The 72089-nt window shown below is 38.2% G+C and overlaps 5 protein-coding genes, 1 long non-coding RNA gene, 1 other non-coding gene and 1 pseudogene across 7 annotated transcripts in view; 2 read left to right on the top strand and 6 right to left on the bottom strand.

Moving 5' to 3' along the window:
• Positions 1 to 5845: 5845 nt before the first annotated feature.
• LOC141682196 (small nucleolar RNA R71) lies at positions 5846 to 5952 on the bottom strand. The gene has a single exon (XR_012559597.1). It is a non-coding gene; the product is annotated as a small nucleolar RNA R71 (small nucleolar RNA).
• Positions 5953 to 17938: 11986 nt separating this feature from the next.
• LOC141678415 (delta(12) fatty acid desaturase FAD2-like) lies at positions 17939 to 19365 on the bottom strand. The gene has a single exon (XM_074484726.1). It carries the CDS (start codon positions 19211 to 19213, stop codon positions 18059 to 18061), a length of 1155 nt encoding a protein of 384 aa, XP_074340827.1. The 5' UTR covers positions 19214 to 19365; the 3' UTR covers positions 17939 to 18058.
• Positions 19366 to 20453: 1088 nt separating this feature from the next.
• Positions 20454 to 21544, bottom strand: LOC141679124 (uncharacterized). The gene is made up of 2 exons (XR_012558039.1): positions 21192 to 21544; positions 20454 to 21056 (listed from the first exon to the last, which is right to left on the bottom strand). It is a non-coding gene; the product is annotated as an uncharacterized LOC141679124 (long non-coding RNA).
• An 81-nt stretch (positions 21545 to 21625) lies between these two features.
• On the bottom strand, positions 21626 to 23393 carry LOC141679123 (delta(12) fatty acid desaturase FAD2-like; annotated as a pseudogene).
• Positions 23394 to 51306: 27913 nt separating this feature from the next.
• On the top strand, positions 51307 to 51961 carry LOC141679396 (uncharacterized). Its single transcript, XM_074485898.1, has 2 exons — positions 51307 to 51521; positions 51625 to 51961. Exons 1-2 carry the CDS (start codon positions 51307 to 51309, stop codon positions 51959 to 51961), a joined length of 552 nt encoding a protein of 183 aa, XP_074341999.1.
• A 6588-nt stretch (positions 51962 to 58549) lies between these two features.
• LOC141677815 (delta(12)-fatty-acid desaturase FAD2-like) lies at positions 58550 to 60308 on the bottom strand. Its single transcript, XM_074483884.1, has 2 exons — positions 60113 to 60308; positions 58550 to 59931 (listed from the first exon to the last, which is right to left on the bottom strand). The coding sequence occupies exon 2, from the start codon at positions 59909 to 59911 to the stop codon at positions 58757 to 58759; it is 1155 nt and encodes a 384-aa protein (XP_074339985.1). The 5' UTR covers positions 59912 to 59931; positions 60113 to 60308; the 3' UTR covers positions 58550 to 58756.
• A 6247-nt stretch (positions 60309 to 66555) lies between these two features.
• LOC141677163 (delta(12)-fatty-acid desaturase FAD2-like) lies at positions 66556 to 67954 on the top strand. The gene has a single exon (XM_074482928.1). The coding sequence runs from the start codon at positions 66640 to 66642 to the stop codon at positions 67798 to 67800; it is 1161 nt and encodes a 386-aa protein (XP_074339029.1). The 5' UTR covers positions 66556 to 66639; the 3' UTR covers positions 67801 to 67954.
• An 852-nt stretch (positions 67955 to 68806) lies between these two features.
• Positions 68807 to 72089, bottom strand: part of LOC141677164 (alcohol dehydrogenase 1) — a 3410-nt gene continuing 127 nt past the window's right edge. Inside the window, exons 1-9 of the mRNA XM_074482929.1 lie at positions 71924 to 72089; positions 70685 to 70821; positions 70219 to 70591; positions 70040 to 70122; positions 69870 to 69945; positions 69710 to 69771; positions 69525 to 69620; positions 69237 to 69398; positions 68807 to 69128 (exon numbers count right to left, since the gene is read on the bottom strand). The exon at positions 71924 to 72089 is cut by the window's right edge and continues 127 nt beyond it. Coding sequence (XP_074339030.1) covers positions 69018 to 69128; positions 69237 to 69398; positions 69525 to 69620; positions 69710 to 69771; positions 69870 to 69945; positions 70040 to 70122; positions 70219 to 70591; positions 70685 to 70821; positions 71924 to 71960 — 1137 coding nt within the window. The 5' untranslated portion in view covers positions 71961 to 72089 and the 3' untranslated portion in view covers positions 68807 to 69017. The remainder of the gene's footprint in view (positions 69129 to 69236; positions 69399 to 69524; positions 69621 to 69709; positions 69772 to 69869; positions 69946 to 70039; positions 70123 to 70218; positions 70592 to 70684; positions 70822 to 71923) is intronic.

Genomic DNA, 72089 nt, shown 5'->3' with positions numbered 1-72089 from the left:
AGAATCTTTGGCATCGACGTCTAGGTCATGTTCACATGGATCTCCTTCGGAGGATATCTTCTCATGATTTAGTACGAGGTCTGCCCAAGCTGAAATTCAAGAAGGTTGAACCTTGCTCAGCATGTCAGCTAGGAAAACAGGTAAAAACATCTTTTATAGCTAAGAATCGTGTGTCAACTACTGATCCTTTGCAGCTTCTTCACCTAGATCTCTTTGGTCCTGAAAGGTATGTAAGTCTTGGAGGTAAAAATTATGCATTTGTCATAATTGATGATTACTCACGTTTTACATGGGTATTATTCTTACGTACTAAAGATGAAGTTTTTGTTGAGTTTAAAGATCTTATTACCAACCTTGAAACTAAGTATTCATATAAGCTCAAGACTATCCGTAGTGACCATGGAGGTGAATTCGAGAAGGATTTCATAACCTTCTGCAAATTTAGAGGGATCACTCATGAATTCTCATCTCCTCGTACTCCTCAACATAATGGAGTAGTGGAACGCAAGAACAGGACACTACATGAGACATCAAGAACTCTTCTACATGAGAGTAAGCTTCCTCGTAGTTTTTGGGCTCAAGATGTTCATACATCATGTTATGTTCATAATAGAGTTCTTATCCGTCCTATATTTCTTTAAACTCCTTATGAATTGTTTAAGAAAAAGACACCTAACATTAGTTATTTTCGAGTATTTGGTTCTAAGTGTTTTATTTTAGATACTTAAAATAATCGAGGCAAGTTCAATGCAAAATATACGGAAGGAATTTTCTTGGGTTATTCTACAACAAGCAAGGCTTATCGAGTTTTTAATTATGTCAAGAACAAAGTAGAAGAATCCATAAATATTGCTTTCAATGAATCTTCAAGCAATATATCTCAAATTGACGAAGACACTGCAGATCAATTATCTCATTCCTAAATGAGATAGTTTCATTCTGAAAAGAGTCAGTCTCAATCTGACAAATCAAGCAGTCAAGACTCTCCAGGTTCATCACAGTCTTTTGATAATTCTTCAGGTTCTTCTTAAGATTCAGACAAATCTTCTGGCTCTCCAAAGACTCCTGATATTGTTTCAAATGTGTTCTCTACTACTCCTCCGGATAAATCTTCTCAAGCAGAAATGAGACCGTCTCATTTAAATGAGACAACTCCTATTCAGTTCCAGGCTGATAACTCGAATGAGGAAGATATGAGTAATATTCGTCTTCCTAAATCATCTAGAACTGTGAAGAATCATCCACCAGATAATCTTCTTACGGATTTGGATCAAGGAATTTCAACACGTAGCAGACTTCATAATCTATGTGCATTATGTGCATTTGTTGCTGAGTTCGAACCGAAAAATGCTCAAGAAGCAGTTGCAGACGAACACTGGTATGTGGCAATACAGGAAGAATTGAACCAGTTCTAGCGTTGTGATGTTTGGGAACTTGTCCCACCTCCTCAGGATGCCAAAATAATTGGTACTCGTTGGGTTTTCAAGAATAAGAAGGATGAAGATGGAAATATCATTCGCAATAAAGCTCGTTTAGTTGCTCAAATATACAACCAACATGATGGAATCGATTATGACGAGACATATGCTCCTGTAGCTCATCTGGAAGCTATTCGAATCTTAAATGGCTTTTGCAGCTCACAAGAAGTTCAAGCTCTACCAAATGGACGTCAAGAGCGCTTTTATAAATGGTTATCTCAAGGAAGAAGTATACGTAAAGTAGCCTCCAGGTTTTATTCATGAAAAGTACCCTAATTATGTTTACAAGCTAAAGAAATATGTCTATGGATTGAGACAGTCCCCTCGTTGTTGGTATGAGCGTCTCAGTCAGTTTCTTGTAAACAATGGCTTCAATCGCGGTACACTCGATCCAACTCTCTTTATATTTCATAAACGTGGTAACTTTCTTTTAGTTCAAATTTATGTAGATGATATAATATTTGGATCTTCTAATGAATTATTGTGTAAGTGGTTTTCTGACTGCATGCATAACGAATTTGATATTAGTTTGATGGGTGAATTACAGTACTTTCTAGGTTTGCAAATTAATCAGTCTAATGTAGAAATATTTATTCACCAAGGCAAGTACATTAAGGATCTACTCAAAAAGGTTTGCACTTGAAAATATCACACCTAAAGCTACACCAATGAGTACTTCAGTTAAGCTTATAAAGGATGAACAAGGTACACATGTAGATGTCACTAAATTTCGAGGTATGATTGGTTCATTGTTATTTTAACTGCCACACGACCTCACATTATGTATAGTGTATGCTTGTGTGCTTATTTTCTATCTCAACCTAAAGAATCTCATTTGAATGCCGTTAAACGTATTTTTAAATATTTGAAAGGTACGAGTGACTTGGGATTGTTTTATCCAAGCTCCTCTTTCTTTGACTTAATCGTTTTTTCAGACGCTGACTATGCAGGGTTACAAGTTGATAGAAAAAGTACAAGTGTTGCTTGTGAATTTTTAGGAGATCGTTTAGTTGCATGGCATAGCAAAAAACAAACTTATGTAGCTCTTCCTACAGCTGAAGGAGAGTATATTGCGGCTGGAAGTTGTCGTGCTCAAATTTTATGGATGCAACAAACATTGCAGGATTTTGGTATTTCCTTTTCAAATATTCCTATTTATTGTGATAATACCTCTGCAATTAATATCTCTAAAAATGCCGTCATGCATTCTCGTACTAAGCATATTGATGTTCGTCACCATTTTCTACGAGATAATGTTTCTAAAGGTAATATTGAGCTTATATACATATCTACTGAGAAACAACGTGCATATATTTTCACTAAGCCTTTAGCTGAAGATCGATTTTGTATAATGCGTCGTGAATTAGGTATGTGTTCTTTGTAATTTGTTATGTGCTTTTATGTGTAATATTTGTGTTTTTAGTTTGATTTCTTATTTTTGTCTTTATTCGGGAATATATTTTGTTTAACTTGTTAATATTTCCTAGTTATATTTATATATATTAATATGTGTTAATTGTGTATGTATTAAGTTTTTTAATTAATTATGATTACGTGTTTTCCCGTGTGCATGCAAAGATATTTGGTAAATCTCCTGATCTATCTTATCACTTCTTTTCATTGATTATCGTGCATGACTTCTGAGTTCTACACATCTATTAACTCTTCACTTCGTTTCATCTTCTACCACTTCCTCTTCTTATTCCTATATATTATCTTTCTCTAACCCTTTCATTTTCTTAACCCCCTCCACATTTTCTCTAAACAATCTTACCTTCTTCTCTTAATTCTCTACCTTCTCTCTAACCATGGCTCGTCAATCCACTCACTTCACCCGATTGAGATTTGCGGCTCACCGAACCCCAACTGCTGGTGCCTCAGGCTCAAAGCGCCGCAGGGTTGGTAAAATAGAATCAGAAGCATCAAGCGGAGTGTCTGACAACTCATTTATGCATCATGCAAAATCAAGCAGTTCCAAAGTTTTGTCCAAGCCAATTTTAAAAAGAAAGACTATGTGACCTTGAACTCCTAAATAGGGTCGGAGTTTCAGCGTTATTTGAAGCCGTCGGTTGTGCATCGTTGTTGTCGCCTCCAGAAGAGATTTATCCTGAGTTATTAAAGGAGTTTCACGCGAATTTTTCGATCTTGTCAGGAAACATTATTTTCTCCTCGGTTCAAGGAAGCCCGATGTATTTCAAGGCGGACTTACTGGAAAAGCTTACAGGAGTTTTCGATCAAGGTCCTTGTCAATTCACGACTGTTGAGTGGCATTTATGACACTATATTACGCTCCGTAAAGCTTTTAGTTGGTGTAATTGTACTCAAGTTATTGGTGTTTTAATGTGTTTTCTAGTGTTTTTGCATTTCAGGCATTAATCTGAGAATCAGGTTAATTAGCATTGATTTGATGCTAATATGGTGTTAGGTTGGTGTCTAAGGAATAAAGCTCGCGAAGACCGGCTCAAATCTGCAAGAAAAAGAAGAAGTCAAGTTTTGGCAGAAGCCCAGTGCGCCCGCGCTGATCAAGTGCGCGACCGTGCCCGAACTTCAGAGAGCCCGCGCGCCCGCACTAATCAAGCGCGCGGCCGCGCCAGGTCGGGTTTAAAGAATCTTGTTTTGAATAGAAGACTGATTTCGGGACTTCTTTGCTGATCAGGGCTGCTATATAAATAACTTTAGGTCATTTTTAATAAGATATCAAGCCAGAGACATATCAAGGAGAGTTGTAAGAAGACCATGTTAGCACGATTCAACGAAGTTGAAAAAGATCTTGTTTTTACTTGTGAATCTTTGTTCTAAGTTGTAACTTGGATGCTAGTTTTCTTATTCGTGAACCTTACTATTGTTTCGTACTTGGTTTTGTTATTTAAGTATAAAGACTATGTTTATTATACCATGCTTTCATTGGAACCCACGTTGATGACGAGTCCGATTATGGGCTAATCGTTATCGTGGGGTTCTAGAGGATTTATTTATAGATTTCTTTAGTTAATTTGTTTTGATGCCTTAGTATGTGGTGATTGTATGATAACCTAATATTGGTTGTGCGTATTCGTCTTATGAGCGTCGCGAACTTATAAGATAGTGTGTTAATTCTTAATGAAGCGAAAGTGAATTTAAGGATTTAGAACTTGCCATGCTAGCATAGGTTCATGTAATTATTATGCATAATTTGTGGGTAATTTTAACCATCTTACTTGCCCTATATAATCAAGATAGATAACTTGTGCTTAAACCGCTATGTTGTCAAATTTTATAGACATATAGGGTCTCAATATAATTGGTGTCTATTCAGCCTCTATCTTTTTTGTGGATATCTGGTAGTATGGTATTCGTGCAACGAAAGTTGGCGTTTATCAGTTTCGTGTTATCTGATTAGTGTCATCACCATTGCATGCTAAGGTTAAGAACAATAAGGCTATTGCATGAAGTATTTAATGAAGTTAGAATCCCATATTTGTCATATATATTAATTCAATCAATCTTATTCCCTTAGTTATAATTGTTAGTTTAATTCTTAGTTATAAACAACCTCATTTTGTTATCATCTTAGCATTGAATAATAACCATACATTGTTGCTTAAGTGCATATATTAATTAGTTAACCAAGCTAGTCTTTGTGGGAATGAACTAGAAAAGATTCTATACTACTTGCGAACTCATATACTTGCGTGTATTATTAGCGCGTGTTTATGACTAAAATTTTTTAGCGCCACTGCCGGGGACTACAATGTTAATTTATAGTTTATGTGCTTTCCATCAGTGGTCGTTAAAGTTCATTGACTCGAACATTGTTACTTATTCGTTTCCTTGTATTATTTCAGGTACTCTAGCGATGGTATATGCATACGCGTTTGCGTACTCGTAAGAGAACTCTGGATAAAGCCGAGGAAGAAGTTGTGGTGGTTCGAAAGGAAGGTTTTGAAGAAGAAAAGGTAGAATAAGAAGAGAAAATTGAAAAATCAATTTTAGTAGAGATGGGTGATCAAGCAGAAAATCCTAAGGCTTTGATGGACTATTCTCAACCTAAGATCAATGACATTCAATCAAGCATCATCAGGCCAGCCATTAGGGCTAACACTTTTGAGATCAAGTCAAGCATGATTCAGATGATACAGAACTCAATTCAGTCTGGGGGTTCTCCTACTAAAGACCCCAACATGCACATCAGGGATTTCATCGAGATTTGTGACACTTTCAAGTTCAATGATGTGACTGAAGATGCCATCAAGCTGCGACTCTTCCCGTTCTCTCTCATGGGAAAAGCTAAGTGTTGGTTACATTCTCTACCAGCAGAGTCTATCACCACTTGGAAAGATCTTGCTCAAAAGTTTCTCACTAAATTCTTCCCTATGGCGAAGACTACTGTAATTAGGAATGCTCTTACTCAGTTTGCTCAGCAAACTGGAGAATTTTTGTGTGAGGCTTGGGATCGATATAAGGAGATGCTAAGGAAGTGCCCACACCATGGCATGCCTGATTGGATGATTATCAACTGTTTCTACAATGGATTGGGTGCTACTCTTAGACCCATGCTCGATGCAGCATCAGTAGGAGCCTTATAGGCTAAAAGCTATGATGAAGCTTATGAACTTATTGAACTGATGGCTTCTAATGAGTACCAGAATCCTTCCCAGAGACTGACTCAGGGAAAGGTAGCAGGAATTCTGGAGTTATATGCAACAATTGCTATAGCTGCCCAACTTAAGGCTTTGACGATGAAGGTAGACACTTTGGCTAATTATGGAGTTAATCAAATCGCTAGTGTCTATGAGCTTTGTGTTGGTGCCCATGAGATTGATCAGTGCGCAATTTCTAGTGAATTAGCTCAGTTCGTGAGCAACTTTCAGCGTTCGCAGCAACCCGTGCCAACCACTTATCATCCCAACAACCGTAATCATCCTAATTTCAGTTGGAACAACGCTCAGAATGCGGTTCAACAGCCTTATCAGCAGTATCAAGCTAAGCTGTACAACCCCCCTGGTTTTCAGTAACCGCAATATGCACCAAGACAACAACTCCAGCTGTAACAATGCCTTGCTAAATCGTCAGCCTGGTAAATCGTCAGCCTGGTACACTACCTAGTGATACTGAAGTGCCAGGAAAGAGGGAAGCTAAGGAGCAGGTAAAGACAATCACTTTGAGATCTGGAAAGGTTGTGAATCCCGATCAAACTCAAGCATTGACTAAAGAAGCAGAGGATGAGAAAGAAGTAGAGCAGCTGGAAGTAGAAGTGGAACCAAGGAAAACTACTGTTGAGCACACTCTTCTTGAGGGTAATACATGGGAAAAACAGATCTATCCTTCACCGTCTTTTTCTAAGAGGCTGCAGAAGAAAAAGCTGGACAAGCAATTTGAGAAGTTTCTGGAGGTGTTCAAGAAACTTCATATCAATATACCCTTCGCTGAGGCTCTTGAGCAGATGCCTAGTTATGCAAAGTTTATGAAATGTATTCTCTCTCGAAAAGTGAAGCTAGATGATTTAGAGACTGTCGCTCTCACGGAGAAATGCAATGCTGTGCTGCAACAAAAGTTGCCTCCGGAGCTTAAAGATCCAGGAAGCTTCACTATTCCGTGTACTATTGGAAAATTGTATTTTGACAGATGCTTATGTGACTTGGGAGCTAGCATCAATCTGATGCCTTTGTCAATCTTCAAGCAGTTGGACTTACCTGATCCAAAACCGACTTATATGACCTTGCAGTTAGCCGACCGTTCTATTACATATCCGTGAGGTATTGTGGAGGATGTCTTGGTCAAGGTTGATAAACTCATCTTCCCTGCTGATTTCGTAATTCTTGATTTCGAGGAGGATAAGAAGATTCCCATAATCTTGGGAAGACCTTTCTTGGCGGTTGGCCGAACCTTGATAGTTGTGCAGAAGGGTGAGCTCACAATGCGCGTGCTGGGTCAGGATGTAACTTTTAATGTGTTCAATGCTATGAAATTTCCTATGGAAAATAAGGAGTGCTTAAAGGTGGAGTTGGTCGATTCTGTGGTTACTTTAGAACTTGATCAATTGCTAAGGTCTAATGCCTTAGAAAAAGCCTTATTGGGGAATTCAGATAGTGAAGATGACGAAGGTGAAGAACAATTACAATATTTGAATGCTTCTCCCTGAAAGAGGAAGATTGATATGCCTTTTGAATCTCTTTGAATGGAGGAATTGAACAAAGCTCTTAAATGCCTCAAAACATCTATTGAGGAAACTCCCACTCTTGAGCTTAAGCCTTTACCTGAGCATTTGAGGTATGCGTTTTTAGGTGATGCATCTACTTTGCCTGTTATTATTGCATCTGACCTTTCAGGGAGTGACGAGGAAAAGCTTCTGAGGATTATGAGAGAGTTCAAATTGGCAATTAGTTGGACTATAGCAGATATTAAGGGAATCAACCCTTTCTTATTGCATGCATAAAATTCTGCTAGAGGAAGGTAACAAGCCTATGGTCGAGTAGCAAAGACGACTTAATCCAATCATGAAGGAAGTAGTGAAGAAGGAAATTCTTAAGTGGCTAGATGCAGGGATCATCTATCCTTTTTGTGACAGTTCATGGATAAACCCTGTTCAATGTGTGCTAAAGAAAGGTGGAATTACTGTGGTAACAAATGAGAAGAATGAGCTTATTCCTACAAGAACGGTCACGGGGTGGAGAGTTTGCATGGACTACAGGAAGCTGAACAAAGCCACTAGGAAGGATCACTTCCCTTTGCCCTTCATTGATCAGATGCTTGACAAACGGCCGGTCATGAGTACTACTGTCTTCTGGACGGCTATTCGGGTTACAATCAGATTTATATCGCTCCTGAAAATCAGGAGAAAACTACCTTCACTTGTTCATTTGGTACTTTCGCCTTCAGACGAGTTTCTTTTGGTCTGTGTGGTGTACCAGCCACATTTCAGAAATGTATGATGGCCAGCTTTTCGGATATGATTGGCCATAATATGGAGGTGTTCATGGACGACTTCTCTGTATTTGGCGATTCTTTTGATGAATCCTTGCAAAATCTTGGACACGTTCTCAAGAGGTGTGTTGAGACCAATATGGTTCTCAATTGGGAGAAATATCACTTTATGGTGCGTCAGGGCATTATTATTGGGCACAAAGTTTCTAGTAAGGGTCTTGAGGTGGACAAAGCCAAGGTGGGGGTCATTGAGAATCTTTCTCCACCTATTTCTGTTAAGGGAATTCACAGTTTTCTTGGTCATGCGGGTTTCTATAGGCGTTAAATCAAGGACTTCTCTAAGATTTCGAAGCCATTGTGCAATTTTCTAGAGAAAGATGTCCCTTTCAAGTTTGATGACGAGTGCCTTGCAACATTTGAGACATTGAAGAAGAGTTTAATCACGGCACCAATCATAATTGCACCTGATTGAAATGAACCTTTGTTAGATGATGTGCGATGCAAGTGACTATGCAGTTGGAGCAGTTCTTGGGCAAAGGAAGAATAACATATTTCATGTGGTCTACTACGCTAGTAAGGCCCTAAATGGTGCTCAATTGAATTACACTACTACGGAGAAAGAACTTTTGGCTATTGTCTATGGTTTTGAGAAATTTCGTTCTTATCTACTTGGGACTAAGGTGACAGTTTTCACTGATCACGCTGCAATTCATTATCTCGTCTCAAAGAAGGACTCGAAACCTAGTTTGATTAGATGGGTTCTTTTGCTCCAAGAATTTGAATTAGAGATCAAGGACAGAAAGGGAACTGAAAATCAAGTCGCTGATCATCTCTCGCGTTTAGAGAACCCTAATGATACATCATTGGACAAGATATTGATAAATGAGTCTTTTCCCGATGGGCAGTTGTTCGGAGTGCAAGAAGAAGAACCGTGGTTTGCAGACATTGTGAATTACCTTGTGAGTAATATTATACCTCTCGACTTATCTTATGCTCAACAGAAGAAGCTTCTATATGAAGTAAAGTGGTATATGTGGGATGAGCCGTTTCTTTTTCGGCAAGGAGCTGACAAAATCATCAGGAGATGTATTCCTTACAGCGAAACCGGGGGGATCTTGCGAGATTGCCACTCAACGGCTTATGGAGGACATTATGGTGGAGAAAAGACAGCAGCTCGTATTTTTCAAGCAGGTTTCTTTTGGCCGACCTTGTTTAAAGATGCCCACCAGTTCGTTTTGAAATGTGATCGATGTCAACGTATGTGTAATATATCTAAGAGGGATGAGATGCCTCTTAATGTGCTTCTCGAGGTTGAGGTCTTCGATGTTTGGGAAATTGACTTCATGGGGCCATTTATCTCATCATGTAACAATCAGTATATCTTGTTGACGGTTGATTATGTGTCAAAATGGGTTGAAGTTAAGGCGTTGCCAACGAACGATGTGAAAGTGGTGCTTAATTTTCTTCATAAGCAGATATTCACAAGGTTTGGAACTCCAAGAGTCATAATCAGTGATGAGGGGTCGCATTTTTGTAACCGCAAGTTCACTTCTATGATGAAAAGGTATAATGTGAATTATCGCATTGCTACGGCTTATCATCCTCAGACAAATGGTCAAGCTGAGGTGTCTAATAGAGAGATCAAGCGTATCTTAGAGAAAGTTGTGTGTCCATCGAGGAAAGATTGGTCTTTGAAGCTTGATGAAGCTATTTGGGCGTATTGAACAACATTTAAGGCTCCATTAGGAATGTCACCGTTTCAGTTGGTTTATGATAAGGGGTGTCATTTTCCTGTGGAGCTCGAGCATAAGGCATATTGGGCTTTGAAGAAATTGAATCTTGACTTGGATGCAGCTGGAAAGAAGAGGATGCTACAATTGAATGAACTCGATGAGTTTCGACTTCAAGCTTATGAGAACAATAAATATACAAGGAAAAAGTCAAGATGTTGCATGATCGGGGTCTAGTGCTTAAATCATTTGTGCCGGGGTAACAAGTTCTTTTGTTCAACTCTCATCTCCGTCTTTTTCCTGGAAAGTTGAAGTCAAGGTGGTCAGGGCCCTTCATAATTAAAACTGTGTTTTCACATTGAGCGGTGGAAATTTTTGAGAATGATCCGGGCCAAGCATTCAAGGTAAATGGTCAGAGGTTGAAGCATTACTATGGTGACACGGCAAACTGCGAGGTGGTTAATGTCGTTCTATTGTCCATTTGAGCTCAAGGTTCTACGTCGAGCTAGCGACATAAAAGAAGCGCTTCTTGGAAGGCAACCCGAGTTTGTTGTGCATTAGTAGGTAGAGGAAGCAAGAAGAAAGGAGAAAAACACAAAAAAATCAGAAAAAGAAAAAAAATCAGGGCTAACTTCAGTAACCAAGCGCACCTATGCTGATCATGCGCGCGGCCGAGCTGTTTTTCCAGTAACCAAGCGCGCCCGCACTGATCTAGCGTGCGCCCGCGCCAGTTGTCCAGAATGTGAGCGCGCCCGCACTGTCCAAGCACGCGGCCACGCCGTGTCCCTGTTCGAAAAAAAATAATAACAGCAGAATAAAGAGAAAAATCGGGACTTTTACTCCAAAATCAACTCCAACCCGATTTTTACTCTCCCACATCCCATAATTCCCTCTCCCAATCAAAACCATTATTTCCACGATTCCCATAAACAATTCCCACTTCTATTCCATATCTAATCCTCACCTCTCCACCTATAAATACACACACTTATACACAAACTTCTCCACCACTTCACAAATTCTCAAACACAATTCTCTCTCAAACACTTAGATTTTGTTTTCTCTTATTCAATCCCAATGGCACCCAAGAGGAAAAGAATGCAAGTTAGCAGTAGCACCACCGATTCTTCATTTGCGGGTGGTGTGGGGCCAAGGTTTTCTACTTCTGAGGCTGAAGAGGAGTACACGAGGCTTCTCTCAAAGTCTATTACTAAGGAGCAAGGTTTTCTGCCATCAGGGAAGGATGGTAAGCTGTTGGAGATGATTCTTGAGATGGGCTGGGTTCCTTGTTGTGAGACTCCCGCTGCTGTGCCCATGAGTGTTGTGCGGGAATTCTATGCTAACGCCAAGGCGGAGAAGAATGGCTTCACGATGGTTAGGGGGATGACTGTAGAGTATAGTGCTGATGCCATTAGGAGGGTGATTGAGCAGCCCGCGAGGAAGGCCGGTCAGGATACTTGGAACGATAAGACTCCCGAGGACTTTGACTTGGATCTGATCGTTGCAACTCTGTGTGTGCCTAGGACTCACTGGAAGTTCAAGAGGGGCACTACTGATTACTCCACGTTCCCTGCGTTGTGCATGAACAGGTTTGCACGAGCTTGGAACTCGTTTATTTGTGCTAACATCATGCCATCTTTGCATGTGCATGAGATTACTGTGGAGCGTGCTCGTCTGCTATGGGGTATTCTTCAGGGCGATTATATTGATTTGGGGATGGTGATTTATCAAGGGATTTTGAGATTCTTGAGAGGAGGTACTACAGGTGCTATTCCGTATGCGTCCGTTGTGACGAAGTTATGCGTGGTAGTTGGTGTTCATTGGCCCGCACATGAGCTGCTGCAGCTTCCCAGTGCTCTTATAGACAGTTCTACGCTGTTGAGCATACAAGAGTGGGGAGGAGGAAAACTCGATCCCAAGGGGCTTGGTTATTCATTTGCTCATCTGCCAGAAGGTGTACCCATGGATCAGATGTATGCAGGTGGTACGCAGCAAACTAGTAAGGCAGCTTGGAGAGCTCAACTAGGAGAGGAGGCTGTTCATTGCAGCAGCAGCAACAAGAGCCTGGAGCAGATATTGGAGCTGGTTTGAGTTCGACGCAGTATAGGCATCTAGCGCGGAGGATGGATGCGATGCACGGCATCCATAGTCGGTTTGCACATGATCTCACCCAAGCACTTGAGACAGCTTTTAGAGCCACCGGTGTTGACATCCAGTGGCCAGTATTTGGTCAGGATTCTGTGTATCCGCCTCCTGATACACCTGACACTCCACCCGTTGAGGGTGAGGATTCTGATTCGCAGTGGGTATGCCTGAATTCCTTACTATTACCTTCATTGAGGACAATGGATATTATAAGTTTGGGGGTAGTAGTTGAAGGAATATATTTTGTGAGTCACATTTAGTTTGCATATTCATGATAGTTTAGTACATATAGTTTATATATTTTGTCATATAGTATTTTTTTTTGGTAGTTTTTATGATATTTTGTTCATTTAGTTCATGCATGTGCATTATAACATGATCCCTTAGATGATTTTTCCAGTTGACTTGTGATATTGATGTTAGTGTAGTGATGTCATATTTAGTGATGTTAAGTCTTATCGAATTAATTTGCATGCTAGAGACAATTGTATTTCACTAAGTCTTATAGGTTGCTAGAGTGCTAGATCATGGTCATGGTTTGTTTGTTTGTCGAGGGTTAATCGCTTGTTTATATTTAGAATTAAGAATTTAGAATTTTGGATTTTATTGCTAGTTTTGTGGATAGGTGTCAAATGGCTAGTAGCCGGCTCATATTTTTATGAGTATTCTAGGGTTGAGCGAGATGGAGCGAAACGCACTCGTTCAGAAATTTGAAAAAAAGAAAAAAAAGAAGAAAAAAAGGAAAAAAAGAAAAAAAGAAAAAGTTTTATGTATAATTGATCACCAGTGGGCACTTTAGTACTCGAGTTATTAAGTTCTTAGGGGACTTTGTGCCTAGTGACCTAAGGCTTTTATAGTCTAGGATCCGTTAACCTAACGCTCGCTACATGGGTACTATTGTATAAGTCTTTTGTGGACCTCACTCATTGCACGATCAAATAAGCATACTTGTGTTGTTTTGTTGTGAATAAAAGCATGAATCCACGATTAACTCCGATATAAGAATTGAAGTGTTATAAGTTATTTTGAGTCTAGCTTTTATTCTATTTATAAACTTGCGATTGCTGTGATGAGTAGTGAGTCATGATTGTTGATCTAGTTGCGATAATATATCTGTAAGCAGTTGCACACACACACATCTTTGGTTCGTAGATTGATTTGTGAGATTTGGTTGATCTTTATGCGAATAACTGCATTTGTTGAGGTGTTGCTTGTTGATTGGTTTAGTTATTCTATGGGGATCGCTGCATTCATTTAGTTGCATTCATGCATTTTTATTTCTTATTTTTTGAGTCTGTTTATGCTTGAGGACAAGCATCGATTCAAGTTTGGGGGTATGTTGAGTGACATTTATGACACTTTATTACGCTCCGTAAAGCTTTGAATTGGTGTAATTGTACTCAAGTTTTTGGCATTTTAATGTGTTTTCTAGTGTTTTTACATTTCAGAAATTAATTTGAGAATCAGGTGAATTAACATTGATTTGATGCTAATATGGTGTTAGGTTGGTGTCTAAGGAATAAAGCTCGCGAAGACCGGATCAAATCTGCAAGAAAAAGAAGAAGTCAAGTTTTGGCAGAAGCCCAGCATGCCCGCGCTGATCAAGCGCGCGCCCACGCCCGAACTTCAGAGAGCCAGCGCGCCCGCGCTGATTAAGCGCGCGGCCGCGCAGGTCGGGTTTTAAGAATCTTGTTTTGAATAGAAGACTGATTTCTGGACTTCTTTGCTGATCAGGGCTGCTATATAAATAACTTTATGTCATTTTTAATAAGATGTCAAGCCAGAGACATATCAAGGAGAGCTGTAAGAAGACCGTGTTAGCACGATTCAACTAAGACGAAGAAGATCTTATTTTTACTCATGAATCTTTGTTCTAAGTTGTAACTTGGATGCTAGTTTTCTTATTTTTGAACTTTACTCTTGTTTCATACTTGGTTTTGTTATTTAAGTATAAAGACTACGTTTATTATGCCATGCTTTCATCGGAACCCACATTGATGATGAGTCCGATTATGGACTAATCGTTATCGTGGGGTTCTAGCGGATTTATTTATGGCTTTCTTTAGTTAATTTATTTTGATGCTTTAGTATGTGGTGATTGTATGATAACCTAGTATTAGTTGTGCATATTCGTCTTATGAGCGTCGCGAACTTATAAGATAATGTGTTAATTCTTAATGAAGCGAAAGTGAATTTAAGGATTTAGAACTTGCCATGCTAGCATAGGTTCATGTAATTGTTATGCATGATTCGTGGGTAATTTTAACCATCTTAGTTGCCCTATGTAATCAAGATAGATAACTTGTGCTTAAATCGTTATGTTGTCAAATTTTGTAGACATATAGGGTCTCAATATAATTGGTGTCTATTCAGCTTCTATCTCTTTTGTGGATATCTGGTAGTATGGTACTCGTGCAACTAAAGTTGGCGTTTATCAGTTTCGTGTTATCTGATTAGTGTCATCACCATTGCATGCTAAGTTTAAGAACAATAAGGCTATTGAATGAAGTATTTAATGAAGTTAGAATCCCATATTTGTCATATATATTAATTCAATCAATCTTATTTCCTTAGTTATAATTGTTAGTTTAATTCTTAGTTCTAAACAAGCTCAATTTGTCATCATCTTAGCATTGAATAATAACCATACATTGTTGCTTAAGTGCATATATTAATTAGTTAACCAAGCTAGTCTCTGTGGGAATGAACTAGAAAAGATTCTATACTACTTGTGAACTCTTATACTTGCATGTATTATTAGCGCGTGTTTAGCGACTAACAACGACTCACCAAGCTTTTGACGAGATTTCAAGCCTTCATTATGAGGAACAACTTAAGGCAACACTCGGTGATAATTTTGTCTCGGTCTCTGTTAAACCCTTGGTAAATGACTTGACTCCTTTCTCTTTGTTGTTATTTAGATTGTTTCATTCTAATGTCCTTCCCCGTAAAAGCGGTCACGATAGAGTAACTTTTCACGACTCTATTCTTTTATATATTTTTGTCAAGAAAATTCCCTGTGATTTGGTTTCTTTAATTATCTCAAACATGAGTCATTGTGCTAAACACTTTGCACTTACCTTATCCTGGTCTTTTAACTCGTGTTTTTAAGTATTTTCAAGTGTTGACCCCCATTGTTGTTTCTGATAAGATTTCGATTGTGTTCGATTTATCTGTTTTGACATTGAACGGTATCTTAGTTTCTGAGTCTAATGAGTTAATGTTTGATCAAACTCAAAAGAATTTTGGCGGTCTTCCTAAGTCACCGAATTATGCGTCAGGCCCTTTTGATCAGAACACAAATGTTTTGTTAAATTCTCTCTTAGCCAAACTCAATGAAAACTCTGCAGCTTTAGCATCCATGAACCGGTATTTCACGCCCATGGAATCTCTAACTTCCTTGACTAGTCAGGTGAGTATGATGCGAGCATCATACGAACTTTTTAACAAACATGCGTGTCAGTCTCTTGATGGTATTAATTCCAAGCTTTCTGTTCTATATGCTCATGACAAGAGAGTTGCTAAGTCTATTGACCTTGAGTTCGGTTCATTACAAGAAGGTATGGTTTCAATGGCAAAAGCCTGGGAGAAGGAGTTTGTGAAACTGTTTTTCCAACTTGGTTCGGAAACAAAGTTTTTGTCACAACAGTTATCAGCTATGCAGGATAGATCTAAGATGTATTGGCATAAGAAGAAAGATTGGATCGGTGATTGCACCCTTGAAGAGATTACAGCGCCTTTCCCACTTCCAGCAGTTCCGCCTCCATCCGTTTTTGGCATGACAAGGGAGGAATATAAGTCAAAGATATTCGAATGGATGAGAGAGAGATGGAAAAGCTCCTGATCACGATGACTTTGAGAAGATGTTCACTGACTATGGGAAAGCTCTCGTGTTTTTTAAGGACAGGGAAAAGCCCTTTGGTTCAGGAAAAGGCAAGGGCAAGACTCAAGTGGATCTTTCGTCTTCTGATGATTCTGAATGAAGGCCCCTTTTATGATGAAGGGGATAAATTTTATGATTAAGATGTTTTTAAGACGTTGTTTCATTTGGTTTTTAAGACTTTGTTTATGCTGCTGATGGTTGAACTTCGATGTTTACTATGTATTTAACTGTTTTATTCTGGATTGGTTTTTGTGATGTGTTTAGATAGCAAATGGACATCCTGATTTATGGATGGGTTGTTATGCTAAGTGATTATGATTTTTGAATAGGTTGTTATGTTAAGTGTTTAAGTGTTTGAGATTGTTTCATTCATGCATATTTATCTAGTGTCTCATTCTGATTACTGTCTCGTTCATAACTTAATTGTCTCATTCCGATATTTGGTGCTCATTAATTATAAACTGCAATATGTTCTGTTGTCTCTAATTCTGTTTCACAGGCCTTAAGTTTTTTGATAGGGGGAGTATTTATGTTCTCTTTGTCATCATCATAAAAGGGGGAAAATGTTAATCTTCAGTGTTTATGATGATAATTTTTTCCAACAACAGAATGAAGAAAACAGATTGAAAGCATTCGAGATCATAGCATTGCATATCAGACTTTCCAGGAATGCAGTTTAGGTTTGTTAGGGTTTATGTAAATCATGTTTTGACCGGATATATATCTTTTCATCTTATCTCAAACAAACCCTATCGTATAAACCTAGTTTGAAATATTCAAGACTTATCTTTTGTTTGGTTTATCTATTTCAAACAAACTAACAGATTGGCTTTCAAGACTTATTCAAATATTTTCAAACAAACTTGTTTTAAATAATATCTATCTTATCCATTTATTTGAAAATAAAATATGTTAGAACTTGCTTATAAATACAACTCATGCTTTCAGATTTGCAGCTAATACCTTCACGCTATATTCTTCATCTGAAACACCATTCTTGTTCTCTATTACTTTACTTGAATATCCAGTCGAACAAGATATATTTTGAGTTGTAATTCATATTCTTATTATTTGTAACCGTGTATTTATATCAACTTGTGCCGGGTTGTGGCAAAACTTGATTTCAGAAAAGTAGTCAAGGTAGCCAGTGGGCTAGGTTATAACAGGTGTGCTAGGGAAATGTTTCTTTCGGGGCTATCTTTTGTAATCAAGGAAAAGATTGTAAGTTCTTTTATTGAAGTTGATATAATATATTCTCTATGCTAGTTGGGACTTGGATGTAGGCCATATACTAGTATTAAGGGCCGAACCAAGTGAAAACTCCTGGTGTTTTTACTTATTCAGTTTTCAGCATACTGCATTTATATTACTGTTTTTTTTCATTCCGTAGTTAAAAGAGACTGTCTCATTCCCTGTCTCGTTCATAAAGGGACTGTCCCATTTACATAAGAGACTGTCTAATTTGCCTTGACACTTCAAATATAATACTATCTATCGAGTTTTTGCTCGAAAGCTTGACGAACAAGCAAAAAAGCCTACCCCTTGGGGATAAAAAAATACGGCTTTATTCCCTCTGGACAGAAAGAGAGTCCTTTTGCATTTTAAAATATAAAGAATTTGGTTTTAAAATCCCAATTGCTTGATGCGACGATGGTCACGATGCTTATTAAAAATGAAATTTTTAGCAACTTAAGTACCAGTACCGCCAATTGTAAATCGAAGTGTGTATTTGGACAACCAAACTAACATTGATGCAATCATTTTGTGCTTCAACATACAAATTGTCCAACACTCACAGATTGATCTTAATATAGATGAACATTGAACAATAAGCTAATGAATTTACAATAGGCTAGCTAGGAAAGGTAAGACACTGCAATGATAGTAGAGAAATAACTCAGTCTTATATCTAAGTTGACTCAGATATCGTTTCTGTACCAGTAGACTCCTTTAGTTTCACCCTCGTCCTTCTCGACATAAATGCACTCCTTCATTTCTCTGTACATTGCCTTGAGAATCGGTGTTCCATCATACTGATAATAATCGCCCAATACAAGCTTCATGGCCTCTGTTGCTTCGAGTCCGTGGTAATGGGGGATTATGGAGAATATGTGGTGACAAACATGAGCATTGCATACATTGTGGAACACCTTGTTCAAAATCCCATAATCTCTGTCGACAGTGCATAGAGCTCCCCTCAACCAGTCCCATTCAGTTGAATCGTAGTAAGGCACAGAAGGATGAGTGTGGTTGAGGATTGTGATTAAGGTGAACCACATGTTAACAACTAGGAGTGGACCTCCATAAACACAGAACACCCACGCAAAGCCTTTGAGCAGAACAAGATGGTATAGGCCATAGATGACCGCTAGAATGGCAATGTCTGAAACAATGATTTGTTTGCGTTCACGTTCTGTGTAAAGAGGGCTATGAGGATCGTAGTGTGAAGTCCACCTCTCATACTTGTGTCCAGAAACATTGAACATCAAGTATAAAGGGAAGCCTACAAGGAGTGTGGTAACCCAGACAAGGACACGGCCGGGTGGGTTGTTGAGAATTTTGTAGTAGTTCCTGATGTTGGACTTGAATCTGGGGACATAAACCTCGTCATTTTCAAGGGATTGAGTGTTGGCATGGTGACGACGGTGGCTAATCTTCCAAGAGAAATAAGGCACCATGAGAGAAGAGTGGACAACAAGGCCAACAAGGTCATTGACCCAGCCATAGTCGCTGAAGGCATCATGATCACATTCATGGCCTACGACCCAAGCCCCGGTTAGGACACAGCCTTGGACGGCAATGTAAGCTGCCCAGCCCAAGTAATTAATAGGATGCGGAAGGTATTGGTCAATATAATTCGTAGCAACATAGTAAAGGGCATAGGCCATGAGGAGATCTTGAATGAGATATCGAAAAGAGGTGACAAGTGATTTTTGGAAGCAATGAGCAGGAATAGATTTCTTAAGGTCACCTATGGTAAATGGTGGTTTTTCATGAGGAGCGCGCTTAAGTGCTTCTGCTTGAGTCTTCTTGGCATTAGGCGGAGCAGTAGACATACGCCCACCTGCACCCATTGTCCCTGATTACTGAACGCCTGCAGATAACAAGTGAAAGTAGAATAATTGTGTTGAGTTGCCTGTTTGATGGTTTCAGTGGTGTTCAATTGAAGCAGAAGCTGTGATTATTTATAGGGAAGATATTATTGATATTGCAAGAGATGCATAACATTATTATTGTAATGACTCGTGTTGTGGTGATCTGTATAGCGCCCGCCACCCTTGAGTTTTTCAAAGTGCCTAATATTTTTTTTCTTCTATTAAATTTGGTGTTCTGCAACAGCAAGATGACAATATTATATATAGATTTGGTGTTGATGATGCTGATATGCAAATATAGTCCAACAAATTCAGAGTCTCAGATGGCTACTCCAATATTGTCCCTCTTAAGTCCTTTTTGGCAGCTATTTAATATTCAATCATACATTGGTAGATTCACTTTTACATAAAAAATACAAATTGAAGTAAAAGAAATGGACTTTTTGACTGAAAGTTGATAAAGAATTGCATTTTCCTAATGTCATAGTAATACTATATATCTAATTTATTACCCTGACAATAATTTCACTTTCATATATTTAAATTCTAACTATATAGTAGAGTATAATTACATCAACATGTTTCTGAAAATTGTATGTAGTTAAAGAAATACAGTTTTGAATTTGACAATCAAATGAGCAGAAAATTGTATCAATTATCTGAGAGTATTTGAAAAAATTATTCATTAGATGAGATTATTCACCATCAATAGATTATTCATTTTGCTGAGTTCTACTGTAATCCATTATCTCATTTTATGCATGGCTAGGAAGCAAAATACAGTGTACAGATATTTATGTAGATGCAAAATGCAGGGAGATGGTGGGAAAATGGTAGATGTGTGCTGTAAAATTCAAGGGCTTCTCAACCTCTTCTCGGAGATTCGCTTATAATCTATATAGACTGTTATTCTGTAATGCGACAGCAGATTAACTCTGCATTGCTTTCAATTATGTATATACTGTACAGTGACAGGACTAAATATTGCCATATTATCAGGGTTAAACTCCAAAAAGACATAACCACTACTGCTCATATAAGCACTCACTAATAGTTTGCTAATCTGTTAGCCAAAGCTTAATCAGTGAGATTGTTTTCGTTTAACCTATCTGATGTTCTGAATGATTCGTTGGTAAAAGGATCACTGTATGAGGCATATTGAAGGCGCCAGCTCTTTCCCACAGACTAATAAGATCAAAAGTTTTTTTAAAAAAAATGATTCTTCTATACTAAATTTTGTATTCATATAGACACAAGGAAATATTCAAACAAGAAGAATAAAAAGATAACAAAGAACCAGGAACACCAGGGAGGAACTAATCCTGGAAAGGCCACACCTCTAAAATTCGATAAACTTCTTAGGCTCTTATGGAACACTTTCTAGAGTATGAAGTTTAATGCCTTGAGTGACGTCTTGATTAGCAATCCAATCAGCCGGACTGTTGCCTTCTCGATACAGAGATACCCTTACCTTCCGATTTGGATTTAAGCTTAGGACAACACTAGTTAAGATCATGCAACATGAGTAGCATCATTATTATGGAGCGTGCATATGCAAGCTAACTGTCAAGTTGGATTTCCAATCAACTAATTTGAAGGCTCTGTTCTAGTTTAAATTTCTTAACTAGAGCCTACCTCTGCCTTAAATACATCGGTCTGAATCTTGGCACCTGTATGGTTCCATGCCCAACTCCCTCAAGCACAAGTGTGTGTCTCGAATTTGGAGAAAAGTTCCAGAAGTTGACAGGAATTTCATATCCTTGATTAAACGCAAAACAATTGTGCCATCTCCAAATCCACCAAACCGCAACACCAAAATAGGCTGGCCATGTATACAAACAATGACATTTTTATTAGTTAAGGTCTAATGTCAAAATTTAGCACAGGGCCGCCAAATTTGTTGAGATGGCCCTGATTGACAGTTAGTCTAATGGCTGGAATAGCTAAATGTTTATACCGCAAAATGCCTTGAACTTAGCGTTGATCAAGTGAGCTTGAATGAGTCTAATCTCTTCTTCCAAGCCTTGATAAGAAGCCTATATAATTAGGGAAGTAAACCTTTTGTTAAACTGGTCCTCATTTTTACCAGAATACAGACGGACATTTTTAAGTTTCCAAATTTGTATGCTTCAAAATAAGCAAAGAATGCTTGTGCAAAATTTTAATAACCCTCTTTTGATATTTCAGTTACATTTCTCTTCTTTTCTTTCTTTTTCTCCACAAGATGCGAGCTTGTCTTCCAATGGGAAGGAGCTTTTCTTCTTGATACGAGTTCTGTCTTTTTAGCTTAGGAAGGTTTTTGGGCAATGATTAGAAAATTTCTCAGGTAGATTTTGATTACTCAAAGTACTTGCATAGTTATTGATTAAGCTTGTGTTTGATTCGTAATTGAAGTATGTTCTTGGACAACAATAATATCATTGATGCAATCACATTTTCTTACAACTTATAAACAATCCACCCCTTGTGGATTGTGATATTATTACAGATGAAGAATAAACTAAATGAACCTACAACTTGCTAGCTAAGAGAGTCAAGAAACCGCAACATGGTGACAGGCTGAGAAAGCAGTCAAGATTTTTTATAGCTTTATATTTCCTTTATGTACCAGTAGACTCCCTTAGTCTCCCCTTCATCTTTCTCCACGTAAATGCATTCCTTCATTTCTCTTTACATTGCCTTGAGAATCGGTGTTCCATCATACTGATAATAATCCCCCAATATCGGCTTCATGGCCTCTGTTGCTTCAAGTCCATGGTAATGTGGGATCATGGAGAAAATGTGGTGACATACATGAGCATTGCACACATTGTGGAACACTTTGTTCAAAATTCCATAGTCCCTGTCAACGGTACAAAGAGCTCCTCTCAACCAATCCCATTCAGTTGAATCATAGTAAGGCACAGAAGGATGAGTGTGGTTGAGGATTGTGATCAAAGTGAACCACATATTAACAACTAGGAGTGGACCTCCATAAACACAGAAGACCCATGCAAAGCCTTTGAGCAGAACAAGATGGTATAGGCCATAGATGACTGCAAGAATGGCAACATCAGAAACAATGATCTGTTTGCGTTCACGTTTTGTGTAAAGAGGGCTATGGGGATCATAGTGTGAAGTCCACCTCTCATATTTGTGTCCTGAGATATTGAACATCAAGTATAAAGGGAAGCCTACAAGGAGTGTGGTAACCCACACAAGGACACGGCCGGGTGGGTTATTGAGAATTTTGTAGTAGTTTCAAATGTTGGACTTGAATCTTGGGACATAAACCTCATCATTTTCAAGGGATTGAGTGTTGGCATGGTGACGACGGTGGCTAATCTTCCAAGAAAAGTATGGCACCATGAGGGAGGAGTGCACAACAAGGCCGACAAGGTCATTAACCCAGCCATAGTCACTAAAGGCGTCATGATCACATTCATGGCCTACGACCCACGCCCCTGTCAGGACACAGCCTTGGACTGCAATGTAAGCTGCCCACCCCAAGTAATTTACCGGATGTGGAAGGTATTGGTCTATGTAATTAGTGGCAACATAGTAAAGGGCATAGGCCATGAGGAGATCTTGGATGAGATATCGAAAAGAAGTGACCAGTGATTTTTCGAAGCAATGCGCAGGAATGGCTTTTTTAAGGTCACCTATGGTGAATGGTGGTTTTTCATGAGGAGCGCGTTTAAGTGCTTCTGCTTGCGTCTTCTTGCCATTATGCGGAGCAGTAGACATACGCCCACCTGCACCCATTGTTACTGATTTCTAAGTGCCTGCAATAAAATCAGGAAATAATAAGTACAAATACAAACTCATTTTCTTACAAATCATATGGCTATGTGTAATAAAGAATCATGCAAGAAGATGTGTATACCTGAAGGGGATGGTCTGGGTTTGTCCTTGGATCCACTTTCTTGTGTTATGTTGGCTGTTTGATTGTATTGATGTGTTCAGTTCAAGCAGAAGCTATGAGTATTTATATAAGGGGATATTTTCGGAGATCTTTGTGCAAGAGATCCAAAATGTTTGCAGTGGCCTGTAGCGCCCGCCAGTTTTGAGTGCTAAATATTTTATTATTCTACTTAAATTTGGCGTTCTGCAACAGCACTATGCCAAATTTATACTTATGGAGTAGTGTTTATCAATGATGATATGCAAATATGGCCAAACAAGTTCCAGTCTCAAATGGCTACTACTCCAGTATTCTTCCCCTTGAGTCCTTTTTGGCAGCTCTTTTTTGTTATATTATTCTTTGGTAGATTCACTTTTAAATTAAGAAAAATATACTCCATCTCTCTCATTAAATTTTATACATTACTTTTTGATACGTTTTTTAATGCTCATTTAAAACATAATTCTATAATTTTTTTTTAATTTTTTTTTCTAAATAAAAGTTTTATGTTTAAACTTTTATTCAATTTTTTTTAAAATAAACATTACAAAACTATATTTTTTGGAAGTATCGAAATACGTGCAGTAAGTATATAATCCGTTGGGACAGAGGAGGGAGTAATTAGAGTAAAAAAACTGCCTTTTTGAGTTAAAGTTGATAAAAGGTTGCATTTTTCTGTTTTGGCTTCACATATAAATTTTTTGTTGGATAGATAGAGATTGCATTTTCCTATTCTTGGATAGAAAGAGGTGCAAAACTCTAATGTGAAACTTTTGGAAATAGTTTTGAAATGACTAGCATTTTTCTTAATTTTTGCAGGGTATTTAGCATGCTAATATACATCTAATTTATTATCTTTATACTATAATTCCAAAAATTCAAAATTATATTTGTTTAGTAGATTGTAACTACATTAATAAGTTTTTGAAGATATGTATACAATTCAGAGAGTTTTATTTATTTTATCTAAAATCATGACTGTTAGTAGAAAATAAAATAAGAGTACATTCACTGCATACCGCTCTCTTATTTAATGGATTAGCTAAGAATCAAAATACCTCATCCAGATGATGTTAGATCTTTACATGGTGATTGATAGCCCATAATAATCTATGCCAATTAATAAGAGCTCAGATCCCAGTAAAAAGAGCCCAAGATTCAATAAAAAGAGCCGGGTCTGTCAAGCAATAAATCTGGAAGACCCAGGACACGTGACAACATCTACATCGTCCAGGTGGCCTAGTTCCGGAACCTTCCTACGGTCCGAATCCAGTAGTACATCAGCTCATCACAGATGTCCACACGTCCTACTATCCAAAACACACCTACGATCAAAGGTACAAACCCCTAAACCCTAATAGGAAGCCTATAAAAGACTGAACAATAGGAGTATTAGGGGTTATTTCAACTCTACAATATAAACAGATATACACACACCACATATATTCGCGTAATTCCTATTTTACTCCCTTCTCCTCCAAAACCCTTTCTCATTCTCACATCGGAGGTGTCGCGGGGACGCCACCCCCTCCGGTTCTGTTTTGCAGGTGCCCACCTTACAGCTACACCACACGCCACCATCATTTTTGTCCAAACAAAGTTTGAGTCCGGGTAAAACAAGGAGAGGACCCTGACGTGATCTGGAATTATCATTGACGCTAGAAGGAGGGGTCGAACCTCCGTCCAGTGGTGTTCATCCTCGCCGCCCTTACTTTGCCCAGGAGATCAGAACACTACACTCCAGTAAGGGTTTTAATATTACTCTCTCAGATCTACTTTTTTCCCTAGGCATACTTTCTTTAAATACTGTTAGTGGATCTTGTTTAGCCACTCTAGTCATAGCGTTATAATAGTTTTGAAGCTCTTAGTAGTTGATTACAGTGTGCTTTAGATATAAAATATTTGTATTAATACTTGAGTTTGTGAGAATATTATTGTAAACTTGCAATATCGTTAAACGATCATGGCAACAAGAAAGAGCAAGACAGTTGTTTCCACCTCTGTTCTACCACCTCCACCCTAACCCATGGATGGAGAGATGGAAAATGTGGATGAAGGGCTCCCCATAACCCGGACTCCCTCACAACCCCTCCAACCAGGAGACCAAAGACTAACTATTGAGAAAGCTGCCCACAAGTATGCCGAAACTCCATCCAACCCATGGGGAAACATGACCCCGGAGCAGATACAAACTGTAATGAGCCTGTGGAAGGAAAAGTACAATATTGAACCTGAGACCCGCCCCGGGGATCAGGAAGAACGTTCTGGAGAATCCCGGGGATCAGTCCTGGATCGAATTGCAAAGAATCTGAAAAGACCTCCAGAAGATGCCCTAGATTAAATTTAAAGAGCCACCCTCCGAGAAAGGATTCGGAAAGAAGAAGAAGCCAAAGCTAAAGAAATCATTGAGAAGAGAATCCGGGATGAAGAAGCAAAGCTGAAAAAGAAGTCCCACTGAATCAATATTTCTTCGGATCCGGAGCCTGAAAAAAAATCCAAACAAGAACAAATGGCTCGGGCTCTTCGTGATCTTAAAAGAAAGGTAGAAAGTGACATGAAAGTTGGAGCGGTGGTGACTCCCTTTACCAGGAAATTGGAGTCTACTCCCAGAGAATTAGGGCTCAAACACTTCAATTTTGACTCATTTGATGGGTTAGCTGACCCCGAAGAGCATCTCAAATTACTTTGAACAAATTTCCAACATCTATGATTATAGCGACCTCACAAGGTGTCGCTTCTTTGCATCAACACTGATGGGCGGGGCTCAAAAATGGTTCAGCCGAATGTCTCGGAGTGTGAATTCCTGAAAAGATTTTCGCGAAATATTCTTAAAAAGGTTCTGGGCTAACTGAATGAATGAGCTGCAGATGTGCCACCTGGAGACAATCCAACAGAGGAGTAAAGAGTCTCTTCCCGAATTCATTAAAATATTCCAGGAAGCAGTCAATCAGCTCTCCAACTTAGAAGAAAAGGAATCTATAAACATCTTTCGAAGAAATTTGCATCTGGTGTCCTGCGAAAGATATGTCAAAGACCTGATTCAGAGAGAACCCCTGAGCCTAGCATCCGCCTATGTCTTGGAATCGAAGTTCATAAAAGAAAATGATTTTCTCAAGTTAATAAAGATGAACAGGAGAATCCATGATGACGATGAGTCCCCGGAGCGTCGCTCGTCGTTCCGGAAGGATAAAAGATTCAAACTAGACAGACAAGCAAACTACATCCAACAATCTCGGGGGACCCCACCCCGGAAAAGCTACTCTGAGCCTAGAAAGAATGAAAGGAAACCAAAGGGTAAGAGAGAGCCCAAACCAGAACCAGAGTGGACGCCCCTCAACAGGCCCCGGGCGGACATCTTGCGTGAAGTCAAAGGTAAGCCATTTTATTATCCGTCGAAACCTTTGTTTGCGCCCTTGAAAACAGGGCTCGGGACAAATATTGCGGGTAACATGAAGATCATGGACACACAACAGAAAACTATTTCTCTTTGAAGATGTTCATCGAGGATCAAATCAAGAAAGGGAACATGAACCAGTATCTACAGAGAAGGTTGAATGACAAGGACAGGGCCCCGAGAAGCAGCAAAAATATGGTCAACATTGTCTTTGGCGGGACGGCTTCTCCACCCCGGAGCCCGGATCCTGATGATGACGTAATGATGATCCAGCATTTCGAGGATGAACTGATATACTTCTCCTACTCGAATTTTGAAGGACTCAATCCGGACCACAACCAGACATTGGTGGTGACTCTTGATGTTGCGGATAACGAGGTAAAAAGAATTTTAGTTGATAATGATTCTTCTGCTAATATAGTATTCGAGCATGCACTAAACAAAATGGAGCTCGGCCACCTGCGTATGGACCCCTGCCTTGAAGATCCCTTATATGGATTCAGGAAACATGATGATTCCAATTCGGGGAGTTATCTATCTTTTCATAATCTTTGGAATCGCAACCCGACAGGTTTCCCATATATTGAAGTTCTATATGATAAGTGCAACATCATCATACAACATGATCCTCGGAAGGCCCACGATCACCAAGCTCCGGGCCATCCCGTCAACTATTCACTTGAAACTCAAATTCCCCACCCCAGGTGGAACAGGAGAACTCAAGGGAGACAAAGACATGGCAGGGTGGTGCTATGGCTAGGCGTTGATCATGGTAGAAATAGAACCAGAGAACAGAAAGTAGATAATGTCCCTCCCCAAGGGGCAAAGCAGAAAAAAAACATCGTGAATATCTCAGTAAGAGGCCCAGATTAGATGTGAATGTGATGGAAGATTTGGGGTACAACATAACCAATGCTGACGCCCAGATTCAATAGTTTGTGGAAACCAAAGAAAAGACAAAGGGCGAACCTGCCCAACAGACAATGGAAGTTGAGCTGGAGCCCGGAAACCCCCACCCGGAAGATCAAAATTGGCAAAGGCCTGGAAGTCACCTTTCAGAAAGAGCTTATCGACTTATTGAAAGAATATGCTGATGTGTTCGCCTGATCCCCGGAGGACATGCCAGGAATTGATGAATCTGTTGCAATGCACAGTCTGGACGTGGATCCAAAACAAAGACCCATCAAGCAGAAGCGAAGAAACTTTGCCCCGGAAAGACAACAAGCAATTGATCAGGAAGTGGAAAAATTGTTGAAGGCAGATATCATTTGCGAAATTAAGTATCCGGACTGGCTAGAAAATATTGTCCTAGTCAAGAAGCCCAAAGAAAAGTGGAGAATGTGTGTTGATTACACAAGTCTCAATTCAGCATGCCCTAAAGACTCCTACCCACTACCAAATATCGACCAGCTGATAGATACAACTTCGAGCCATGTTATGCTAAGCTTCATGAATGCTTTTTCCGGATATAACCAAGTCAAAATGAATCCGGAAGATATCGCAAAGACTGCATTCATCACACACCGGGCTGTGTACACCTTCATCATGATGTCATTCGGGCTAATCAACGTCGGAGCAACCTATCAAAAAATGATGAACACCATTTTCAAGAGCCAACTGAACAGGAACATGGAATCCTATGTTGATGACATGATATCCAAATCAATCACAGTCCCGGATCACATCAAAGACCTCAAGGAATGTTTCGACAACTAAAGGAAGTACAACATGAAGCTGAGCCCAGAGAAATGTGCTTTCGGGGTCCCATCTGGGAAATTTCTCGGTTTTTTGGTCAGTCAACGGGATCAAAGCCAACCCGGAGAAAATGAAAGCTATAATGGAAATGGATATTACCCGGACTCAGAAAGACATTCAAAAATTGGCAGGTTGCTTGGCAGCCCTTCGCAGGTTTATCCCAAAACTAGTGGAGAGATGCATGCCTTTCTTCGAGTTACTGAAAGGAGCCCACAACAAAAAGCAAATTGACTGGACCCTGGAATGCAACATTTTCTTCGAGGAAGTCAAGCAACACCTGATGAAACCGCCTATATTGTCCAAATCTAAGCCCGGGGAGCCTCTATATCTCTACATTGAAGCCGGGCCAAGAGCGGTCTCTTCGGCTCTCATGCGGGAGGAAAAAGGAACGTAGAGCCCTCTCTATTATGTAAGTCAGGTCCTTAAGGACGCTGAAACCCGGTACCCAAACTTAGAAAAATTTGCTTTAGCTCTTGTGCACTCAAGCAGGAAGCTAAGGCAATATTTCCAAGGCCGGGAGATTAAGGTGATTACTGATCAGCCACTCCGAAAAATCATTCACAAACCAAACACCTCTGGAAGACTGGTAAACTGGACGATAGAGTTGAGACAATTCACTATTAAGTTTGTTCCAAGAACGGCCATAAAAGCCCAAGATTTGGCCGGGTTCGTCATGGAATGTACTTTCCCTGAAGCCCCGCACGTACCAGCAAACTAGTCCAGAGGCGAGAAAGAAACCAAAGATAAGAATGCATGAACATTATATGTTGATGGCTCGGCGACAGTCGAAAGGTAAGAACATGCCTAATCATTTCCAACCCGGACGACTTTACAATTCAACAAGCTATAACCTTCGCTTTCAAAGCGACAAACAATCAAGCTGAATATGAAGCACTTCTCTCTGGATTCAGGCTAGCCAAATCCCTCGGGGTAACAAGTTTGGTCATCTATAGTGATTCCCAAATTGTGGTCAAACAAACCAATGGAGAATATATTGCAAAAGATCCAAACTGGCTCAATATCAAGCAATGGTGCGAAGTATCCAGGAAACCATCCCAGGTACCACCATTTTGCAGATAAACAGAGAAGAAAACTCCAAGGAAGATGAGTTATCCAAGCTAGTACTGAACACTTCAGACCTAAGCAGTTTGGTCTATTTTGAAGAGTTCGGGGCACCCAGCACCGATCGGGACAAAGTCTTGTGTATCAGCAGCCCGGATAATTGGATGACTCCCTACATAGCCTACTTGAAAGAGGGAACTCTGCCAGAAGATCAGAACAAGGCGCGCTACCTAAAATATAAACTTCCCGATTCTTCCTGGAAGACAATCAACTATATAGGCGAACCTTCTCCGCACCCACTCTCAAATGTGTTGATCCGGACGAGGCGGATTATTGTCTCCGAGAGGTTCACGAAGGAATTTGAGGAGATCACCTAGCTGCCAAATCACTATCCTACAAAGTCATTAGACAGGGTTATTATTGGTCAACTATCCACGCAGACGCAGTCGCATATGTAAAGAAGTGCAGCAAATGCCAAAAGTTCAGCAATGTGCCGAAACAGAGTCCAAGCCTTCCGGGGTCGGTGCTATCCCCGGTCCCCTTCGCTGTTTGGGGAATTCACATCATGGGTCCATTTCCCCGGGCCAAAGGAGATCTACGCTACGTTCTAGTGGCGATTAACTGTTGGATTTTAATCGCAGCGGAAACATGGCAAAACACTTTTACACATATAAAATCCAAATAAAAGCATATAAATCGTGATTAAAACATATGAATCGATTACTAACCTTTAATAGCGATCCAAAAGCAACGATCGGGGATCCTTAGCAGCTGCTCCTCAAACGTGAAGCACTCCACCGGTATCCACCAAGAAAACGATGCTAAGGAGGAGGAGGAGGTAGAGAGAATTAGGTTTTTCTAAAAATTTTGGGTTCCAATGAAAATAGGGTTTATAATAGTATATTTATAGGCAAAATTTTCAGTTGAAATTTTCCCATAAAATATTATTATTATTAACCCTTTATTATTCACATTAATAATTAAAATATCTTTTAATTATTAATCCTTTTTCTAAACACTTTAGAAATAATTCTCTCTCTTGATTTAATTTCCAAAAATTAAATTCTTAATTAATAATATTAAGAACTTTTCTTAATTAATTTATAATCAATTAAATCTCATTTAATCAATTATTAAATTTATCAATTATTTATTTATTTCATAAATAAATAATTATTAGCCATTATTAATTAATTCCTCCACCATTAAATCATTCTCTTTTATGGTGTGACCCAGTAGGTTCAATATTAAGCCGGTAGTAGAAATAAATAATAATAAAACTATTTTATCATTATTTATATAAATTCTCTAATTTATTAAATATGATTAATTAATTAATCATATTTATTCTACATCGTGAGGGATACTTCTCAGCATATCACGACTATCCGGATAATATGAATTCACTGCTTAGAATACCAAGAACATATTCAGTGAATAGTTACCGTACAATTAACTCCTTCTACCCTCCAATGTCCTGATTAAATACAAGGCATGGATCTTGTGTCAAGCCTATCTAATTTAATCATTTGCTTTCCCATTCACTATGCTCAGTTCCATGTAAATTAGAAACTCCTTTCTAATTTCATTCACTCTGGCCAGAGATTCCTGAACTAGCATAAGTGGATCAGCCTTGAACATTCTCTTCCTTCACTGGAAGGGGTAGATCCTTTATTGATCATACACTATCTTCGTGTACAAATTCCTATACCCAGTAGAGCCCTAATAATTGTCCCTGGAGACTAAGAACTAAACCAAAGCACAGTTCAGTGTACACAAGATGACTATGATGACCTCAAGTCTAAGGATACTTGTACAACTATCACTATGTGAACAACTGCTGACACGTGAGTGAACTCCATCAGTTGTTCAGCTGTGCGAGTCATGTTCATTGAACTTATTCTTTAATAAGCACCTACATACTAGCTATAGTGTCACCACACAAATATCTATGAGAACAGACATCCTTCATAATGAAGCAAGCATAGTATGTACCGATCTTTGCGGATTATTAATTACCAGTTAGTAATCCTATGACCAGGAACTGTTTAAGTTTAGAGTTATCATCTTTTAGGTCTCACTATTATGATCTCATCATAATTCATAAAAAGCTTTACTCTAAACTATGGTATATCTTATTTAAACACTTAAATAGATAGAACCCGTAATAAAAACAAAACAAGTCTTTTATTAATATCAAAGAAATCAAAACAGATTACATAAAAGTTATTCCTAAATCCTTATACATGATTGGACTTAGGACATATTCCTTTCAATCTCCCACTTGTACTAAAGCCAATCACTCTGGTATCTAATACCCATCCTGTCTTTATGACGATCAAAGTGACTTTCAGAAAGTAGCTTTGTGAGTGGGTCTGCTATGTTATTATGTGTGTCAACTCTCTTTCAATACAATATAAGAAATGTGACCGCGCTCCCACTAACCCTTTTGTAGACACATGGTTCATCTACGTTTTTGATTAAACCAAACTCTTTGATTGTCTCATTAAAATAGATGTTCCATCTACGAGAAGCTTGCTTTAAACCATATATGGTTCGCAGCAGCTTACACACTAGGTTTTCATTTCCCTTGGAAAGAAAACCATCTGGCCATTTGCCAGATTTCATAGTCGTAGTAAGCAGCAATCGCAAGCAAAATCCGAACTGATTTTAACAGGGCTACAGGTAAAAGGTTTCATCAAAGTCAATCCATTGCCTTTGTTTGAATTCTTTTGCCACAAGCCTGGCCTTAAAGGTCTCCACCTGGCCATCTGCTCTAATCTTTCTTTTGTATACCGTATACATAGATTCCATTTCGGATTTCATGGCACTTCACCATTTCTCTGAGTCCACACTACTCATAGCCTCATTATAGGTCACAGGGTCGTCTTCATCGATGATTGACAACTCATTGTCATTCTCAATGACAAGGCCATAATACCTCTTAGGTTGGCGAGACACTCTCTCTGACCTACGAATGGGCTGTTCCACAGAAGGTTGTTCAGTCTGAACACGTGTTTCCACTTGATCCGTAGTAGTTTGTGCTTCTTGAACTTCATCAAGTTCAATTTTGCTCCCACTGTTTCCTTCAAGGATAAACTCCTTTTCCAAGAAGGTAGCATGTCTGGAGACAAACACCGGATGATCGGTGTAAAAGTAATACCCTAAAGTCTCTTTAGGATATCCCACAAAACTACATTTTACGGATCGAGATTCCAGCTTATCTGGGTCAACTTTCTTGACATAAGCTGGACATCCCCAAATCTTAACGTGTTTAAGACTCGGTTTCCTTTCTTTCTATATCTCATATGGAGTTTGAAGAACAGATTTGGAAGGCACCTTATTCAGTAAATATGTTGAGGTTTCCAATGCGTAACCCCATAGGAATACTGGAAGATTCGCATAGCTCATCATGGACCGAACCATGTCTAACAAAGTTTGATTTCTCCTTTCAGATACCAATCTGGAGGAGTCCACTGGGAGACTATACACTTTTCTTTGAGATAATCCAGAAACTCTCCACTCAAGTATTCACCACCTCGATCTAATCGAAGAGTTATTGTTATTCCTAGTGGACTAACAATGAGATTTACAGAAGGGGGGTTGAATGTAAATCTCAAAACTTTTTCAAGTTTTGAGCAGTTTATGAAAGTTGTGTGTTCAAGAAGAACAAGTGTGTGAATTGCTTTAAGCTAATACAGACAGATATATATTCAAGCACAAATGTAAAGAACACAACAGACCTTAAAAACTTTTCTGGTGGATTTGTTGTTCCACCAGAGATGGTATTTTAGAAAATCTGTGATTAAAACAATGTTGATCACAGCTGCATCCTAGTACAAACTAGATGAATTTTCTCTCAATATTTTTCTAAACAGCTCTGGAAAATCTCTCTTCTAATTACTAGCTTCTACTTGGTTTATATATTACCAAGTGTACAAGTGAAGAACAATATAAAATACAGTAATAAAATAAGATCTTCACTTGCTTCTTTTCCTGTTCACTCCAGTACTTTGTTGACTATTGCATCTTTGTACTAGAGAAGAACGGCTGCTTTTTCTGTTGTTCCTGAAATTCGGCTACCACATCTTAGTTGTCTCTATCAACCCATGTGCCTCTGTTTGTAGGTACAACTACCCCTTATCAACGGCTAATCATCAGAACATCCGTTGAAGCTTTCATCCGTTGATGCACTCATCCGTTGAAGGATGTTATCCGTTGAAGCTTTCATCCGTTGATGCACTCATCCGTTGAAGGATGTTATCCGTTGATGACTTTATCCGTTGAAGCTTTAGAGACATCCGTTGAAGCTTAGCTTCTTATCCGTTGAAGGTCTTTAAGTCATCCGTTGATACCACTTCACTTATACAAAATTACAAGGCATGAAGTATTTACAATTGGCCTTCCTATCTGCATATCATCTAGTAGTCAACATGACTCATAGTTTCTCTCAACTTCCAAGAATTACATTTTAAATACAGAGACTGAAATATGCTACAACACTAGACTTATTTCTAAGTAAAGCTACACCATCAACGGATAGCCAAAGTGGTCTTATCCGTTGAGGCTACAGACACTAAATTTCTACTTAAGTATTTTGTTAAACATATCATCAAACTAATGCACATACATTCCTAACAATCTCCCCCTATTTATGTCTATAAGAATTGTAGGCATAAATTCAGGGTTAACTTGATGATAACAAAACACTTAACAGATATATGAATTGAAACTAAGTAGAAATTTAAAAATGCTGCAAAAGTGTATGTACTAGGAGATAATTGAAGATTTACAGTGTTTCCAAGGACACTCCTTTAGTCTGAGCAAATCATCTTTTTCTTCTTTGTTCCCTGGTTTTCTTTCCTAGCCTTTTGTCATTTTCCTCAATTTGGAGTTGGAGTTGTCTGAAGAATTCAGCTTCATCTTCAACATTGATATCCAACTTAGATTGCATTTCTTTGAGAGTTTCATTGCTGGCAATCTTGAGTTGGTCTTCAAGTCTGAAAAATCTTCTGACTCCTTTATCATCTCTAAATTCCATCAACCAATGAGGTGATTTGAGAATTTTCATTTCCCTTTCTTGAATGAGTAAAGTCCTGGGTAAAGCATTGGGCTCCCTCCAAGTTTTCCTTATATTGGCTATCTTGTTGAGAATTTCAGTCTTGGCAGTTCTGGTAAAGCCAGAATCCTTTTATATAGCTGAATAGACTCTAATCAAGGTAGAGTAGCCTTCATCCAGAATCCTGTGGAGAGGCCATGTTCTTTCCCCAGCTCCTTTATATCTGAACACTAATCTCTCTGGTAACTGTCTGTAGGCAGCTATTCCCCTTACATCCTCCAGCTCATCCAGATAGAGTTCAATGTCTGAAATTTCTTTTATGTCACAGATGTGAACATAATCATCTTTAGAAATGGGTGACTTAGGCTTAGGCTTTTGTTTTTGAGTGAATTTCTTAGAGGTTATGGGAGGTGTAGATTTTGGTTTTCTTTTCTGTTTCTTTGGTAGTGGAAGAGTGGTTAGAAAGGTAGGCAATTTGATAGTGTCCCAATCAATAGGTTCCTCTTTTGGAATGATTGGTTCACCATGGATGTTTATTGTGGGATCAGCAACAAGGGGTTCAGGTATGGAAGGTAGTGGTTTAGATATAGATTTGGTTACTTCAGTGTTATCTCCACTCCTTCTAAGTGCCTTGGCCTTTCTTCTGTTTCCCTTCTGCCATTCCTCTCTTTCTTCCACACTCTCACCAAATATACTCCCTAAAACCTCATCTAGGTTTGTAGTCTTGTCTTCACCCCTGACTTCACTCCCTTTTTCTTTTTCAACTAGACTTGACTTTAGCTGTTGTTCAAGCTTTGCTTGTGCTCTTTTGTCAGCCTTTAATTGCTTGTCTTCTTCCTTCTTGGCTATTGAGAATTTGGGATGTCCTTGCATCACACATATGCTCTTTCCCTCTCTAATGATAATAGCTCTATTTCTCCTTACAGCCTCATCCATGGACTTTTTGAGATAAGCAATACTTCTGCCTAAAATCTTGTTCTCATCAGCTTTTGGAGGAGGAAAGTCCACTTCTTTTAAAGGATTCTTTGTTGAGTCCTTATTGGATCTTTCATTGGGCTTGAGAATTATAGCTTGTAGTTCTTTGGAAGAAGCTTCTCCATCCTTATGACTCCCTACTGGCATGAGCTCCATGTTGATTGGTTCAATTTTTGTGCTGTATTTCACAGATGTTGATTTGTCTTGTGTAGAACCAAACAACAGTTGCAACCTTTCATCAATTCTCCTCCTTTGCTCTTTCACTTGAATTTCAGCTGCTGCTAGCTGAATCAAATCAATTCCATCAGGCTTGTCCTTGATTTGAATGATTGGAGAAGTAGTGATGGCAGGAACTAGCACTTTAGATATGTTGACTTTTGTAGATGGCTCTCCTTCCCCTTCCCTTTTACTCTCCCCCTTTTTGTTATCATCAAGGAGAGGGGTCAAGCCTTGTGCTTTTGCCAGCTGCATTAGGAGACTGGTTTGAGATTGTTGATTGTGAAGAATGGTGGCCACAGAATTTTCAATAACTTGAACTCTGTCTTCTAACTTGGCCAACCGTTTTTCAGTAACAGATTCTTTCTTCAATCTCAAAACCAAGTCCTGCAATGTACCATAGGGCATGACTGAATCCAATTTTTCTGAAGTATAGGTTTTCAAGTCAGCAATATCCTTCCTGAGATCATCCATACTCAGATTCTGCTTCACTTGCTGCAGCTTCATGAGATGCAGTGAGTCCAGGTGAGCTTGAAGGATAGCCTTGATACTTGCATGTGAAGTATTCTGAATGGCCTGTTGAATAGTGTTGATTTGTTTGACTAAAGAGACATTGAATTCCACTGATCTGTACTCCTTAGTCAAGGCCCATTCAGGTAGATTTGGAATTGAACTAGGGCCTTCATCTCCCCCTAAGTTCATGCTTCCATCAAAAGAAATAGAGTCATCATCATCAGAATTTGCTCCAAATTCCTCAGATGGCTCACCAGCTGTAGAAGGCATTTTGTTAATGGCAGCTTTATCCCTTTGAAGAGATTCTGTTGTGTGCACTAGATGTAGTGACCTTTCTGCTTTCTCATTGCCCTGAGCAGCCAACAGTTGATAGGTTGTCACAGGATGAGTAAAAGTGTCAGCATCCAAGGAAATGTTATCAATTACAGCTTTGTAATGTTGCTGAAATTGTCTTTCCTTTTCAGCATCATCCACAATCATTGACTCATTAGCAATGGCTGGTTCCACCCTTGTATCTACTGTACCTGCTTTTCTCTCTTTTTCTCTATGTTCTTGCATCAGGGGCTCCCCCTGGCTCACACAACTCACTCCCTCACCTTCACCTACTAAGATGGTACTCCACTCACTTACTTTTGCCATGCTGGAAGAAATAGCATGCATTTTTGAGCTCTCAATCTCTCCTTTTGCCTGGGAGCAACCCAGCCTCTCACTCAAATTGTCACTCCCTTCCCTCAATCCTAAGAGTGATTGCACAGTATTCATGTCTTCTACACTTGGGATTAATTCAGTTATTTGTGTAGAGACTGTCAACGGATGTGGAATATCCGTTGAAGGTGAAACTGATGTTATCAACGGATAACTTCTGTTAAGCTTATCCGTTGAAGAACAACCACTTGTCAACGGATGAGTGATATCCGTTGAAGAAGGAAAAGAAGTTGAAATTGAAAGTGATATAACTGTTGAATCTGTGTAGATTGATTTGAGATGTGGTGACACAGATCCTTCAATTATATCTGAAAGAATTTGCGGGTGATCCAACAAATCATCCAAGAGATGATGATCACCTGTATTTGAGTGGGGCTTCTCCCTGAGTTGTAAAGAGGGAGAATCAGGAATTGATGGGAATAACATATCCACATCCAGAGATGGTGATGAAGTGTTTGGTGATTGATGTGTGATTATTGTGAGAGAATGGGGCTGTGACTCCACATTTATTGGAGTCACATCAAACTGAGTTTGAGAAGGCATAGATACAGATGGATGTATCTGTGCAGTGTGTGCACCCTGTGTAGAAGATTGGGTTCTAGCCTTCTTTCTTCTAATAAAGGCTTTTGTTGGTGAGTGTTTGGCTTTAGTGTCCCTCCCTCGTTTGTTCTGTGTTCCTGGTTTGGAACTATTTTCAATAGTAACATCCTTTTGGGAGGATGCTACTAGGGATGTGCTAGATACCTTTTCAACCACCACAGCTTTTTGAGAAACTGTGGCTTGGCTAGCTTGGGAAGCACTCAACTTTCCTTCCTTATCCTGGGGGTTTCTTTGATGTTCACCCCTCCCCTCACCACTCACACCCTGTTCACTCACCTCAGGGTTAATAGTTGGTGTTACAACTGTTGTCTTTTGAGAAACAACAGAGGTGGATTTCTTTGTCTTTGATTTTGAAAGTTTAGTTTTGGTGACCTTGGTAGAAATCTGTTGGGGCATCACAGATTTCATGGCCACACTAGAAGATAAAGAAATAGAGGGGTTGGAAGAAGTAGGAGTTGTAGAAGCAATTACCTCACCTACCTGAGGTGCATTCATGATTGGTAAATATACCAGTGACACACTGCTGTTAAGATCCATTCTCTTCAAGTCTGCAAGAACTCTTTTCTCTTGTGCCCAGCACTTGAGTTTATTATTCTCATTGATTATGACTAAACCTTCAGCAACATGGTTAGCCAATAACATAAAGAATCTAGCATAATAGATGTTATTAGGTCTATTAGCTTTGTTACCTAATCTAGTACCTAATTCTAGCATCACATAGTTGCTAAAGTTAAAATACCTATCAGAAACAAGCATATAGAGCATATTAACCAGAGATGAAGTTATGGCATCAAAATTACTAATTTTCCCAGAGAAAACCTTTATAAAGGCATCCCCAAGGAAACTCCATTCTTTCCTAAGGCCTTTTCTTCTAATACTCCCTAAATTAGCAGAGTTAAGAGAATAACCTATGGAATCTAACATGCTGGATACATCACTATCAGTGTGTGGTGTCATGGCATTGTTCTCAGGCAATTTAAAACATGCTTGTAAATCATCACAGTTAATACAGTGAGTTTTACCTTTGAGAATGAAGGAGATAGTCATATCCAGGGAGTTGAACTCAGCAGTTGTCCAAATCTCCTCAACTACTTCACAGAAAATTGTTGGGGCTTCCAGCATTGCATAGCTAAGTTTACAGTTTTTGATGAAGTCCATCATTTTGTGATAGTCTGAGTGGGCTTCATTCTTTTCTACCAAAGCTATGAAATTGTTCTTTTCATAGATGAACTCAGATTGAGACATAATCTTCACGACTGGTGCCATTGTTGTGAGTAGAAATTGCAGAGAATAACTTGAAGTTTTTGCAGAGAGAAAATGGTAAATGCTTGAAATTTTAAGAAAGCGTTAAGTAAAAATGAACAATCAGAAGGACTTATATGCTTTCTCAAATTAATAAACAAAAATATAAAATAAAGATTTATCACTAAATATGCGTTAGTGATTTTCAGCCGTTTTAAGAATAAACTGTAAGTATTCTAAAAACTACCTTTAAAACCAATACATACAGATGTATGTATGAGTATCAACGGTTAAGAGAATAGAATCAACGGCTGTTAAACACCTGAATCGATTGATGTGACATTTCAACGGATAAGGCAAATTGTCATCCGTTGAAAGGTACTTCAGTTTTATCCGTTGACGGATAAAAATTCCAGAAATGTATTTGTCTTTCAACGGATAATGATTATCCGTTGATAGAGCAATTTTGACTTTCAACGGATAGGGAACATCCGTTGATGGAATAAACTATGTTAAAAGTCAAATTTGTTCTTAGCAACTAATATATTTCAGGCTTCAAATCAAATTGCAATAAAGACATGAATTTTAAGAGTAATTAAGCATACCTAGCTCACTTACCAATCTTGTGAATGTTGATTCATCAAGTGGCTTGGTAAATATGTCAGCAATTTGTTGTTCACTTGGAACAAAATGTAGTTCCACTGTACCATTCATGACATGCTCCCTAATGAAGTGGTACTTGATATCAATGTGCTTGGTCCTTGAGTGCTGCACAGGATTCTCTGTTATGGCTATGGCACTTGTGTTGTCACAAAAGATAGGAATTCTATCAACATGAAGTCCATAGTCAAGGAGTTGGTTCCTCATCCATAACACTTGAGAACAGCAACTTCCAGCAGCAATGTATTCAGCCTCAGCTGTAGAAGTAGAGACTGAATTTTGCTTTTTGCTAAACCATGATACAAGCTTGTTTCCCAGGAATTGGCAGGAGCCTGTTGTACTTTTCCTATCTATTTTGCAACCTGCATAGTCTGCATCTGAATAACCAATTAGATCAAAGCCAGATTCTCTAGGATACCAAATACCTAAATTTGGTGTACCCTTGAGATATCTGAAAATCCTTTTGATAGCAATTAAGTGAGACTCCCTAGGATCAGCTTGGAATCTAGCACATAGACATGTAGCAAACATTATATCTGGTCTGCTAGCAGTTAAATATAAAAGTGAACCAACCATGCCTCTATAACTTGTAATATCCACAGACCTTTCAGTCTTATTTGATTCAAGTTTGGTGGCAGTGGCCATGGGAGTTTTTGCAGATGAACATTCCATTAAGTCAAACTTCTTTAAAAGATCATAAATATATTTAGTTTGACTAATGAAAATTCCATCACTAACTTGTTTAACTTGTAAACCAAGAAAATAGGTTAGTTCTCCCATTAGGCTCATTTCATAATTACTTTGCATTAGCTTAGCAAACTTTTTGCAAAGTTTATCATCTATAGAGCCAAATATTATGTCATCTACATAAATTTGAACAAGTATACTAGAGCCATTAACATCCCTAAAGAAGAGAGTTTTATCAACAGTACCTCTAGTGAAGTGATTCTCCAAAAGAAATTTTGATAAGGTTTCATACCAGGCTCTAGGTGCTTGCTTCAGTCCATAGAGTGCTTTCAACAGATAATACACATAGTCTGGAAAATTTGGATCTTCAAATCCTGGAGGTTGACTTACATAGACTTCTTCCTCTAATTTCCCATTTAGAAATGCACTCTTGACATCCATTTGATAGACTTTGAAATTGGCATGGGCTGCATGGGCTAGAAAAATTCTGATGGCTTCAAGTCTTGCAACAGGAGCATATGTTTCATCAAAATCTATTCCCTCTTGCTGAGAATAGCCTTTAGCAACCAGTCTGGCTTTATTCCTTATGATAATGCCATTTTCATCCATCTTGTTTCTGAATACCCACTTTGTGTCAATAGGACTCTTGTTCTTTGGTTTGGGTACCAGCTTCCATACTTGGTTTCTCTCAAATTGGTTCAGCTCTTCCTGCATAGCTAATATCCAATCTGGATCCAATAGAGCTTCTTCCACTTTCTTAGGTTCCTCCTGAGACAGAAAACTACTATACAGACATTCATCTTGAGTGGCTTTTCTTGTTTGCACTTTAGATGATGCATCACCAATGATCAGTTCAAAGGGATGATTCTTGGTCCATTTCCTTTGTGGTGGAAGATGTGCTCTAGATGAGGTGGCCTCAGTATTGTCATGATGTGAGACAGAGTGTTGACTAGTTGAAACTCCCCCTGAGTTGTTGGTCCTTTGCAGGGAACTTGGAGTTCTATCAACTGATGATGTAAATCGATTATCCGTTGATGAACTATGATCAACGGATGCTTCATTTTGTACTTCAACGGATGATGCACTATGTCTTTCAACGGATACTGCATTGCCTCTATCAACGGATGCAGTATTTTGTGCATTATCCAAGGGCATGTTTTGAATCCCTTTTGAAGTGTCATCTCCCTCAGTCTCCTCTTCACTATCATCACAATATATCTCAATGTTGTCAAATTTGAGTCTCTCATTATGTCCCTCATCTGTTAGTCCATCAATCTTTTTATCATCAAACACAACATGCACAGATTCCATAACAATGTTGGTTCTTAGATTGTAGACCCTATAAGATTTTCCAGCTGAGTAACCAACAAATATCCCTTCATCAGCCTTTGCATCAAACTTCCCTTTATGGTCAGATTGATTCCTCAGTATAAAGCATTTACATCCAAAGACATGAAGAAAGTTTAGAGTTGGTTTTCTTCTCTTGAACAACTGATAAGGAGTCATGCCTTTAGCTTGATTGATCAAAGAAATATTCTGAGTGAAGCAGGCACAATTAACAGCTTCAGCCCAGAAATATGTTGGTAACTTTGATTCTTCAAGCATTGTTCTGGCAGCTTCAATTAAAGATCTGTTCTTTCTTTCAACAACCCCATTTTGCTGAGGTGTTCTTGGAGCTGAGAACTCATGCATGATTCCATTTTCTTCACAGAATAGCCTTAATGTCAAATTCTTGAATTCAGTTCCATTGTCACTCCTGATATTTCTAACCTTCAAGTCAGGATGATTGTTGACTTGCCTGATGTGATTGATAATGATTTCACTTGCTTCATCCTTTGATCCAAGAAAATAGACCCATGAGAACTTTGAGAAATCATCTACAATCACTAAGCAATATCTTTTTCTTGCAATAGACAATACATTGACTGGTCCAAACAAATCCATATGTAGCAGCTGTAATGGTTCATCAATTGTTGTTTCAAGCTTCTTTTTGAATGATGCTTTCCTTTGTTTGCCTTTCTGACAAGCATCACACAAACCATCCCTTGAGAATTCAACTAGAGGGATTCCTCTAACTAAGTCCTTTTTGACTAGATCATTCATTGTCTTGAAATTCAAGTGAGATAGCTTCTTGTGCCATAGCCAACTTTCAACTGTGCTTGCTTTGCTGAAGAGACAAGTAATGGATTCTGCATCTGTAGAGTTGAAGTCAGCTATGTACACATTTCCTTTTCTAACTCCAGTTAGAACCACTTTGTTGTCTTTCTTACTAGTGACAACACAGGCTTCAGAATTGAAGGAAACTGTATTCCCTCTATCACATAGTTGACTGATGCTCAGTAAATTGTGCTTGAGACCATCAACTAATGCAACTTCATTAATGATGACATTCCTTGTTGAAATCAAGCCATATCCCATAGTAAACCCTTTGCTGTCATCTCCAAAGGTTATGCTAGGGCCAGCTCTCTCCTTGAACTCTGTGAGCAGGGAGAAATCTCCTGTCATGTGTCTTGAACAACCACTGTCCAAGTACCATAGATTTCTTCCATTTCCCTGCACACCATAAAATCAATCAATTTGATTTTGGTACCCAAGTTTCCTTGGGTCCATTCTTGTTAGCCTTTCTCCTAGACTTCATTCCTCCTGCATCTTTAGACTTAGGTAAGTTTGAGTCAACCTTGGTCTTAGATGTAGTTGGTTGAGGTGTAGGGTTAGTCACAGAATCATTTAGCACATTTGTAAAATTATTAGGCATTGATTGTGCAAACATGTTATTCCATATGGGCATATTGTATGGCATTTGAGGCATACTAAATGCAGCAAGATAAGGATTGTTAAAATATGGCATGTTTACAAAATGTGCATAAGGATTTTGTTGAGACATAACAGGCATAGCATGCAGAGGTGATGCAGACATATTAGGCATAGAAGAGGGTACATTTATGGGAGTCTTCTTAATGGATTTACAACTAGCAGATAGATGATTAACACTACTACAATGCACATAGCTTTTTCTAGGAGCATACCTATCAGGTGTGTAATTGTTGTGTTTATTAACTCCTACCTTCCCATTTCTGTTGGATTTTCTTTTAGATTCCTTTTTATCCTCAACCATCTTGAGCCTATTATTTAACTGTTCTAAGGTCATGTGCCCTACATTCACCTTACTGACATCTTTGGATGTGCTTGCTTCTTCTTTGACAAAGTTCTTTGAAGTTGAACCAAACTTTTTGTTGAGTTTCTTTAGATTCTCTCTTTTAGAAACATCTGCCTGTTTTGATTGAGGAACCTTCAACGGATGCTCCTTTTCTTCCTTCAACGGATAACTTTCATCATCCGTTGATTCCACATCCGTTGACAGCCCATCAATTAATTCCAGTTTCTTTTTATTTTTATCCCAGGCAGTTTCACAGAATGATTCAATTCCTTGGACCTTAGCAATTTGAGCACTTACATCCCTAGATGTCTTCCAGGCTTTAATCACCTCTTGCTCTTTCTCTAATTGATTGGAAAGTATTTCTACTTTCTTAACAGATTCAGCTAGTTCATTTTCAACAGATATACAATGCAACTTTGTTTTCTCTAGGTCAATCATCTTATCTTCTAACAAAGCATTTCTATTACTTAAAAACAGATTGTTCTCTCTAATCCTACTATTTTCTTTAGCAAGAGATTTAAGAGACACACGCAAATGATACAATTCGGTAGACATGTCATTAAAAGCATCATTGCACTCTTCTTTAGTAAGCTGTGTTAAGTCAGTAGTGATTACCTGATTGCTTGATGAACTAACTTCATTTTCTTCAGAATCAGCCATGAGAGCAAGGTTGACATACTCCACATCTTCATCCTCTTCATCTCCATTAGCTGCCCAGTCCCTTTCTTGAGTAATGAAAGCCCTCTCCTTTTGCTTGAGTAGATCAAAATATTTCTTTTTGTAATCTACTTGTTCAAATTTCTTCTTTTCAGAAGTTGGCTTTCTGCACTCACCTGCAAAGTGTCCACTTATACCACAATTGAAACACTTGAACTTGGATTTGTCCACAGTGTTTTTGTGAGGTTTAGTGGCTCTAGTGTTTTTCTTGAATTTCATCTTTGCAAATCTTCTGGACAGAAATGCAAGATGCTCATCAATACCATCTGAGTCATCTTGGCTGGAGTTGTCTTCATTTTCAGCAACTTGCTCTTTCCCCTTGCTTGATTCCTGATTTCTTATACCATCTTTGGAGTTTGATGTAGATCTCGCAGTTTCTTGTCTGCATTTCCTCTCATCTTCAGCTACCAATGCAACTGAACTTCCTTTCTTTCTCCCCTTCTCCAATACATCATCCTGTTCCAGCTCTAGTTCATAAGTCTTCAAGATTCCATACAATCTTTCAAGAGTGAAGTCCTTATAATCTTGAGAGTTTCTTAAGGAGACAGTCATGGGTTTCCATTCCTTTGGCAAGGATCTTAAAAATTTAAGATTTGAATCCTTCACCTGGTACACTCTTCCATACAGCTTCAGTCCATTCAACAGCTTTTGGAACCTATTGAATGTTTCATTTAAAGATTCATTTTCTTCAAAATGAAAGTATTCATACTGTTGAATGAGAAGCTGCATTTTGTTTTCTTTCACTTGTTCTGTACCTTCACACAGTAGTTGAACTGTGTCCCAAACCTCTTTGGCAGTTGTGCAATTTATCACATTATCAAACATATCCATGTTAAGACCATTAAACAAAATGTTCATAGCCTTCTTATCCTTGTGGACTTCTTCTGTGTCTTCCATTGTCCATTCTGCTCTAGGTTTTGGAATGGATTGACCAACAGCAACTGTGGCTGTAGCAACTGTTGCTACTTTGTGGGGAATGTGAGGACCATTCTCAATGCAGTTTACATAACCTTCATCTTGGGAGAGTAGATGAAGGTGCATTTTCACCTTCCAATGGTGATAACTGTCTTTGTCAAGAACTGGGATCTTTACTCCAATATCCTTCTTACTCATCTTTGTTAGATTCCAAGATCTTTAAACTCTTTGTTTGTCAAGAGCCTGCTCTGATACCAATTGTTATTCCTAGTGGACTAACAATGAGATTTACAGAAGGGGGGTTGAATGTAAATCTCAAAACTTTTTCAAGTTTTGAGCAGTTTATGAAAGTTGTGTGTTCAAGAAGAACAAGTGTGTGAATTGCTTTAAGCTAATACAGACAGATATATATTCAAGCACAAATGTAAAGAACACAACAGACCTTAAAAACTTTTCTGGTGGATTTGTTGTTCCACCAGAGATGGTATTTTAGAAAATCTGTGATTAAAACAATGTTGATCACAGCTGCATCCTAGTATAAACTAGATGAATTTTCTCTCAATATTTTTCTAAACAGCTCTGGAAAATCTCTCTTCTAATTACTAGCTTCTACTTGGTTTATATATTACCAAGTGTATAAGTGAAGAACAATATAAAATACAGTAATAAAATAAGATCTTCACTTGCTTCTTTTCCTGTTCACTCCAGTACTTTGTTGACTATTGCATCTTTGTACTAGAGAAGAACGGCTGCTTTTTCTGTTGTTCCTGAAATTCGGCTACCACATCTCAGTTGTCTCTATCAACCCATGTGCCTCTGTTTGTAGGTACAACTACCCCTTATCAACGGCTAATCATCAGAACATCTGTTGAAGCTTTCATCCGTTGATGCACTCATCCGTTGAAGGATGTTATCCGTTGAAGCTTTCATCCGTTGATGCACTCATCCGTTGAAGGATGTTATCCGTTGATGACTTTATCCGTTGAAGCTTTAGAGACATCCGTTGAAGCTTAGCTTCTTATCCGTTGAAGGTCTTTAAGTCATCCGTTGATACCACTTCACTTATACAAAATTACAAGGCATGAAGTATTTACAATTGGCCTTCCTATCTGCATATCATCTAGTAGTCAACATGACTCATAGTTTCTCTCAACTTCCAAGAATTACATTTTAAATACAGAGACTGAAATATGCTACAACACTAGACTTATTTCTAAGTAAAGCTACACCATCAACGGATAGCCAAAGTGGTCTTATCCGTTGAGGCTACAGACACTAAATTTCTACTTAAGTATTTTGTTAAACATATCATCAAACTAATGCACATACATTCCTAACAGTTATAATACCATTTTTTGGTTTGTTTCTCCACTTCATACTTATACTTTTTGAACTTTTTAAAGGCTTCAGACTTGTGTTTCATCAAATACACATATCCGAATCTAGATCTATCATCTATGAAAGTAATGAAGTACGAAAATCCACCCATGGCTTGCGTAGACATTGGTCCACATACATCTGTGTGTACCAATCCTAGCAAATCTGCAGCCCTCTCTCCATGTCCACTAAATGGAGATTTGGTCATTTTACCCAATAGACAAGACTCGCATGTAGGATATGATTCAAAATCAAAGGGGGTCAAGTATCCCTTCCTTATGCAATGTCCGCAGTCTATTTTCACTAATATGACCAAGTCTGCAGTGCCAAAAGAAAGTGAGATTTTCATCATCCCTTTTCTTTTATTAGTTTGTTTAATCTGAAGTAAATTATGTCACATACATACAGGCCATTATTTAAAGTACCACGTCCATAAAGAATATTATCTCTAAGAATAGAACATTCATTATTCTCAATAATAAATGAAAATTCAGCCAAGTCTAACATGGGAATAATATTCCTCACAATCGAGGGAACAAAATAACAATTATTTAAGAAAAATAATAGTCTTGCCCGTAGGCATATGTAAATGTAATGATCCTACATCTTTAGCAGCAACTCTTGCTCCATTTCCAATTAGTAGAATCACCTCCTCTTCCTTAAGAGTCCTACTTCTCCTTAGTCCCTGCAACAAATTGCAGATATGAGAATCACAGGCGGTATCTAATACCCAAGTAGAAATTTGATTTAATGACATATTCACTTCTATCATGAACATACCTGAATCAGAAGCGGTAGTCTCACTACCCTTCTTCTTCTTCAATTCTGCAAGGTAAACCTTGCAGTTCCTCTTCCAGTGCCCCACCTTGTTACAGTGAAAGCAAACAACTTTGCTCTTGGGGTCTTCAGCTTTTGGTGGAACCGGCTTTTCTTCACCTACTTTCTTCTTCTTGGAAGGGTTCCTCTTCCTTTTCTTAGGATTGGAACCTTCACCAATTAGAAGAACAGAACTCTTCTTAGGGGGGAAATTCGATTCCGCAGTCTTCAACATGTTGTGGAGTTCAGGCAGGCTGACATCCAACTTATTCGTGTGAAAGTTCACAACAAACTGCGAGAATGAACTCGAAAGCGATTGCAAGACCAAGTCTTGGCTCAGCTCCCCATCCATGGCAAAACCAAGTTGTCCAAGACGTTCAATCAAATTGATCATCTTAATTACATGGTCATTCCCAGATGATCCCTCAGACATCCTACAACCGAACAGCTCCTTCGATATCTCATATCGAGCTGTCCTCCCCGCCACATCATACAACAATTGTAGATGCATTAGGATAGTGTGAGCATCCATATGCTCATGTTGCTTCTGTAGCTCAATGTTCATGGAAGCTAGCATGATGCATTGAGCAACATTTGCATCATCTATCCACTTACGATACACAACATGTTCATCATTATGTGCATCGCTAGCAGGTTCAGTAGGCTTAGGTGAGTCAAGCACATATTCCAGCTTCTCAACCCTGAGAACAATTCTCAAGTTTCGAAGCCAGTCAGCATAATTAGGACCAGTCAACTTGTGAGCATCTAGTATGCTCCTGAGTGATAGTGCAGAAGACTTAATGTATATCGTAAATCTGTAAATGATAAACACATAACAACACTTAGCAAATATTCAATTTCATTTTAAAAACACTATATGAATCGGGTCTTTATTCATAAGTGGCTCCCACTAGTTTATCTAATTTATTCAACCCCCTACGTGAAAAATTAAGCATTCATAATGCTAGTGGGAATAGGGATCCTACATTCCATCACACAACCTCGGCTGTGGCACGAACCGCCATGTAATATTCAATAGGCAGACAACTCTTGTCAATTACATCTTATGTTATTCCCTAATCAAACTTTAGCCTCTTGAATACTTGAGTCATGGCTGTGGCACGACAAACTCAATATTCTAAGTCAAGTCTAACCCAACATTCCATATATTTGAATCAGTCTCCAACGGCCCACGGCTATGGCACGTACCGACCTTTAGATTCTAATTCAATGTACACATCTCTATGTAATAGACAAGTATTTCTTATTTCGAAATCAAAGCCCTCGGCTGTAGCACGAACCGACAATGATTTAAAAATAAGAACTACTTTTTATCATGTTGGAAGGCTATGACCGACACAAGCCCGTTGTATCATTGGCCAATTACTACTTGATATTATTTAATTTTAGAGGGATTATATTAAGTTACAATCATAATCATATTATAAAGAGATTCTTCCTTTTAAATTAAATATTTCAAATCAATAATCAATAATCAGATGATTCCCAGACCGGGTGGAGCATTGTCAAGAGGCGTCACTTAATAACCCTTTCTTACAGATAGAAATCTGTTGTTGACAGAATCATCCTTTCTCTCATATTGAAAATTCATATTCAATTACGTGTTTCATAAACACAAGAATCTCATGATTGTATTCATAATATTATTATTAAGGTTATGAAACAATTTCACTATACTAGATTGTCTAACAAACGCCTTATGTTAATTTAAGTTCACCTAAATCTATCATCGCATGATAAACTAAGCATATATCACATATATAAACATGAATAAACGACAAGGTAGGCATGTTATATCATCTAACATATTGGTCTAAGCATTATACATCTCTATGTATCACATGAAGCATTTAAAAGCAATTAAAAACAGTTAAAAACATCTTTAAAACACTTCTGTTAGCTATAAACAGTTCGAAACAATTTCTTAAAATATCATATAATATACCATTAGAAGCGTCTCGAAAAGACGAATCCAACGGCACCAAAAACGCCCAATTCTGAGCTCGCACGCGCCCTCACGCGCCCCGGAAAGGTAACCCATGCGCCTTCACGCGCACACGTGCTGTCAGGCGTGTGTCACACCGCCGCCCCCGCGCGCCCACGCGCCTCACGCGCTCAAAACCCTACGCTGACGTCAGCATGACGTCAGCACTGCTTGACCAGCGCGTGTCTGACACGCACCGCGCGTGGCCCACCAGCGCGTGAGCCCCACGCGCGCGCGCCAATTGCGCGGTCCTTCCCCTGTTTACGTCAGTCGCCGCCTTTTCTTTCTCGATCGCCGTGCTGTTCTGCTATTTTCTTTTACTGACAGTCGTGCCTCCATCATACAACATTCAACACAGCAGATATATATATACATACTAACAATTTATATATATATATATGATTATTTAATTACGAATTTAATTGCAACAACTTCAAAAATTCATAATAAATAATCTATACATCATAAAATTATGAGAAAAATACCCAGACGATCTACAACACTTATAGAACCCAGATCAACATTCAAAATTATTCTAAGAAACGATTTCTCATCAGTCATAATTAATCCATAATATAACTTGTAAAAATCATAATTAATTCATACAAGCACATAAAATTCTAAAATTTTTACCACAGATCTATATGCATACAACCTATGGCTCTGATACCAATGTTGGATTTTAATCGCAGCAGAAGCATGGCAAAACACTTTTACACATATAAAATCCAAATAAAAGCATATAAATCGTGATTAAAACATATGAATCGATTATTAACCTTTAATAGCGATCCAAAAGCAACGATCGGAGATCCTTAGCAGCTGCTCCTCAAACGTGAAGCACTCCACCGGTATCCACCAAGAAAACGATGCTAAGGAGAAGGAGCAGGTGGAGAGAATTAGTTTTTTCTAAAAATTTTGGGTTCCAATGAAAATAGGGTTTATAATAGTATATTTATAGGCAAAATTTTTAGCTGAAATTTTCCCATAAAATATTATTATTATTAACCCTTTATTATTCATATTAATAATTAAAACATCTTTTAATTATTAATCCTTTTTCTAAACACTTTAGAAATAATTCTCTCTCTTGATTTAATTTCCAAAAATTAAATTTTTAATTAATAATATTAAGAACTTTTCTTAATTAATTTATAATCAATTAAATCTCATTTAATCAATTATTAAATTTGTTAATTAATTATTTATTTCATAAATAAATAATTATTAGCCATTATTAATTAATTCCTCCACCATTAGATCATTTTCTTTTATGGTGTGACCCTGTAGGTTCAATATTAAGCCGGTAGTAGAAATAAATAATAATAAAACTATTTTATCATTATTTATATAAATTCTCTAATTTATTAAATATGATTAATTAATTAATCATATTTATTCTACATCGTGAGGGATACTTCTCAGCATATTGCGACTATCCGGATAATACGAATTCACTGCTTAGAATACCAAGAACCTATTCAGTGAATAGTTACCGTACAATTAACTCCTTCTACCATCCAATGTCCTGATTAAATACAAGGCATGGATCTTGTGTCAAGCCTATCTAATTTAATCATTTGATTTCCCATTCACTATGCTCAGTTCTATGTAAATTAGAAACTCCTTTCTAATTTCATTCACTCTGGCCAGAGATTCCTGAACTAGCATAAGTGGATCAGCCTTGAACATTCTCTTCCTTCACTGGAAGGGGTAGATCCTTTATCAATCATACACTATCTTCGTGTACAATTTCCTATACCCAGTAGAGCCCTAATAATTGTCCCTGGAGACTAAGAACTAAACCAAAGCACAGTTCAGTGTACACAAGATGACTATGATGACCTCAAGTCTAAGGATACTTGTACAACTATCACTATATGAACAACTGCTGACACGTGAGTGAACTCCATCAGTTGTTCAGCTGCGCGAGTCATGTTCAGTGAACTTATTCTTTAATAAGCACCTACATACTAGCTATAGTGTCACCACACAAATATCTATGAGAACAGACATCCTTCATAATGAAGCAAGCATAGTATGTACCGATCTTTGCGGATTATTAATTACCAGTTAGTAATCCTATGACCAGGAACTGTTTAAGTTTAGAGTTATCATCTTTTAGGTCTCACTATTATGATCTCATCATAATCTATAAAAAGCTTTACTCTAAACTATGGTATATCTTATTTAAACACTTAAATAGATAGAGCCCGTAATAAAAACAAAACAAGTCTTTTATTAATATCAAAGAAATCAAAACAGATTACATAAAAGTTATTCCTAAATCCTCATACATGATTGGACTTAGGACATATTCCTTTCATTAACTACATGACCAAATGGGCAGAGGCCAAGTCCACGAGAATCATCAATCAGCAGGACTGCATCAAATTTATGGATTCAATCGTGATGAGGTTCGGGATACTGATGGTTTTGATCTTGGATAAAGGACCACAGTTTGTTGGATCAGACTTTGAAGCATATTTGAAAGAGCTCGGAATCAAGCATAAAAGAGCATTCGTGGCCCACCCCAGGGAAATGGACAAGTAGAGGTCCCCAACAAGACCATACTCCGGGGCCTGAAAAAAGATTGGAGGAATCTAAAAAGAACTGGCCAGATGAGCTCCCGAAAGTATTGTGGTCCTACAGGACCACCCCCATGACAGGAACCGGAGAAACTCCTTTCAAGCTTGCCTATGGCACCGAGGCCCGACTACTAGTGGAAACCGGATCCCCCTCCCACAAAGTTGTCAATTTTGATGAAGTCTCAAATATTGAAGCCCTCAAAACCAACCTGGAGCTCTTGGATGAAGTAAGAGACCGGGCTGTGGCAAATATGGAAAGCTACAAGGAAAAGACAAAGCTCTATTTTACAAGGAAAACTAAGATCAGGGAATATGAAGGAGGAGATCTGGTGCTCCGGGACACCGAAGTTTTGGACCCAACAAATCAAGGCAAACTACAACCAAACTGGGAGGGGCCTTAGAAGGTTAAAGAGGTGTTATGAATGCGAACGTACAATCTAAGCTATCTCAATGATACTGAGGTCCCGAACACCTGGCACGGGGCCCGGTTAAGGAAATTCTACCAGTAATTGAAAGGTGCACATTCTGCGATCATCTCTATGTTTGAACTATGATATCTTGATATAAATTCTGTTTTCGTTCACCCCAGAATGTAATCTCTACTATATTTCAATTTGAATAAAAAGCGTTATTTTGAGCATCCCATAGCTTAAAGAAATTTTATTATATAGTTTGTTTAACCTCTTTTCACATGCATGCACACCCGAATGCATGATTTAAATAAACTCGCCACTTAGAAAAATTTCTTAAAATTAGAAATTTTACCCCATCCCGGGGTCAAAAAACATAACTCTTGTGTGCTTAGAAAAATTTCTTAAAATTAGAAATTTTACCCCATCCCGAGGTCAAAAAACACAGCCCATGTGTACTTAGAAAAATTTCTTAAAATTAGAAATTTTAACCCATCCCGGGGTCAAAAAACACAACCCATGTGTACTTAGAAAAATTTCTTAAAATTAGAAATTTACCCCAACCCGGGGTCAGAAACAAGTCACAACCCGCATGTACTTCAAAAGTTTCATACGTTTGATATTCGGCCCAACCCGGGGTCAGAAAAGGGTCACAACCCATATATAAGTAAATTCTTTAAGTTCAAATCCAAATGAAAAACAATAAAATGCAGGAAAAACACATATGCATTAAAATAAACCCGGGGAAACCTACCCCGGGGATAAAATGAAATATGTTCGAGATACATACAAAGCAAAGTAGCCAAAAGGCTAAGTTCGAAAAATACTTAAAAACGTCAAGTAAAATTACAAGCCACAAATTCCAGATATTTAATCTAATCTTTTGCTGCTGGCTCGGGGGGAGGAGAAGGAGGCTGCTCCGGGTCATCCTGGGGGAGAGGAGGTTGTTGAGCTAGAGGGGATTCGGGCAGATGAGGCGCATTGGTGGATGGTCCGGCTCCGGATTCCCTAGCCAAGATGGCGTTGGATTCATTCTCCATCCGGGTCTCCTCTTAAATGTACTTCTCAAGGAAAACATCGATGGTACCCCCGGGATTTTCGGCGAGGTACCGGGAGGCAACCATCCAGCAGATCTGGATCTTTTCCAGCACCTTGTCATTAAACTCCTCAAAGTAAGCAGGGGTGCCACGGAAGCCGGCCAGAACCTCCTCCAGAGTGGGCCTAACATCAAAATCATCTCTCAGCCTCTGATTCCCTTTCCTCATCTCCCGGACAGAAGCTTCATCCCTGTCCTACCTCCCCCTTATCTCATCCAGAATCTTCTTATAAGTCGCAGCTTCCTTAGCATTAGCCTCCTTCAGGTCCTTGATATCCCAGACCAGATTCTCGACCTCGGTCTTGGAAACATCATCGGCGTCAGCTTTTGCCTTCAGACTCCGGGTAATACAAACCAACCCAGCGACCCGGGAGTTAGCCTGCAAAAATTGCATGTCAATACTAGAGGATATAAAGCAGAAAAAGACAAGTACAAAAAACAATAAGGCAAGAACTCATAGCAGTCACATCCTCCTGCAGAGAAACCAGAAAATCCTCGAGAGGCTCCTTCCGATATTTCTTCCTCTCGGCAGTACTGGCATAATTTTCAAAACAACTCCTTCCGGTGTGTCTACGGAGTAAAACTAGCAAACAGGGCCTTGAGGGTCTTCGGAGTGTCCAGAGCCAACTCGGTCGTGACCTTCTTCGAAGCTCGACTATCCGAACCCCCACTATCCTTCTCTCCGGACTCCACCGGGGCGTTCTTTCTCTTCCTAGGCACCGGGACCTTCTCCTTCTCTGTCTCCCTTAAGACCTCGGCCTGGGGCTCGTTAATCACAATCGTAGTCCTCCCCGGACGAGTCGGCGCAGCCTTCCAGGCACCAGAACCACCTTCCTCTCCCTCACCAACCTTTTTCTTCCCGGTGTCTAAACTATTCAGGCCACTGATTCTCCTGTACTTGGAAACTAAGTCCTTCAGCTGAGCAGACATGTTGCTTGGATATGGAATCAACTTCGGGATACTTGAAATTTCAACAGTTCAAACGTCAGCCCCAGATTGAAGAGAGTAAAAAGTAATAAAGAGCAGAGTAAAAGCTAAGGAAAAAGACTTAGATCCAGCAACATGCATATTTTCATTATTATTAAAAGAGTCTCGGGTCCACTGTGCTCCGAGTGCCCCACAGAAGGCATACACCATCTTGAGAGCTCCTTGCCCGAGCCGCTGGACCTGAAATTTATTTGTTTTTAATTCAAATTTATGGAGTGGCATGAACTCCAGATCCCCACCCCGGACGAATATGAACTCCCGGTGCCAACCCTTGAGAGAAGTTAACATGCTAACTGGGAGAACCATTTTGTGTGATGGATAACCACAGTCTTCAATCCTAAACAGGAACTTATATATTGGACTATTAGTAGATCTCTTAATCTTGAAGAGGTGATGGAAGAGTCTAAAAGTGGGCAAGTAATCTTTGGCATGGTAACACGCCAGGAACCAGCTAATCCACTTCACAGAGTTCAGGGCCAATTGTGTGAAGGGAATCTCATACACATCCCGGCAGAGGGATTCGGTGAATTGATGTAGCCCTAGGCGCATACCCCGGAGATGCTCTAAAGGTATCCCGACATAGCCCCCGCCGGTCTGTGATAAACCCTCTCATTCTCCTCGGACCATCTCCACTCGTACTCCTCCCCGAGGTTAAAGGAAAGCCTAAGGGCGCCATCCACCTCGGCGTCAGTATATTTTTCCCCAATCTCCTTATGTACAGGCCCGCATTCATATCGGGTCCCCGGGGCGTTGTAAAATAGCATGTCCATGGCCGCCTAATCATAGGGTTCCCTACCATCTAATCCCTCCGGGCCCCCAGACACCTCAGATAAGTCTCAATAATAAAAGCCTAAGGGTTTAGGGTCTCTCCGGCACTGGACAAAGTAATGGTCCACATCCTCCCAAGACCCATCCGGATTGGACATAGTACCCCCGGAGCCTAAAAGTAAGGTCTCGACCAATACTTGAACATGTCTCTCAGCTCGGGGAAGCATCTCAATTGAATCGCTACTAGATGAGAAAGAAGATGAATTGGGTATTATGTCACCTATAAATTCAGGTATATCCGGGTTCCATTTTTTAAGGTTAGCTGTCTGCTTAAATCTCCTACCTTGCATATACTATAAATTTATATATACGCACCCCGGAGTCAATGCCACACCCGAACACAAAAACAAAACAAAAAACGAGACAAATTCAGAAACATATTCTACAAAAATCAAAGATAAAAAAACAAGATTTGTAAGACATATATACATCTATTGACAAAAACATAAACCAAGAACATATCCCGGGCTCAACAACCTTTTACACTACTAAAAACCCATATTTTCGCACAAAAAACTACCAAAATCGAGTTTGTTTACACAAAATCACCACAAAACACCATAATAAACCAAACAACTACAGAAATTTAAGTCCAAAATGACTAAACAGTCGCAAAACACAAACAAAAATGAAGAGTATTGGGGCAAAAACTCGCACAAAAATGATAGCATGCATGGCATAAAAAAGCAAGAAGAAAACAAGAAGAGCATAAATATTTACAATTAGCAGGAGGAAATATGAAGGCTTGAAGAAGAAAAGCTTCGAAAATCTCCAATATAAATCTATGTTTTGCTCTCTCTTTGCCCTCGACTAAGTGTATGCGTAAAAGAAAAAAAAGGAGGGGGGGAGTATTTATAGACAAGAGAAGAGAGTGAGCGGTCACATGACGTCAGCACCACGTGGCGCCTCTTGATTGGTATCGAAAATCCTAACCGCAACAATTATTACACCTACTGTAATTATGTCGTGGCACGACTTTTTAAGATAAAAGGGGAAGGCCACCGCTTTATACACTCAAATATACATACATATATATACGCATGTATCTGTGAGTTCGGCTGGAATCCCAACATCCTTCTGACAACCCGGATTTTTAGCATCCACTTTTCAGAGTTTGGTCAAATCAAATGTCAGCTTGTCCTTATCCACCAAACCTTATCAAAAATTCAAATTTTAGATCAAAAAGGACTAAACAAGTCAACCCCGGAGTCTTATACTCATTAGACTCCGGGGTTAGAGGGCAACAAATCAAAGAAAAACCCAAAAAATTTCTTCCAAATAGTTCAAGAAACCCCTCCTTGGACTCAAATCAAAGAACTATCAACCCCGGAGTCTTATACTCATCGGACCCCGGGGGTAGAGGGCAACAAATCAAAGAAAACCCCCAAATTTTTTCTTCCAAATAGTTCAAGGAACCCCACCTTGGACTAAAATCAAAGGATTATCAACTACGGAGTCTTGTACTCATCAGACCCCGGGGCTAGAGGGCAACAAAACAAAGAAAAACCCAAAAAAAATTTAAGTCGTTTAGTGCAACAATAAAGAATCTACTCCCCCATCCGGGTAAACGCGCATAAGGGAGTGGGAGGCAAATGATAACCCATAATAATATAGGCCCATTAATAAGAGTTCAGGGCCCAATAAAAAGAGCCTAGGGTCCGTCAAGCAATAAACCCGGAAGACCCCAGGACACGTGGCAGCATCTACACCGCCCAGGTGGCCCGGTTCCGGAACCTTCCTACGGTCCGGACCCAGTAGTACACTAGCTCATCACGAACGTCCACGGGTCCTACAGTCCAAAACACACCTACGGTCCAAATCAAAGGTATAAACCCCTAAATCCTAATGAGAAGCGTATAAAAGGCTGAATAAAAGGAATATTAGGGGTTACTTCATCTCTACAATATACACAGATATACACACACCACCTATATTCGCGTAATTCCTATTTTACCCCCTTCTCCTCCAAAACCCTTTCTCATTCTCACACCGGAGGTGTCGCGGGGACGTCACCCCCACCGGTTCTGTTTTGCAGGTGCCCAACTTACAGGTACACCGCACGCTGCCATATTTTTTGTCCAAACAGAGTTTGAGTCCGGGTAGAAAAAGGAGAGGACCTCGACGTGATCCGGAATTATCAGTGATGGTCATATGCTATGTACGTGCGGTATAAAATTGAAGGCTTGCCACCCTCTTCTACTTATCATTATTGTTAGGATGAACTAAAAAAGATATCACTACTGCTCGTATAAGCACCCTTCAATGGCTTGCTAACCTTTCCACCTAAGTTTTATTGAGACACACCTCTAATTCACTAACTTCTTAGGCTTTTCTAGAACACTTTCGAGAGTACGAAGTTTAATGCCTTGAGTGACACCGTGATTAGCAAGCCGACCATGGTTGCCTTCTCGAGACAGATCTACCCTTGCTTTCCAATTTGGATATTTAAGCATAGTGCAACTCTAATCAAGATCATGCACTCATCCAACATGAGTAGCGACATTGTTATTTAGCTCGTGTTCGCAAGCAAACTGTCAAGTAGTTGACTAATTTAAAGGCCTCATGCTAGTTCAAACCCTTAGTTAGAGCCATTACCTCTTTCCTTGAATGCTATTCAGCAGGATACTGGCCAAAGTTAGTATCCGGATTAGGGTAAAACAAAATTTCACAGGTGATCTCTAATCGTTGCTCCTTCACCGGGTCCTGGAGAGCCTTTCAGTGCACTATCATAACTAGTATAAGGTACTCAATTTTGGAAGATGGAAATTAACAAAGGTCCGAATCCTAGCACCTTGATTGTTCTGTAGTTCTATGTCCAATTCCCTCAAGCAGCTGACTCAGACTGCGTGTCTACAACTTGAAGAATAGTTCCAAAGTCCAAAAGAATTTCATGTCTTTAATGGAACACAAAACAATTGCACCATCTCTGAATAAACCAAACGGCAACACCAAATTAGGCTGACCATATATACGAATAACCACATTTTTATTAATTAAGGTCTAATATCAAAATTTATCACAGGGATGCCGAATTTGTTAGATGGCCCCGATTGGCACTTAACTAGCCTAGTGCTTAGAATAACTAAATGTTTATACTGCAAAATATCTTGAACTTAGCATTGAGCAAGTGAGCTTAAATGAACCCAGTTTCTTATTTCAAGCCTGTGGTAAGAAGCATAGGTAAGGGAAGTCACTCTTTTGTATAACTGGTCCTCATTTTTACCGGAATACAGTTGGATTTTTGCAGTTTCCTTATTTTTATGCTTCAAAATAAGCAAAGTATCTTGTTAACAATTTTGATTAATTTTCTCTTGATATTTTTAGTTACATTTCTTTCTTTTTCTTTTTTCTACAAGATTTCAGCTTGTCATCTAAAGGGAATGAGCTTTTTTTCTTGATACGAGTCGCCCTTTAGCTTAGGAAGGTTTTTGGGCAATGATTTAAGGTGTTCTCAGGTGGATTTGGATTACTTTATGTACTTGTACAGCTATTGATTAATTTTCATATATATTTTTTGATTGGTTTGTAGTAATTGAATAGGTTTGTGTTTAATTGTTGCGAAAAGTTTAAGTTTGTGTTTGAAGTGCGATATGTTAGAGCATCCACAGTGGGAAGACTAAATATCAATAATTTGTCTGACAAAAAATAAGGAAGATGCAGCCTCCAACTATCTTTCGAAGTATGTTCTTGGACAACAAAAATTTAATTGATGCAATCATATTGTGTTACAACTTACAACTAATCCACTTCGTGTGGATTGTGATCTTATTACAGATGAACAATAAACTAAATGAACCTACAATTTGCTAGCTAGCAAAGTTAAGAAACCGCAACATGGTGCAAAGCAGAGAAAACAATCAATATTGTTTGAAGTTTTAAATATCCTTTCTGTACCAGTAGACTCCTTTAGTTTCACCCTCGTCCTTCTCGACATAAATGCACTCCTTCATTTCTCTGTACATTGCCTTGAGAATCGGTGTTCCATCATACTGATAATAATCGCCCAATACAGGCTTCATGGCCTCTGTTGCTTCGAGTCCGTGGTAATGGGGGATCATGGAGAATATGTGGTGACATACATGAGCATTGCACACATTGTGGAACACCTTATTTAAAATTCCATAATCTCTGTCAACGGTACAAAGAGCTCCCCTCAGCCAATCCCATTCGGTTGAATCATAGTATGGCACAGAAGGGTGAGTATGGTTGAGGATCGTGATCAAAGTGAACCACATGTTAACAACTAGGAGTGGACCACCATAAACACAGAACACCCACGCAAAGCCTTTGAGCAGAACAAGATGGTATAGGCCATAGATGACCGCTAGAATGGCAATGTCTGAAACAATGATTTGTTTGCGTTCACGTTCTGTGTAAAGAGGGCTATGGGGATCGTAGTGTGAAGTCCACCTCTCATACTTGTGTCCAGAAACATTGAACATCAAGTATAAAGGGAAGCCTACAAGGAGTGTGGTAACCCAGACAAGGACACGGCCGGGTGGGTTGTTGAGAATTTTGTAGTAGTTCCTGATGTTGGACTTGAATCTGGGGACATAAACCTCGTCATTTTCAAGGGATTGAGTGTTGGCATGGTGACGACGGTGGCTAATCTTCCAAGAGAAATAAGGCACCATGAGAGAAGAGTGGACAACAAGGCCAACAAGGTCATTGACCCAGCCATAGTCGCTGAAGGCATCATGATCACATTCATGGCCTACGACCCAAGCCCCGGTTAGGACACAGCCTTGGACGGCAATGTAAGCTGCCCAGCCCAAGTAATTAATAGGATGCGGAAGGTATTGGTCAATATAATTCGTAGCAACATAGTAAAGGGCATAGGCCATGAGGAGATCTTGAATGAGATATCGAAAAGAGGTGACAAGTGATTTTTGGAAGCAATGAGCAGGAATAGATTTCTTAAGGTCACCTATGGTAAATGGTGGTTTTTCATGAGGAGCGCGCTTAAGTGCTTCTGCTTGAGTCTTCTTGGCATTAGGCGGAGCAGTAGACATACGCCCACCTGCACCCATTGTCCCTGATTACTGAACGCCTGCAGATAACAAGTGAAAAGAAAAATGTGAGAACCATGTGATTATTATTATGTTGAAACTTTGCATGTAACAAACATTAGTACTGTAATTGTGTAATTTAAAGTACAGGTCGGGATATAAAGATTATGTAAAGATCTGAAAACGCAAGTGGTCATGTTATTAAAGAAGCTGGAGTTGTACCTGAAAAGAGATGGGAGAGCTTCTCTCCTCGAGGTCTGTTGCTTGTGTTGAATGGATGGTTTTAGTGTTGTTAAGTTTGAGCAGAAGCTTAGAGTATTTATAAGAGGGGTTATGATGTAGTAGTGCAAGAGATGCACAACTCGGTGTTTAGACTAAGCTCACTACCCTAAGCGCCCGCCACCTCGTATTATTCAACGTGCAAGATATATATTACTAGTATTCTCCAGCTTTAAATTTGGTGTTCTGTGACACCAGTAGTATTATAGAATATGATATTAGTTGAGCGCAATGATGAAATGCAAAAAATAGTCAAGTAAACTGTCGGTCAATAATGGTAACTCCAGTATTCTCCTCCCACTCCCAGTCTTCCTTGGCAGCTGAATTAGCAAATAAGTGAGTTGAACTTCCGTGGCAAATATTTGAACGAGCGTATATACTGTTATCAATGTTATAGGATAAAGACATTATTATATGGGTAATGTTAACTATAGCCCTAAGGGCTGTGTTTAAGCAATTAATAATTTCCTTGTTATCTGAACCTTTTCAGCTGTATTTGCAAAATAAATGTATGCATTCTCTCTTGTATACACACACGTAACGAGTTCATCTCCTAATGACCCGCCTTAGGTAGTTAAATGTTTCTAACATATTTTATCAAAAAAATAATTTTATATATTTAATCAAACTGAATATCTTAAATCTTAACTTTGAGCAATATTTATACATAGCCAAAATATGATTTAAAATTTTCTTAATTTTTGAACATAATTTCGATATAAAAAATCATAAAATTTGATTAGTAGTGCTAGAGTTACAAAAATGAGTATAAAAAATTATTTGCAAATGACATGTCATGGTTAACGTGACAATATAAAATAGTTAATTATAAAATAATATTTTATAATGTTGACAGTATAAAATAGTTCATTGTATATGTATATAGCAAATTAGAGTTTGACAATGGCATTTAGTAAATAAATTGGAAACCAATTTTTTACATCTAACATTTTCCAAATTTTGATATATAAACTTAATTAATAAAAACAATTGATATTGATGATTCAAATAAGTAGTACATGCATTTTAATAGGGCAGTAAATGTATTTAGTAGCCATTTATTTAATTGATAAGTTCATTCGTCCAGCTATAATCCTCTAACATATTAAAAGCTAAAAGTGTTTTAATGTTTAAACACAGCCGTAAGGGCTGTCGTTAACATTTCCCTTATTATATATATATATATATATATATATCGAATATATAACTAATTCACAAGAACATTGCTAATTCTTAAATCACATAAGCATATAAAAATTAACAATTAAATTAGGAGAAGGGTTTGAGAAAACACACAGATACTGGATTTAATCTCGAGTCCAGAAAACTGTCTCCTTAAAGTAGTTTCGCCCCGCACCATCCGTGTTTAGCGACCTGTTTCCCAGGATAAAACGAGATACTAATATAACCGATAGGCCGAATATACTCTCAGCGAACTTGAACTGAGCCCAAGCACTATCACCGGAAATATTGAAAAAATTTAAGACTAAAGAGACCGAGAATGAAAGAGATGACTCTTATTTCCTCGACTTAATAAAACTGGTGCCCTAAGACTCTATTTATAAAAAGAGGCTTGAAAGGACTTGTTTTTCTTTTCGATGTGGTACATGGTATTTATAAGAAAAACTAAACAATAGGTTTGTGCTATTCTCGATGTGGTACAAAACCACTTTTTTATATTAAAAGGTAAAACTTTGGAATATCAGTTCTCATTCACCTTTTACTCATTTTGAGCGTGTAAATATGCGTTGGAATCCCCTCGAAAAGGAGAATACGTTCCAATAAATACACACCACTAACACATAATGTGTCTCACTCATATAGAGTTTCAAAATGATTCACAACTTAATCTAAAATACTAAGTTTGTCTAACAATCCCCACAAATGAGATTGATGGTCCAGTAGCACGCACCACATAGACAGACAGACGCGGAGCTTGACTTGGTGATAGTTCCGACTGTCAAATATAGCATACGATAGTTAGAAAATGCTCCTTATACTTCCTTCAGACCCACATATATTTTCTCAATCTGAAAATTTATTTGGGTCCTAATGCTTCTATCTCGTAAGAAGATCTATATATTTTTTAAACAAGATTCTGTCAAACAGAACCACTCTCTCTATTTCTTAATATCCTTTCCCCCGCAAAGGACATAGAGAGAACATGCACAATCCATTTTCTAGTACACGTGCTAGAAAATCTTGATTTATTGACTCTCAGTAATAGTCAAATTTTCTCTTGATATATTCACTTATCAAGGAATTATACGAGAAGCGCATTGCTTCTATTAAATTTACGAGTTCACCTTCAAGCAAATTATTAAGACATTCAGTACTAGCAATAATCCAAGTCTTTTGCTCTCTACAGGTTCATCCTCACATTCATCCAATAACTCGTAAGTTCATTTAGATGACTTTTAATTACAGATCTACTAGGATCTACTAGCTTATCGCATAAGCATTTCTAAACTCTGTAATAGTATTCTTACGAATCTCAAAAATTAGATTCATATATCGGATATTATTAGACTCAACCACTGTCTATGTATCCATCCAAAATATCTCAATTGATTTTGGATCTCATGCTACCAACAGAGGTATTGGTATCAAGTTTCGAGATACCCCCATATTTCAATTATTTTCAAGAATATTTCATTACATTCCACTATTCATAGAAAATTCAATAATTTTCTATTCTAGATACCCCCACAATTTTAATATTTTACCGGAATGTCAGAAAATATTCCAAAACTAATAGGAAATTTAATTTTTTCCTTCCGTGGTATCATGTTTAAGGAACGATTAGCCCTTCGTAACTAATATCCTCAAATTCAGTGATAGTCTGAGCTGATCACAATCGTTTTGCATCTCTCTCAGAGCGCAACTCAAGCCTGTATCTACTCTATTTAATTAATGCGAGTAAGGTACAACGACCTCATGAATATTCACGTTGCAAACAGAATTTGCCCGGTGATTCTTCATCATCAAATTTATTCACTACCATCTTAATTATCTGTATTAAGTTGGATTTACCCTTGAGTTTATAGAGCACACATCTCTCTATTTAGCTTCAATATTGACTCGACTACGAGTACGAGTGACAAATGTTTTACTATCAAACCAAACAGTAAACATGTATGGTGTCACTACCTCTCATCTGAGCAGGTTTTACGTCATTCATTAAAACCTATAAGATTTTAATATCATGTTTAAAGAACTTCCCGTGGTTCTTATCATTAAAAATTCAATTATCGAATTTCTCTAAAATATTTACATGGTTCACACGAACCTACATTTCTGGCTCACCTACTGGTACAACCAGAAAAGGCCTAAGGAAGAACATAAATCTTCAATAAACCCATGTTCAGTGATCCTTGATCAACTAATGCGTTATGGTTAACAACTTTTCGAATTCTCTCTGAAGTTCAACATAAATACTGATATCAATATTCGCCGTATTAAGTATCACATGGATCACTATAATAGGCCCGTGTGTCACTGCCGCAGCCGACCGACACCAACACGTGAAATTACTATTTAACTGGAGGAAAAATTCAACCAGAAAAATATAATTTATGTGCCGACCCATAACCTGTACTCCAGGCCCATTAGGTTTTTAATGTGGAGAATCCTGAGCAATTGTAAATCTGGTTCACTTCAGCTGCACAACTCATCACATTGTTTAACAACAAACAGATTATAGAACAAATTTTTCCAGTCAAAATAATGTTAACTAACGAGACACGTTACATAATAAAGCAACTTATGCCTCATTTAATAGCTTTCCAGAGGCTCCATATAGACTAAAAGCATTTTGTTAACAAATAAATCTATTAAAATAAGATGTTTAGAAATACATAGTTTGCATCACGTTTATTGTCACCAACATATGCTTGTAATCTATTTTCTCCAATTAAATAGATACGCGGTAAGGCCTCTATTTATCCAGTATTATAAGTTTGTGATATAACTCCATTATTAAAGATTAAACAATAATAATTGATGCCTTATCATCACTCAATAATGATTAAAAATTAATCACCAAATAATCAAGTTCCATCATGAAGGGTCACATTTATGTAGCCATATCATTTAATTGCATAGCAATATCATGTTATGAACTTGCAAACACGCATGTAAACTGTTGCATATACGATTCTTGTACCAGTATACTAATAATTCCGAAATCAATTCAGAATTAAGAAACTCTAGCTCATATATATTATCAATCACCATGTTAATCAAACAAAACATAATAAGCTATCCATTAATAGAAAAAACATGGACAAATTATAAATTTGGGTTTAATCTACCAATTTATAAATGATCAACCCGAGAGAGATGTCACCAAATATGCCCACTTGAATATAAGTTGATCATAAATTAATAACCATTAAAGCATCAATAGCCTTATAAGAAACCAATCATCCAACAACTTTGTGCTTATTTTTGCCTCGTACCTGTTATGCTTAAACAAAACACCACTTAAAATCAAATTTATATTAATTTCAAGCACATGACAACAAGTGATCAAAGAAATTAACGCACTAATTTAATTTAATTAATGAGGCAAATAATGGCCACTCCTATACCCATAAATAAATCCAATTTAAACAATCAAATTGACTTTTGCGTCTACTCACAAGAAAGTATGAAAATTGAAGGAAACTGCTTTAAGATTGTTATCAATCTTGTACGATAAAAACATTATTATATATATATTGAATATATAACTAATTCACAAGAACATTGCTAATTCTTAAATCACATAAGCATATAAGAATTAACAATTAAATTAGGAGAAGGGTTTGAGAAAACATACAGAGATTGGATTTAATTTCGAGTCCAAGAAACTGTCTCCTTAAAGCAATTTCGCCCTGCACCATCCGTGTTTAGCGACCTCTGAGCCCGAGAACTATCACCGAAAATATTGGAAAAATTTAAGACTAAAGAGACCGATAATGAAAGAGATGACTCTTATTTCCTTGACTTAATAAAACTGATGCCCTAAGACTCTATTTATAAAAAGAGACTTGAAAGAACTTGTTTTTCTTTTCGATGTGGTACATGATATTTATAAGAAAAACTAAGTAATAGGTTTGTGCTAGTCTCGATGCGGTACAAAACTACTTTTTCATATTAAAAGGTAAAATTTTGAAACATCATTTCTCATTCACCTTTTACTCATTTTGAGCTATGTAAATATGCGTTGGAATCCTCTCGAAGAAGAGAATATGTTCCAATAAATACACACCACTAACACGTAATGTGTCTCACTCATATAGAGTCTCAAAATGATTTACAACTTAGTCTAAAATACTAAGTTTGTCCAACATATACTACAATGCTTAAGTAGAACATATTGGTGTTTCACCATGTAACTGCTTGGCTCAGATTATGACTTATAAATCCTTTCCCTAACCAGCTTATCCATCATTATGACTACTTCTTAATTACCTTATAAGTTGAATTTACCAACATTAGCAATTACTTATTTTTTTTCAACTTATTATGATTTTTTTTATTTTTTTAAAATATATTTGTAAATATTAATTTAATATTAATTTCACGAATTAAGATAATTATGTTTAAAAATTATTTATTTTAGTTCATTTAAGTAAAAAAATTCTGACTTACAAATAAAATTATCCAAACACTTACGTAATTTATAAGTATTTATATACTTATCACTTATTAGTCATAATTTTTTCCGATCCAAATATAATAAACATAATATATTTTTAATCTCGATAAATGAATAATTTCGTTAAATGAATAAAAAAATCCAATCTTTAATATATTCATTTATCGAAATTTAACTAAAATTTAAATAATAATTTACTTATCGCTTCTTGTAAACTTAAGTAGTAACTTCTTATTTTGAATATGCATCGGCACTTTAGGGCTCCCCTTTGCAAAATGTTAAATTCAGAAATTTTTTGTCATTTTTAGAGCAAACAGTAACAAACATCAGAATCCTGAAGTATTTTCTTATAGTAATAAACAATAATTTCAGATTTGCAAAGATTTGACGAAAATATTTAAAGGAATATTTGGATTTGAAGACTCACGAAAACCAAAATAATATATTCCTTTTCAGATTGGTATAGCAAATGACACAGACCTAAAATCAGTGGCGTGCTGTACTTGAAAACAAATTTGTCCAGGTCTGTATTTCTCACTCATGCATAATTATCAACTGCAAACAAGTCTTCATTGCCTTTAAACATAAACACTTCACTCCAATCAGTCAGCGGCGTGCTATACTTTTAATTCAGCTTTGGCGTACCAATTATTATATTCTTGACTTGATACTCTTGACTGCCCCTCAACACGTTGCACATGACTCAATTTCAAAAACCATATATATAAGCATCAAGGTGACTTAAAGGTTCTAAGCAAAACACAGAGCTAATCAAGGTTCTAAACATCTTTAACTTGGTAGCTTTGTATCTTCAACACAAAAAAAAATGGGTAAAGGTGGACGAATGCTCGTTAACAATGATCAACAAAAAACAGTTGATGATCATAAATTAGTCCGTCGTGTTCCTCATCAAAAACCACCATTTACGATATCCGATATCAAGAAGGCTATTCCACCACATTGTTTCAATCGATCGCTCATTCGTTCCTCGTCCTACCTATTTTTCGACCTTATCGTTTGTTTCCTTCTATACCACATTGCCACAAGCTACATTCCCCTCCTCCCCACGCCCCTCGCCTACCTTGCGTGGACGGCCTATGTTTACGTTCAAGGTTGTTTCATGTTTGCCGTATGGGTGGTGGCACATGAATGCGGTCACCAGGCCTTTAGTGACTATCATTTGCTAAATGACACTCTTGGCTTTGTTCTTCATTCTCTTCTCCTCGTACCCTATTTTTCTTGGAAAATTAGTCATCGTCGCCACCATGCAAACACTAATTCTCTTGACCGCGATGAAAACCATGTCCCCAGATTCAAGAACACAATTAGATCCTATTATCATCATTTCAACAATCCTCTTGGCCGAGTCTTTATCATTGCATTCACTCTCATTTTAGGATGGCCTTTATACTTGATTGTCAACATAGCTGGACGATCATATGATCGCTTTGCATCTCACTTTGACCCCTACAGTCCTATTTATTCCAAACGTGAGCGCGCTCAAATTATATTGTCTGATATCGGTGTTTTTGCTGCTGGCTATGGCCTATACCGAATTGCTGCAGTTAAAGGACTTTCATGGGTTTTCTTAGTCTATGGTGCACCATTACACGTAGCAAATGGATTCCTGGTGATGATAACTCTCCTGCATCACACTCATCTCTCCTTGCCTCACTACGACTCGTCTGAGTGGGATTGGTTGAGGGGAGCTCTGGCCACTGTGGACAGGAACTACGGAATTCTAAACATAGTGTTCCATCACATTGCAGATACTCATGTGCTTCACCATCTTATCTCTAGCATCCCTCATTATCATTCCCAGGAAGCAGCCGAAGCCATCAAGCCCGTCTTGGGGGATTATTATCACTATGATGACACTCCATTTTATAAGGCTATGTGGAGAGAAGCTAAAGAGTGTCTCTATGTTGAGGCTGAGGAGGATGGTGACAAGGCCACTGGCGTCTACTGGTACAAAAATAAGCTTTGAGTTGCTAAATACAGGAAACTCTGCCGATTTTAGTTTTTTGCTCTCTAAAAATTACAATCTGTAATTTCCCTTCAGAGCTAGCGACATTTCTTTATCAAATTTCATTATTACATATATGTGTTCTAACGTTCATTATATGGATACTAAAAATCAACCGGGCGCCATTTTGTGTATATAAGAAAATCAGAAGCATCGTTATGCTCCAACAAGAAAGAACTCGATTAATTGGAAACAAAATATGAATGTTCGGGATCAACCTGAGAACGATCAACTTTATAAATTAAACTAATTTCATGATCCCTCAGAATTGTATAAAGGGTGACGGAATAACATAAATACTTAATAATCTCGCAATTTTCCTGGAAAAAATAAAGTTTGGGTTAGAAGTATCTCCAACCTTACTGGCTAGATTGATGATGGTAAAAAATAATAACACACTCCATCGACTAGCTGAATTCAGCAAGCCAAATACTTGTTTTGCTCAGAACAGAGCATTAGTAAATAGTAACTAACCCCATTGAGGCTCGGTATCTCCTGTTTTGCTGTAACAGATAGCAGAGTAACGCCATTGAAGCTCGGTATCTCCTGTTTTTCTGTAACGGATAGCTAGATTTACAGTAACATAGGGGGACACTTGCTGGTTGACTGGACAGAATAGCTGATTAAATACATGTACAGCAACGTTGGAGATGTTCTTAGTTCTCTACTTCTTGATTGTAAAATAGTTCGACAGTTAGATCCTTAGTGGAGGCTTGTCTGTGTAAGGTCACAAAGCCAATTGTTCCAGAAAATGAAGGGTTCCATGCAAGAGCTCATTTTTGCAGTTACTGAGTTTGTCATCTTAGATGGTTAGATTCTAGTCGTTACATTTCATTCCATATTTTATTTCTATTTATCAAAACATTCTGAACTTGATCTATTTTTTTATAGAGAATAGAGATGTTGTCACGGACTAATGGATAATATAAACCCACAAACTCACACATACAATGTAATATTACAATAATTTTTAAACAGAAGAAACTCTCTTATTATAACACCAGGGAGTAATGCATTGACAGTACATAAAATCAGCAGGCTACAGATTAAAGAGAAAATTTCAAGATCCACAAAGCATCCCTACATCTATTATTCTTATTTATGTTCGAAAGATAACAAGTACTGAGCAGAGATGCTTTGTAACACGCATCATTTCCGGATGTCAAGCCATCAAATCTTTACATTCGGATAATGCATCGGAGGCCTTCGCCTTTGAGCATCAGATCAAAAGCCTTGTTGATTTCGGCAAATGGGACTTCATGAGTGATAAACTTCTCTAGTTCAAGTTCCTATAATAGGATAAGCTCATAGATCAGGACTGTGTGCCAATAAATCTTTGCCTAGATCAAAGATGAAACTTCTAGTTCAAGGAATGTACACAATCTGAAGAAGTTTACCTTGTTCATGTATTTTTCGACCACAGATGGAAGGTCTGTACGAGGTTTGTAGTTTCCAAAGAAACTACCCTTGAGAGTCCTTTCACTCAACAAATTCATGGGGCTAGTCTTAAAGACAGCATCTTTGTGTGGAACTCCAACAAGCACAGCAACACCCCAGCCCTGAGATGGTAGTTTTTTTTTTAGTTAAGAATGTCATTCATCATTATTTATAAAAACTTGCCCGACCACAGACTAAATATAATGTCATATAACTGATACTATGGAGATTCTCGGAAGAAAACATACATCATGTACACATTCAAATGCCGAAATCATGGCATCTACATGTCCGGTGCACTCGATACTTCTGTCCACTCCTCCATTGGTCATTTCAGCAATTACCTACAATATATTCACAAATAACAACAATTAGTTAACCAACGGAAAACTATACTTAAGGGCCTTGTAGTCAAAATGTTATGTAAACAAACCTCTTGAACTGGTTTGTTGTGGTCTTTTGGGTTCACAAACTCTGTCACACCAAACTTCTTTGCTGTGGATACAATATAAGTTTTATGATTAGTCATTTCCTCACCACTATAATCCATGTTTCACATACTTCTTGACTAAACAATGTAGTTTCTAGCTTACCAGCCTCGAATCTGTTTGGATTCAGATCAACACCAATAATTCTAGAAGCCCCAGCAATTCTAGCTCCTTCCGCAGCCTAATCACAAGAAATGGAAATCAATTACTATATTAACAAACACGGAAACTAAGGGAAAACTATTGTACATGATGAAAAAAGGGCGATAACTTACAGCAAGGCCTACAGCTCCCAACCCAAAGACAGCCACTGTTGAGCCCTTCTTAGGTTTCGCAACATTCAGAGTCGAACCCAATCCTGTTAAACAGAAAACCAAAAATTAGAATGTGTATTCAGTAGAGAGATTGAGATGTACGTACCACATAAGCATACATGCCACTTTTCCATCCATACCGGTTGAAATTCCACAGCTAAGGACACAAACTTTGTCGAGAGGCGCAAGGGGGTTGATCTTGGCAACACAGCCAACATGCATGACAGTGTATTCACTAAACGTGGATGTCCCAACAAAATGTAGGATGGGCTTGCCATTGATTGAAAATCGCGACTTTCCATCATTAAGCATAACACCCCTGTCAGTGTTGATCCTGAGGAGATCACACATATTGCTTTCTTCTGATTTGCAGTGGGCACATTCTTTACATTCTCCGGTGAAGACTGGGAGAACATGATCTCCTGGTGCCAAATCAGTTACACCCTCTCCAACACTTTCCACAATCCCCCCTGCTTCATGTCCAAGAATACGAGGAAAAACAGGGTTCTGCCCCTGAAATATTCACATAAAAAACACATTTCAATACAGTGACTTGGGAAAGTATCATATTTCGGATCAAGTTTTTAAACAAAAATTAAAGGATACCTTTGCCTCCCAAAAGTAAATATCGGTGTGGCAGAGAGAAGTGAAGAGGATCTTGATACGAACTTCAAGTTTCTGAGGAGGGGCAACCTCGACTTCCTCGATCACAAGTGGTTTCCCTGCTTCCCATGCTACAGCAGCTGTATGTTGCCACAACAATTACAGTAACATAAACAACCATCACTTAATCTCAAGCTAAGTTAATATAATACATATATACACATTTCAATTCAATTAAAAAAAGGGCTAAGAGCAAGTTAAAACATGTCCTAAATCAAAATTTAGGGCAATTGATAACAATCAGAGCTCCAACAATATACTAAACATGCCTTAAAATGCCAGGACATCTTTCAAGTGCCTTAATTTTAGGGCACCACAATACATGCCCTATTTCATTTCTACCAATAAAAAATTTGTTTCCCTCTTTTTTTACACATTTCTCTCCTCTCATCTTTGCTCTTCACTCCAATTTTAATTCAAATATATTACTATTTTAATAATAGGGCATAACTATAAGACAAATTATTGGAACTGATATATCAAACTAATGTCCTAAATTACTAGGACAACATTATTTATTATATTTAGAAGGCATATGTCAGGACATTGTTGGACTTGCTCTAACTATCAAATTTACCACTTTAAAACTAGCTGAATGTCAAATTTACCACCGATTAATTCGGGATCTTATATACAGCTAACGGAATCTCAAGTTTGTCACTGAAAGTCAGCAAATTTGTGTGGAAAATAGCCAATTTGAGGCCCCAAATTAATCAATGGTAAATTTGATATTTTGATAGTTACATAGTGTTAAATGTGATACTTAACCCTTAAAAATATTAGCATATCACTAACTAATGGTAGTTTTGTTTATATACAGGCTCCTGGTGATCCACTCTCGTTTAGGATTCCTATAAGTAACTTCTAGGTAATTTATAACTTAAAAAAACATATGTATTGTCAATTCATAAGCCACTTATAAGTGGCTGCAATTACAAGCAGTGTCTCCAAATTCAGGGAAAAAACATAATTTTTTACTATTTACTGACCGACAGTGTAACAAACACAGAGGGGTAAGCTACATGATCAAGATCAACTAGATCAGAAATAGAAGTACAGTAAAATAATACAATCTCAAGAATAACATCAACTAGATGAGAAAAAGAAGTATAACATTTTTTTAACAGAACTACAAGAATATTACAGGAGCGACATCAAGTAGATGAGGGAAAAAAAGGGTACCTTTGCAGCGAATGACTTGACCAGCTGTGCTTGCCATTTTTTAACTGTTGATACTTGTAAAGTGAAACTCAGTTGAGAACTCAGATGATCTAGCTTCAATATATGATTATGTGTTAAGATACCATGGAAACAGGTGTCCTGCTGAGGATGTTATATATATTAGTTG

This window comes from Apium graveolens, chromosome 8, assembly GCF_009905375.1.
Source record: "Apium graveolens cultivar Ventura chromosome 8, ASM990537v1, whole genome shotgun sequence".
NCBI lineage: Eukaryota > Viridiplantae > Streptophyta > Magnoliopsida > Apiales > Apiaceae > Apium > Apium graveolens.
The sequence above is the reverse complement of the archived record's forward strand: the minus strand, read 5'-3'. Positions and strand labels throughout refer to the sequence as shown.

What these genes read in the sequence shown, in the direction of transcription:
- LOC141678415 (XM_074484726.1), bottom strand. Translation starts at nt 19,213, where the DNA reads ATGGGTGCAGGTGGGCGTATGTCTACTGCTCCGCCTAATGCCAAGAAG.
- LOC141679396 (XM_074485898.1), top strand. Translation starts at nt 51,307, where the DNA reads ATGACCAAATGGGCAGAGGCCAAGTCCACGAGAATCATCAATCAGCAG. An exon ending in CACCCCAGGGAAATGGACAA is followed by an intron (nt 51,522 to 51,624) that starts GTAGAGGTCCCC and finishes GTGGTCCTACAG; the next exon opens with GACCACCCCCATGACAGGAA.
- LOC141677815 (XM_074483884.1), bottom strand. Translation starts at nt 59,911, where the DNA reads ATGGGTGCAGGTGGGCGTATGTCTACTGCTCCGCCTAATGCCAAGAAG.
- LOC141677163 (XM_074482928.1), top strand. Translation starts at nt 66,640, where the DNA reads ATGGGTAAAGGTGGACGAATGCTCGTTAACAATGATCAACAAAAAACA.